The sequence below is a fragment of the Cryptomeria japonica genome, chromosome 8, assembly GCF_030272615.1.
Source record: "Cryptomeria japonica chromosome 8, Sugi_1.0, whole genome shotgun sequence".
NCBI classification, from domain to species: domain Eukaryota; kingdom Viridiplantae; phylum Streptophyta; class Pinopsida; order Cupressales; family Cupressaceae; genus Cryptomeria; species Cryptomeria japonica.
The window spans coordinates 654,805,338-654,877,426 of NC_081412.1; the positions used below are offsets into that span (position 1 = coordinate 654,805,338).

At 34.3% G+C, this 72,089-nt stretch overlaps 1 protein-coding gene across 2 annotated transcripts; it reads left to right on the top strand.

The window, feature by feature from the left end:
* The first annotated feature begins 3,813 nt into the window (after nucleotides 1–3,813).
* LOC131052002 (AUGMIN subunit 1) lies at nucleotides 3,814–29,711 on the top strand. Of its 2 annotated transcripts, XM_057986610.2 has the most exons (7): nucleotides 4,477–4,616; nucleotides 27,450–27,521; nucleotides 27,948–28,080; nucleotides 28,160–28,294; nucleotides 28,531–28,654; nucleotides 28,992–29,129; nucleotides 29,235–29,711. In XM_057986610.2, the coding sequence occupies exons 3-7, from the start codon at nucleotides 28,028–28,030 to the stop codon at nucleotides 29,343–29,345; spliced, it is 561 nt and encodes a 186-aa protein (XP_057842593.2). In that variant the 5' UTR covers nucleotides 4,477–4,616; nucleotides 27,450–27,521; nucleotides 27,948–28,027; the 3' UTR covers nucleotides 29,346–29,711. The 2 variants fall into 2 exon arrangements, with proteins under 2 accessions (XP_057842592.1, XP_057842593.2); XM_057986609.2 differs by lacking the exon at nucleotides 27,450–27,521 and having other exon boundaries at nucleotides 3,814–4,616.
* The last annotated feature ends 42,378 nt before the right edge of the window (nucleotides 29,712–72,089 follow it).

The following is a 72,089-nucleotide window of genomic DNA, read 5'->3' on the forward strand; positions in this document are numbered from 1 at the left end:
AGTTTGCAACGGGTTTCACATTTCATCCTTCTTCAAGGTCATCTTGAAGAGGGAGAACTATGGACAATGGAGTGATGGCATCATTATTAATCTTATAGGGCTTCACTTATTACATTATTTGTATAATATTGTTCTCCTATCTCACACACCTATTTAAGAGGCTTGCTTGAAAATTCAAAAGGGATCATGTCTTAGGAGTTATTGCTATTCATGTTGATGATATGCCATTTTGGAATCTATTGTTAGTTTTGAGTGTCCATGTCCTCTTTGGACTCACATTTGGGAATTATATGGAGATCTTGATATTAAACCATTCCCATATGATCCTATTTTAGATTGTAATGTGCCTCTTCACCTTTTAGAGAAGAGACCTCGTGACTATAATACTTTGGAGTCTTTTGACACTTCAGTTGTTGTTATTCCAATGGTTCCTGATTCTTCTTCAGAGATAGTTTTTCCACCTTCACTTTCATTGACTTATTATCTAGAGTCATTGATTGAGACTTCCCTCATTCCTAATCAATAAAACCATCATTGTTTTTCTAGATTTGGTTGGAAGACACATTTCAGCATATTCATCTTTGGAGTTTACTCTACATCAATTTCCACATAGTTCTAGTTTGTCATCTTCATTGATTAAGATTGTACTTGAATGGATTGTGGCATCATTATCTCTCTTGGACAAGGAGACACACAAGTGGTTTTCAAAGACATCATCATCCACAAGGGGCTTCACTTAGTGAACTTGGGTTATAACACGTGCACTCATGGCATACTAAATAATCCCCCTATTTTCAAAAAATATTGCCCTAAAATCCTTTTTTGTCACCCCCTCCCAATACACAACCCAAATTAAAAACCCCCTTATTTTGACCATATATTGCATTTTATCATAGACGAAATTAAAAAACCCCCTGTTTTCACCAAATAGGCAATATATTGAGCTTATTTTTTGAGATATTAAACCCCCCAATATGAATGCACATGATATAATATTGCCTAGCTACTGAAGCCCCCATGTCATCACCCTTCTTCATGCTTCCATGTTTTATAGCATATTTTGAATGGGAAGCACTATTCATGATTTTGTTTCTTCTTGAGGGGAGACAAGTGGTTTGTAAGAATTGGATTTTGTTTTGTTTTCAAACACTTACCATTTTTGTAGGTGATTATTCATTATAGGGGGCTACATAATCTCTCTCTCTTTGCCTCCTACGGGGGGCTATAGATTGGATTCTTGTGACAGATGTAGTTCTTGTGGGGGTATTGATTTTTAGACCTCCATACATCACTTTGTCTTTCACTTGTACATGATTTGCATTCTCTATTTTTAGGAGAGGAGTTTTGTCCCACATGGTTTTCTCATTTTCTCCATTTGTAAGAGATTAGTTACATGATTAGTTGTGCATGGATACCTAAAATGACCTATTTGTTAGGACCCATATTGTATTCATCATATTAGTCTCACATCATTTGCATAATAATTGCATTCCCTAAGTTGCACTTGAGGGGGGGAATTAGTGTGAATGCGGTTGTATCCCAACTACTTCATAGTTAGAACCTATTCACATGTTAAGTTTACATAGGACCTAGCTTTCATTTAAGTTAGTTTTCATAGAGTTGTTTTATATAATTGTCATTTAATAATGTTCATAGGATCATGTTAGTTATCCTAGGTGAATTTCTAGAAGATACGAGGTCATGTATCGTATTTGCTGTAGGCATTTATTATTATGCATCATACATTTAATGTTTGTCTCAAGGGTAGTTGTAATCATAACTCATCACCTTGCCTATATAACCAAGGATAATTTCTACATTGTAATATACCAATTGAACCATTTTCATATCATTTCAATCTCATGTTCATGCAAGCTCATATTGCAACATTTTCTTATGGAAGGCATGTTCCTTGGTTGATCCTTTGAAGTGTACACAACTTCATTATGGGTTATTTATAGTTCCAACATACAACACCTAAGGGTTTGGTTCTTATCACAGTGTGGGTATTGTTTAACATAGACACTCTCAAATATAGATCACAAATGCATAAATTTTAAAATAATTAGGTAGGATTTCTTTAATTTTGCAATGATGTTCTTGTTAGGATAAGGTGACATTAACCTTGCAATCCTAAGTCATTCATATGTCTGCAAGTTCTTTAGAAAGTGTTCCCTAGGACATGTGAGGAAAATATTAAATAGTTTTACTTTATGGTTATTTGCAATTGCATTTTCAAGAAGTGAACATGAAGAGGTGATAAATATAAATCAAAATGGATAAAATGCACTCCTTCCCACACCCATAATGAGACATGAAGGGTCATGCATAAGGAGAACAAGTTTGGGAAGAGAAAAGGTGTCCATTTAGGGTTATGACTGGTCAAATCGAGTAAAAAGAGAAAATGTGTCCATGTGATATTTTCTTGTAGAAAATAGAGTCTAAAGTAAAAAGGATTTTAGGTATGGACATTGAGTACATTAGAAGGGGCGGTATTTGCATTTTAGAAGTCATTTTAGATGCTAGAGCCAAATAGAGTATATTCTATTGACGTCCCCAACTTTTGAAAGCTTAAAAATGTTGAATTTAGGTTGGTCTTGAATTGTGTTTTGAGATTGAAAAAAGACTAATAGGATTATAATAGTTGGATGGTTGGTTTGAAATATATGATAACTAGAATAGGCTTACATGAGATGTCTTGAAGTGGAACAAAATCTTCAAAAAGGGATAGCTCTATGAAGCGATTATACATAAACTTGGTATTCTTAATGTAGGGCTTGCAGGTGTAGTCTTGAAAGTTTAGGGTAGCTAAAACTATTGAAAAGTTTGAAATGATAGTCATGTGAGAATTAATGGTTTTACAAGTTGGATAGGTGATAGCTGTTGTTTTTAGATTCGATTGTGTGTGGGATTTTCATCTATCAACAACTGTAAATTGTAGAACCTAATATCATTAAGTTGGGTAAGATTTTAAACACATTCTTAATTCTAAGAATGTAACAAAACATAACATAAAATAGACCTCATATTAATGAATACAAAACATTACTAAATTAAATTCTAATTAAATAATCTAAACTTCAAACACATTTAATAAATATAAACATATATTCTCTTAAATTTCATATTTATTATAATTATTAGCATAACACATTCATTAAGATACCTATTAGTATACCCATTAGAGAGTAGAGTGCAATTACCTAGGACTAGCGAATAGATCAAGAGTGCAATTACCTAGGGCTTTCTAAAAAATAGAGCTAGAGCTGCTGAGCTTTTTTAGGAATATTTTAAAGCTGGCGGTCTCATGGATTTCAGCTTAAAAATTTCAGCTTCTATATTTAAGGATGTCATGAACTTTGTAGTGCAAATTAACTTAAGTTTAAACTCTTAAATTTAAGTAAATTGGTAGTAAACAAATTTAGTTTTTTTTCTAAAATTTATGTAATTGACAAATGGCATAACACATTCCTAAGCTCGTGGGGCAATTTCTAGCCCCACCCCATTTTCACAAGCTTAGATTTTCAAGCCTAAAAGGTAGGGGCTCTATTTTTTAGGAAAAGATTCTAATTAATCCCCTCGCCAAAAAATATTTTTTTCATGAGACCACCTCTTCCTTAAAAATAGAGCTTAAGCCCCCTCCATGAGACCCCACCCTTATTAAAAAAAACTCTTTCCCATTATTCAAAATAAAAAACGAGGCATGACCGGCAGCCTCCTACAATCATCTTACATAACCGTTAGTACCATTCAAAATGCCCTAAAGAGGCTCAAATAATTGACGATGTACATGCACTCCAAGCTGTCTGGGATGAATTTACACCTTCGATTGTCCATTATTTGAGAGCCTTGTTACCATTCCGTTTTCCCATGCGATCACTTGTCCTTTTCAAAATTTCAGCTGATCTATTTACACATTTCGATGGGCTAAAACTTCAACAAATTCGAGCGTGACGTGTAGGAAACTGAAAACAGAAGCATCTCACGACGATCTGGAGGGCCGCATTGAGGTGGGTTTGAAACAAAGATTTGATTAATGCTGTTGGATCTTGTGAGTACTTTCTTTCAGGTTAATACCAGCTGAAAAGGGCTTGGGACAATGGTTTGATACTGATCGGCAAGGTGGGGTTCTAACAAATAGGTCATCAACGGTGTTCCATCAATTGGATACTCATTTTTCTGTCCAAAACAGCTGTAAAGATCTCAGGATAAGATTTTCAGAATGGATCATTGCAGTGGATTTGGAAGAGGAATTGTCAATTTAGAGCAGGCGAATTCTTGTTTTGTACTTCGGAAAAGCTGAAAATCCTAGAGGGTTTTGTAGAGTGGAACTGTGGTGGGTTTGGGGGTAACAAATATGGGGGACCTCATTACAGCGCTGGAACCCTCTGGAGGCGAAGGAAAGCTGAGCTTTGATACTGTTCATATTGCAGATGTTAAGGCCTGGCTTAATTCTGTCTTTGATGCTGCTGGTAGAGAAGTTCCAGAGTTTGAGTACACTCCTCGGACTGTGGCTCATCTTCACGCTGTCGCTACTGTCTCGCAGGCTCGCACTCAAGCTGCAGCAATTCTCGCTTCGGATCTGCGCCAGAAAGCTCAAGAATATCGGAGTCAAGGTAAGAGTGCACTAGGGATTATTGTGTTTTTTTTCAGGGAAAATATGGGGTGGGTTATTTTGTTGTCCAAGGGTGAATTTGTAATTTGGTGAACATGACTGTTTGTAATTTATACGCCATTTGATCAAATGATATATACATCGGTGATAAAGTGAAATTTGGGGAATGCCGTCATACCAAAAAAATAGCGTAATGTTTGGACAGAGTGTATGAAAGTATATGAAGAGTAAGATCTACTAAATGTTCCCCAATTATAGCCTTACAATAAAATACAGATTGGTTTTTGTATAAACGAAAAATCAGGGACATCTGAATAGACAAGAACATGCCTTGGAACTAAAATGAGACTATACACGATGCTAAGATGAAGCATGCTAAACAAGACAACTAAAAGCATCAGGCATGAACATCTTAGAGATCCTCATCTGCCAAGGACAATCACAGCCCCTTTGACAAGGTCACCAGCATGGCCCAGGTTATTCTGTCTGCTTTATAAAGCACCCGCATTCAGGTTCTGCTCCAGGCTGACACCTCAAAATTTGTCAGTGCCATGCACTCCCCAAAATACCAGTCCATAGCTCATATTCTAGGCCACCTAGTCAGTATGTTCTTGAAGATATCCATTTTTCTGTTCAGGGTGATTTCAGTGAGACGAAAAGTCTCACATGTCTATAAATTGGCATTATTGGTTTATTCATGATGACACTGAGGACCAAAATGTCCTCCACTCCATTTTGCTTTGCTTCCATTTCCAGGCGATTTTTCCTTGGTCAACCAACCAGTGGCCCAATTACCACGACATCTCCTTTGAAATCGTGCCCTTTCCTACTGAAATCTCAATGATCTGAAACAGAACTGGTAGTGGGACCTTGCTGATAAGAACAGGGCTATCACCGTCCATGATAACATTCAACTTGCCCTCGCACAGTGAACCTGCCCCAGATAAAGCTTCTAGAGGGGCGTCAAAGTGGTCTGAGAGTGAATAGATGGACTGCAGCAGGCCAGAAATATCCTTTTTATGCAGAAATGTGATGGGCATCTCCTCATGATGGGCCTTCCACCTCAATCTTGTAGATTCCTTTCTTCATTAAAACTCTTAATTGCGTAGTACATAGGCAAACACCCATTCACACAGATATTCATTTTTCAATGAGATTTGAATTCTTTAAGATAAGTCATCTTCCACCAAAAAGTTGTTGTGCTTCACCATTGCTAAATCATCCATCCCCTGTGGCCCAAATATGCTCCTGGCTAAGTTGCCGAATTGGGTATGTGTAATGTCCCCATCCTTTTGACAGGCAAACAGCAGTCAAACCCTGTTAATTAAATTAAGAAGGGAATAATTTATTATTGGCCAAAAAGCTATAGTAATGAATGATTATTATAATTGTTCATTAAGTCATTAAAAGGGGGCCATTTAAGACTTAACATTTAATGCCTAGGCGATGACATCATGGGGGCCATATATTAATTAATGCAATCAATGAAAATTAAGCCTAAGTCAAAGCTGAAGAATTTTCTAGAAGAGTTCGATTGCTTTTTGGAAAGATTGAGTTTATAAGATGGATTGATGCTAAGGGAGGATTCATTCTAGCATTCATCTTATTTTTAATTCTGCCTCTCAACGAGTTGGTAGTACTTCCAGGACGAAACCCCTGGCTGTGTGTGTGTTGGGACGAAACCCTCAACACAAGTGGAGATTCAGATTTCAGTTCTACTGCAGGAGATCAGACATTGACAGCGCCATGATTGCTTGATAAAATCGTGGCCCAGCCACTCTATGATGTCAATACATGGTGTAATAAGGAGCAGCTTTTTGTGTGGTGCAGGGATGGCATTGGTGGGGACTGAAGGGATATTCCCTTGAGCAGAATAACCTACAGCGAGCATTTTCAGATGAAAGACAGACTGCCAGACAGAGACACAGCCATAAGGAATCGATTGTGAGAATAGATACATAGCAGTAAGGTTCAAACCTTCAGTTTGTTTAGAGATCGGGTTGATCAGGGGATGAAATAAACCCTCAGTCCATGCATGTGCTTCAGCAATATAAATAATTTATATTGGATATGAATGGAAGAGTTAATAATTGCAACTCAGTTTAGTGTGTGCCTGTCCCAAGTTATTTAGTTTTTTTGAACAAACATAGAGTGCATGTTCAAATGAATTAAATAAATTTGATAAAATTAAATTGAATTTGATAAGTCATAAGAGGATATAGTTAATATATTACAGTATAGGAACATTGACAGGTACGGGGGTACAAAATGCTGGTAAGACAAAAAAAATTTGGGGGGTTGAGTACGTTGTTTGATACGTTCATAAAAAAATAATACATATGCTAAACATAACATACTAATTGAAATTCAATTTTCAATATCAAAAAGATCAAAGTAGAATCTTATGATAGACAAGTTCTGAGTTTACTAATCAGCACTGTAGGTCTTAAGAATATCTAAAAGATCAAAATAGAATGACTAAACATTTCGGCATCTAAAAACACAAACCCTGGACGCACCCTGTAACATACTTAAATCTCTCAAGCATATAAATAGAGAACCTGAAACTAATGCCATTATCATATGCATTTTTTATGATAAAACAAAATAACAGAGCAAGAAGAAAAATATTCTTTATTGAACAAATAAACATCAGTTCTTGGGAAACATGAACCAAAAAAATAGGTTTGCAACTATTTCCTATATAAAGAAAAAAAATATGAAGGGTTTAGAATGTATTTTCATTTGTTAACTGGCAAACTTGCTCATCTTTAAATTCTCTCTGAGTCATAAAGGGGAAAAAGATATCACCAGAGCATTTAACAACCCATCCTTAGATCGTTTCCGATCCCCCTTGCTCATTTTTAATTGAAGTGGCCCGACCCTTTGCAAAGGTAAAGAGAATGGTTATGTCACCTTGGCCAAGGGGGTTTGTCTACATGTTTTTATGAGGCTCAGTTCCACCCTATCCGACTTGCTCTTTTAATTTATTAGCAACGATAGGAAATTGGAATTCATCAAAAATTTCTTTTGATACTTGTGAGGTTAATACTTAATCTCACACTTACAGGTTAATCTTTTTCTGACTGGTGTAAACCCTTATCTAAAATTTACCATTCATTAGTTTAAAATTCACTTTATTTTCTTGCTGTGGCAGAGGTTCCTACTGAACAGTAAATCATTAAATATCATTCTTTAATTTAAATTCTCTTAATTTTCTTGCTGTAGCAGAGGTTCCTATTGAACAGTAAATGAATTATAAAGAAAACCAGTACTTGCATTTACAAAAGACTCCTTTAGGAGCAACTACGCAGAAAATAGGAAGGAAAGAACAATAAGAAGCTTTTGTTGAGTTACAAGGGAAATTTAACAAGCTAGACTTCTCAGGAGAATACAATTCTTAAAAACTAAGACCCCTTTGTATCGTTTAGCTAAGCCTCATTGCAACAGTAAATTTGCTCTCTACTGGATTAAAAAGAAAATATAAAAGAGTCCACATGCCTGGAATGTGAGAGAATTTGCACTGCAAAAGGTTTAAGCAACGTGGTAAACAGAGACTGGCAACTGCAATGGCTGACTGTACTTCCTTATACTGCAGATGATTTAGGAAATGACAGTGCCTTCATTCCTTTCTCCTAGTTCTCCCGTCCATCCCCGCAAATGAAGCAAGAGCTGTCGAAGAAGAAGTGAAAGCTGCTGAAGAAGAAGTGAATGCAGCCGATGAAGAAGTGAATGCCGCCCAAACAAAAAAAATCCTTTCATATGCCCCGCTACCCTAACATTTTATGGGAGTAAGGCTCTATATTTCCGCCATTTCCCATCGTGGTTCAAGAAGTCGGTCCAATCCGATGGAAATTCAAAATTTTTTATAAGCTTTAAAGCCCTTATACAACCTATTCGGAAATATTAAACCATCCCGATAAGGAGAAAAGAAGTAAAAAGAAAAAATGTATTCGAACGTAAATGGGGCTTGTATTATTAAAATTAGATTTTAAAATAACAAAATTAAGGTCCAAGTAATATTAAAATAACTAAGCCATTTCTTATATACTTTAATAAATACATTGTTAATAGTAAAGGTAATTAACATTTCTCTTTTTTTTTTTAAGATAATTTAAATTTAGGAACAAAACACCTTTATTAAAATTATTTAACAATTGATATATATATATATATATATATATATATTAATGTAAATATAAATGGAGTTGACTTTTGCAAGTCAAAAACATGTCTAATTAAGGTATTAATTAAGACAACAATAGAAGGTACATAATAATGATTTCGCAATGCAAGAACAAAAGGATTCAACAAATGAGTTGGAGTAAGTCGGAGACACTAACAGACATAATTTCCATGGTCCTAATAGGGAAAACTAGGTTGACAAGGTCACACTAGCTGACATTAGGTAGTACATACCAGTCTTATATTCCATTCAATCATTGACCATAACCATTTCACTTCCCTCTTTCCCGGTGATATTTTTTCCCCTTCTTTTGGGAGGCCGAGTCATTCCTGCATCCACTTGTCCAAACCAAAGTAGTTAGTCCATCATCTCGATAATTCAACCTTAATGTTTATATTCGTTAAAAACAAAAGATGAGTTATAACATTACTTTATGTAAATGACCATCACGACTTTTCATATATTTATAATATTCAAAAATAAGAAATAAAGCCATTTTCAACTAGGGCATCATTTAGGCTAAACCACTGTTTCTAGCATTCAATACCATTTAGGGCATCATTGTAAAACTGAATACCACTATTAGCAAAACCAAAATCTTGTAGGGCATCAAAATCATTGTTTCAGGAACTAGTATCCATCTAAGGCACCAACACAACTAAGTATCAAAATAAGAGTATATAGGAGGGGATGTGACACACCCACAGGAGATTCGTTTCAGAATCTGATTCCAGTACGTTTCGTACTTGGAATTGCCTGAAAAATCCAACAATTCAGCAACTTAGGCTCCTGGTAATGAAGAGAGCATAGATGGCACACTCGCCGAAAACTCGGCGAGTGACAAAAACTCGCCGAGTTTTTGGACCTGGCGAGTAGTAATGACTTCTACTCGCCAGGAAAACTCGCCGAGTTTTTGCCAAAAACTCGCCGAGTTTTTGGCGAGTTTTTGTCAAAAACTCGGCGAGTTTTAAAGAAAAACTCGCCTGGGTTAGCATAACAGCAAAAAAGGGCCAAAAATACATACATTTTTTGTTTTTCTATATGGTTTTGGGTTGAGAAGGGGGAAACTCACTTGGAAGGGCCACCCTGAGAGCCCACTATGCCCTCAAGTAATCGCCGAGTTTTTTGGTCTATCCGTCAGGATTCATATATGGAATATAACATTTAAGTATAAGAAAGAAGAAAGATATACTGTCAGGATGTTTGAGAGTGGTTTCGGACCTCCAGGAGTTATAATGCAAAATCTAGTTTTTGGAGGATTCTTCAATTTTCCAGACTTAGTCAAATTTCAGGATCCTTCGGCGATGCCCCTTGACCCCAACTTTGAGTTGAAAGTTTGAAACTATGAGTATGAATGATGAAATTTCAAATATGATGAAAGTTTGAAAGTAGTTTTAGCTAGAGCTGGGGAGAGGAAGTTGTATTTACTTTTGGTTTTACAAAAACTATTTACTATTTTGCTTCCAGCCATCAGCATTTCTCATGAGGATGCGATTTTGTAGACACTTTGCAATCAAATATATCTAGAATCAGCTTGTTTCTTTTGTGTTATCATTTATTGACTCATTGGATGCATCTTCTCATTAAATTTTGCAAAAAAAATGCATTTTTTATTAAAATTAAGCGTGTTTTTACGTTGCCGAGTTTTTCGCCGAGTTTTTCCGAGTTTTTCCCGAGTTTTCGCTGAGTTTTTTTCTCAGGGGCTTGGCGAGTCGAGCCGAGTCGCGAGTAGTTCAACTATGGAAGAGAGTATTACCAGTCTCATAACAGAAAACATTGCCCTATCTTGTATTACTTTCAGGCCCTCCAAAGGTTTATCTACCTCTTCATTGGCCTGTCATCCCCTCTTACACCCTTCCTTTTCTGCTCTATGAACCCACCTTCTCACAGCATCACATAACAACAGCAGAGCTTGAAGCAAAACATATCTGTCAAGGAAGAACAGGGACTTTGGACAGTGTAAGATGAGAGAGCAGGGGATGGCATATAACCAACTTGCACATGTACACTCTCTTTACAATGATTAGACATTTCCCTTAAAAGTGTTAAATAGTTTTCAATTCAAAACATTTCAGGGCCTGGGAATGACGACAATCCCTATCTATGTCCACTCAACTAGTGTACTGTTCTAGTCATTGATTTTCCAACACGTTAATACTTTTTGACATGGGCTTTGCTTGAGTTGCTCTAGAGCTATGAGAGCCCATAAATCCCTCCAATTCTCAACCTTAGTGCTACATAAGGAGCTAATGGGACCTTCATTAGCTTATAGATTTGCTGGCTTATCTTCTCCATAGGAATTGTTGTCAATATTCCCTATTAAATTTTGGAAGATGGATTCTGGCTTCTTTTGGGATGCTTTTGAGTCTCTAGCTTGGAAGGAACTTTTCCTTGTAGGCATTGATAATCACGTAATGTCCCCTATTTTAAGATCTCTTCTATCTTCCCAATCTGATGATTATACTTATGATTTGTGGGGTATAGATTGAAAGTTGTATAACAGAGATATTGTTATGTAAGGCATATCAAGTATAACTTTAATTGAATTAGCAAAGTGCTTAATTATTGAACCTTATATGAATGCGAAGTATGATTATAGACAATAATATACCCTTCCTTGTGGAGTACTATCTGACCTAAATTCCAATATACTGTTCCAAAAGAAGTCTGTATAGATTTCAATTAGGAGAAAGTCTGTGATTATATCTCAAAGATATATGAGAGATCTGATGATTTTATGTGCAGAATGTGCTGTCAGTATTATACTTCATCTAGTCTATAATTGGTATAAGAAAGAATATAACTTCTGATTCCTCTGTTGATTTGATCGCTATTTCTGAATGATGACTTATAACCATTTGATTTGAGTATCTATGGATCTGATATGAAAGGATTAGAGTTCTGATCTCCGATCCCCCTTCCTGATATGTCTCCTTGTAATCATGCAATCTCTTAATGCCATATCTGCTTAGTTCCACTCTTTGTTAACGCATCTTTGCCTTGCAATCGGATGGGTAAATGTCACCTCTTTCTCGGCTGCTAATGGCTGTTTTGATCGCTCCAAATCTGAAGTGAATAAATGAAAAACAAAAACTACCCCCAACTTGGTGAACCCACGATCTTCCTCTTATATCCTTCGAAAGGGCATGATGTGAAAACTTGTATCTCTCACAGCCACGTCTCTTTGCAAGCAATCTGAATTGTTCATGTTCTTTCACTTAACCAGGTCTCCTCCATGATGGTTAACAATGTCCTTAATTAACTAACCTTAGATTGGACTAGTTCCTTTTTCCTTGGGTATATTATTCTTGACTAATATAAACTAGGATTGATTAGTTTATGAATTGAATGGGTTTATTTCATGCTGAGTCAGTGACAACCTTGTAATCGATAGTTATTATGGTTCTTGTTGATGTGGCTAAAGTCGCGGAACTACGACTTCATCCGGCCAATGCATAATAGAATACTAAGAATCCTATCCTCTCTTGAGATAAGGAAATCCCTAATGCTGTGTGAATTTGATCAATGGGGATGACCTCAATGTTTTGGTTGTCAGGTCTTGACTGTAGGATAGCTTAGTAGTTGATGTGTTTTTCTAGAAACACAAAGGGGACTTACGGTTAGACGAAATTGGTTTCGTACAGGTTCCCTAAAGTTTTACAGTTCAATATCATCTGATTTGCTTCTAATCGATGTTATTTCAGCTTGACTGGAGGGTTTCTTGAATGAAAAAGAAAAAAAAAGGAGGGATAAGGATAAATAGTGAATAAAAACAGCTAACTAATTTTAACTAAGACATCATATTTCAACACATAGACGGAAGTCTTAAAATAACTAGAAATTACTTTGCCAACCAATTAGCACAACTAGGTAAAAACCAGTGCAATCATCTAAGGATTTTGAATTTTCAAGCTATTAGATACAAATGATAGACTCTTACGCCTATTTATCCAAATCTAATAACTGATCTTAGCACAAAAGGGGCCGGAGGAAACAATAATCAACTATTTCCTAATGGTATGAATCAAGATTTTCCATCAAATATATGCATAAATAACTGTCTGAAATTAAGTGCAGTTGCAAAAATATGAAATAAATGGAGAAGAGGACCATGCACTCACAGTAAAACAAACACAACTTTAACATCCATTAAATCCTGTATGTATTTTGCTAGAGTTTTTGCAACAATCTTTTTTTTCTGCCCTTTTACAAAGGAGGAACTAACTTTTTTATATAGAATTCCAAAAATGGTTGAATGGCCAAGATTTAAACTTAAACGAGTGGGCCAGATTCATCCTCTATCAAAACTGCCCATACCCATAAATGGGAGGCAAAATATCAGCAACAACAAAAGGAGAAACAATAACTACCAAAAAGGTAATCAATAACTACCCCAAAAGTTGCTCCAAAAGTGCACATGCACGGAGCTCAAGATTTACAACTGTTTTGGCAGTTAGAAATGAACTTTATGCCAAAAAAGTGCTTTTTAAGATTTTAAAAGAAACTTACACTTTAGGAAAGCACTTTCTCCCTTTTCTGCTGTAGACCCTTTTTCCAAAAATTCATTCTTGCCATGCAAATACTCCTTCCAGATATCCCAACCTGCTGTACACTCTGCCCGAACATATTCCTGAAGTCTAATGCATAGCTGGAACAACACCATGCTTTGGGGCATAGGAGGATGGCGTATTTTATATTGCATACCCTCCAAGTGGCGATCCACATGCTTCAACCCATCCTTCCAGTCAAACCGATGAGCCTCAAAACTTAATATGTCCGAATGCAACCCACTGGCAAATTCTATGTCCTCCATGGAGTATGTGTTGTGACGTATTCACACATCGCCCCATTGCAAATGGGGACCCCTACTTTTTTTTGCTTTCTGGGGTTTCCTTTCTAGTTTTTTAGGGTTTGTCTATTAGCCTTTGCATTTTGAGTGTCGCCAGGGGGATCACTAGGATGGCGAGCTTTGCTTGAGCCAAGGTGAGTCAGTGGATGCTCCGGGTTAGGGTCATCTTTGAAAGTCTTCCTTAGGACAAAGTTTTGCTCTTGTTGCTAATTGTGTCTTGTTTTGAGTTTCAGGAGGTCAATGAAGCTTGGTGAGTGAATATCATCTTTGAAGGTCTGAGTTAGGTCAAATTGGTGAGTGATGAAGTCTGGAATATCATCCTGATCTTCAAATGTCTGGAAAATTGAAGAATCCTCCAAAAACTAGATTTTGCATTATAACTCTTGGAGGTCCGAAACCACTCTCAAACATCCTGACAATATATATGGAATATAACTTACTTATACTTAAATGTTATATTCCATACATGAATCTTGACAGAGAGACCAAAATGTCAAATTTCGCTTCTGACCCTTCCAAAAGGTCCAAAGCGAATTTCAATTTCGCTCCTGACCCTTCCAAATGGTCCAAAGTGAAATTCTTTATAAGACATTCTACTTTGACTCAAACTTAGAACTAACTCATTCCCAGGCATTATTGAGGGCAAAACACTTGTTTGGATGAAGAAATGTGAGAAATGAAGTCAAGATTTGAGCCTAAATGTGAATTTCGCTCCTGACCCTTCCAAAGGGTCCAGAGCGAAATTCTCCCTAGACACTATTTTCTCCCTTGTTTGGGCTAACATCCTTGTTCCTTGGACATGGTGGGGGTAAATTGGTCATGTTCTTGCCTAAGGAAGCGATTGAAAGTATTGAAAAGTGAGGGTTTTGTCCAAGTAGGTTAATAGTTAATAGTTAGCTAATAGTGAATAGTCAGAGAGTAGGAAATAGCTAGAGTAGAGTAGAAAGAGAAGGCAAAGATTGTTGCCAAGAGATTGTTGCAAAAGACATGTAAACTTCATTGAAGGAATAGTGAATTCTATGTGTCGATTCTACAATTTGCATGGTCTCTATACTTCTCAAATTTAATTTCATGTTATTAGATGAATGAAAGAAATTTGTATATCCATACTACTAGCGGTTTGTTAATTGCAGACTTGCCTTGCGTAGTCAATTGGAATCATTCAGCTTAAGCTTAACTTCAATTATCGCTTCTTCATTGATATGCATCAACCTAACGATGTCTATGCTTGTAGCGGTGATCTGAACATCATAAAGCTTTCCTCAGAAGATCGCACTAATTTTGTGGAGATGATCCTAGGATGTCAAAGCAAGACTTAGTTAGAATTTCATCAAAGGTCATTCATTGCTCTTACATTCTTAGTGTTAGAATTAGATCCTTCTCCAACCCTTGCCCCTTTTTCCTTTTTTTAAAATCAAGGGCCGGTGAAATTCCACGTTCCAGTAATATCCAAAGCAAATCAGACGTTCAGGTCGTCGAAAGTAAGTCCCCTTGTGATTCCAGCAAAATCACATCATACCGCAAAGAGCTTATCCACACGTAGAGAACCTACAATTAGAACCTTGGAGTTACTCTGACTGATCCTTCGGCAAGATCTTCTGCAGTCGAGAAACTTTGTTCAAGAGAGGATAAGGTACCTTTAGGTATTTTATTCTGTGTTTGGTCGTGTACAAAAAACACATCAACAGTATGCGACCTTATCAATGCTCAATCTATCCTCCCAGTTTGGTTGTACTTGATCATCAGACAAACTATTTTTCCAATCTAGAACCATTGATCTGAGGATGTTTCCACCAAGATCCCTCATGTTTTTCAAAATCTCCTCGCATTCCTCCTGCTCTTTATTAATGGCATCTTTTGTGTCATTCTTTATGTTGGAAGTCTAGTACCATTCTTTAAAAACGCCGATGTCATAAGGATCCAGGATAGGGGACAATGTGGGAATCTGCATGTGGGTCTAGAAAAGAGCTCTTATGAGGGGAAGAATTGTACCAACCACCTCATGGACCCTGAAACACTCCTTTACTTCAAACAATTTGACGAGAATGGTTTCTCGGTGGTGGGCCATTTCCTTTACGTCTTCAATAATCCACTCTCCCTTTTCCTTAATGTCCCGAATCCATTCCCTGACGGCCTTGGCGGTATCATGTACTCCTTCAAACTCGGTTGTAGTCCTTTGTGCCAATGCCAATGGGGGAACATGGGATTCCGGGGCATGTTGCAATGGTTTCAGCAAGTGATCAATGTATCCCTCAGCTTGCTCAGCACGAACTCGGTACGTGTCCCTCTCAGCAGTCATTTCGTCGAGTTGTCTGAGCATATTATGCACGGAATCCTTGAACTCTTCCCTTTCTTGCTTTTTGGTGGCTCGCCCTATTGGGATGGTTGTAATTCTATAATTGGCCAATGCAATTTGATCCGTTGGCTTATCGACAGGCGGGGTAGCAATATGAATGGTATGGTTCCTCTGCTCATCCTTAGTGATCCGGGAGTAGGTCTTGGGCTTTTTCTTACCTTTGGATTTTATCTCTCCAATGCGAGAGAAGATATCCTCCAAGTTGATAGATGGCTTGACGGCTGCTTTCTGCTGTGCACGAGCAATTAACAAGTCTTGAGGGATGGTTTGTCTAGATGTTATTGCCAAATTTCCACTTTGTTCCTTGGAGGTTTCAGTTGGCTCACTGCCTATCTGCAATTGATCTGTCATAGAAGGAACGAATGCAGTATCCAATCCCTTACTCATAGCTGAGTTCTCCCCTACCTCACTGAACAATTGTTGGGTATCCCCTTGTGATGGTTGCTCTTTAGTTTTGTCGGGCTCCTGGGTCTCATCCCCCTTTTGTTCTCCCTCAACGGTGGTGTCATCTTTGCCGATGCTAGTCAATTGTAATTCATGCCGACTCCCTTGTGTGAGCTCACGCTTACCAACCTCTTGATTATTCGGAATTTCTCCCTCCTCAACTTGATTTCTAGGTTCATCAGAATCAACGATCCTGACCTCTGCATCTAGCTCACCTTGTGCTGGAGGATTATTAGCCTCGAATGCATCAACATCACTTTGGGAGGGCAGAGCAGGTATATAGTCAAGCTCAACTACATCATCCTCCGAACTGGGGTCTTTGGATGACGAACTGACTTTCGGCCTCCTGATAGGGATCTCTTCCCTTCTAGTTCTTTTTGATGTCTGAGTCCCTCTATTGGCTTTGGCTTTCTTCCTCTTCTTTCCGAGTTTCTCAACCTCTTCTTTCGGTGCAGTTGAGGTTCCCTCATCCTCCGAAGACTGGGAATCAAAACTGCCCATCATATTGTATGTAAATTGAATCCCTTCATGGGTCAGTCTCTCGATTTGCTGGGATAGCCAGTGATTGGTATACCTTCCTGGAGCCTCCATGATCGCCTCAAAATCAGTAATTGGATCCTGAGTCCAATCAATGCCTGACAAGAGGTATTTAACTGCCTCAAACTCTTGGACTTGCAAGCAATTGCCATAATCTGTTACTTGATCTGGGACCCGATAATACTCATAAAGCTGCATTTGCTGCACACTTAGCCTAAAATGCTCATGCCGTCGGATCTCGTAGTCATCAGAACAGTTGCTCCAATAATCCTCAATTGATGCCTTCGCTCTGTAGTGCCTGCCATAGGCTCTCTTTGCCAAATTGTCATGATCGAAACACTTCCTTGGGAAATGTTCATGTAGGCCATAAGATGCTAATTCAGCAAGTGACTCATCAGCTTGTACCGAATTCTTGAAATGCACATCGAGGGCACCCAAGATCATGGGGAAGGTGAATCCAGATTGTTTCTTATCTCTGAGTAAGCTGCCCGTTGGATGTACCTCCCTTGCGACTTCCATAAGAACTATTTTGTTTGTCGGATAGCATGGAAGTCGGAATGGAGCTCCCTCAAAGCCAGCTATCTTGAGGTAAGTGAACCTGGGGAATTGAATAAACCATGCGCCATACTTTTGTACCAAAATGGTAGCCTTCTCTGAGAGCTTTATGTGCAATCCTCCTTGCATTAACCTGACTAGGCGCATTGTAAAGGCGTCATTGACACGCTCATACTAACCAATTGCGTAAGCAACGCTGTTCTTTTCTCTTTGAGCTATGTCATAGTAATGCAGTTGAGGGTAGCATTCATACACCTTGACTTGATTTGGGCCGTTCTCGATTTCACCCTTCTTGATTAATCCTGTCAGTGGCTAGTGTCGGGCAAACATGTAAATCAGGTAGGAAGTCATGGTGAAGTACTTATTTTCCTCAAGTTCGACCAGCTGTGTATGGATATTATCACTGATGATTTGAGCCCAGTCGAACTTGGACTTCCCAGCAAAGACCTACTCCATAAAGTAGAACATCCACTCATCAAAAAAGTTAGACTGAGGGAGTCCCATAACCCGGCTGAGTAAGGTGACCATATCACCATACTCGTTATGAAAGTCACTTTTGGGGGTCTTTTTATTGATCCTAATGCTCGGAGGTCTTCTCTCTTTATACCATTCTTTGTTTATCAATGTCCTGCATTTAGCAGGATTCATGTCGTAAGCAACCTGTTCCTCATCTATAGTTGTAGCAATGGGATTATCGGGAAATGGGATGTCAAATGCTTCCCCAATGGCCTCAGGTGTGAAATCAGCTTGCACCATATTTTTTAGGACCACTAATCTGGTCTTTGGCTGATAATGTCTAGCAGCCTCAACTACTAGTTCATAATTTTGCATGGATGGAGGGAAACCCGCTGCCTGAGCGATACCACTTTCCATCATCTGCCTAGGCTTGCCATAGGCGTTAGGAGAATATACCCTGTTTCTGAAATCCTGAATGTCTATGTGGTCCAAATCAGTATCACCTATGCTCTGGACTTTTGACTCTCTAACTCCTCTTTAGTATTGGTACTTCATTTTCTTGCCTTTGCGGGGAATGTCAGATTTAGAGAACTGAGATGTTCCGGTTGCACCAGGTGTCTAAGAGAACCGAGATGAATATTGTGCACAATTGGACACGGATTACGAGACGAGATAAGGAAGTGAACATGTTAGTCGAAATAGAGGATGATGTTAGTGCCTAAAACCAAAGATCAAATTGAATACCAGATTCAGAAAAAGCATGACGCTTCAATAAAAGAGCCTGATTAATTGGAAGTGAAATGCTTATTTGAAACAAGAAATTAAGCTGGCTCCGTTTCTAAAAAAATTGCGACTTGGTTGCATATCAGGGTTTGAGTGTTTAATGATTGTCGATTTTCGCACTCGGAGAAGAGTCTCGCCTAAGTTCAGTTTTTTGAGATGTTCAAAATTTCCCTAAGTCTGAATTTTACATTTCAAGATTAATTTTCCTAACAGGCTTTGCTTTTACGCTATGTTTAATGCTTTGCAGAATTACAACCTACAAAACTTCACTCTCCAACTTATTGCTTAAGCATTACGACCAGTTTTGTATTTATTTAATGACTCTAAAGGAGACAAAACGAATTTACCTGGCGAATAAGGTGGTTGCCCCGTGATTTCTCCAAACTACGAGTTAGTGCGAGTTCGGCCTGCAAGGCCTTTTTGTAAATTTTAAAAACGCCTTCCTTGCGATTTTTGATTGCGGGCTATGAAAGGTTTTGCAAGCATGAGGGGTTTAACAAAAACGCCCTACCTTCCGCGAACTTCGCGCCAAAGGAGGACTCTGCAAACTTTCGCGTTTTCCTTGCTTTGCCCAATTTCAGGCCTAGAGGTTAAAATGCAAACTCTAAATCACCCCTTCACGCGATTTTGCAACTTTATAGACATTTGCCCATTTTCGGGCTGGGAAACCTATTTGCGATCTTTTACTTTCAACGCTTATCACATTGCTTGCGATTTTCGGGTAAACAACTTTTATGAAAACGCCCTTTTCACACGATTTGCATTTTCGGCCCACAAGGCCTTTTTGCAAAGTTTGGAGTTTATAATGCCTTTCTCATTACCTTCGCGCTTTTCGGCCAAAATGGGCCTTTTGCAAGGTTTGGAGTTTATGACGCCTTTTCACGCGATTTGCGTTTTCGGCCCACAAGGCCTTTTTGCAAAGTTTGGAGTTTATAACGCCTTTCTCATTACCTTCGCGCTTTTCGGCCAAAATGGGCCTTTTGCAAGGTTTGGAGTTTATAACGCCTTTTCACTTGGTTTGGCATTTTTGGCAAAAAAGAAGGGAATGCGAAAAAACTCGTGATTTTACTTGCTCTTGCCCAATTTCGGGCTAAATGACCTTTTTGCAAACTTTAAAACTTAACAACTTTTCACTTGGTTTGAGTTTTTGGCAGAAAAGGTTATTTTGAAAAGTTTTAAGACTTAACACTTTTTCGGCTAGATGGGTATTTTCGCGAATTTGGTGTTCTTCGGGTTGAAAGACTAAAATGTAAACTTTTAAAACACCCTTTTCCCCTTTTGGCAACTTTGTGATTTTATTGATGTTTGCCCATTTTCGGGCTGGGAAGACGATTCGCAAACTTTTCATTTTCAACGCCCTTCTCCTTTACATGCGATTTTTGAAAAGTGTTACAAACTTAAACGTTTTGTCTTATATCGAAATTCGGCGTAAAGAGGCCTTTTAAAAGTTTTCAAGTAAAACGCCCCTTGCAATTTCGGGCTAGAGAGAGATTTTGAAAAGTTTTCAAACTTAAACGCTTTGCTTCATCTCTTCCATTTTCAGCCTGGAAAGCACTTTTGCAAGCTTTAAACTTTTAGCATTTTCTCCCTATCAGGCGATTTTCGGGGTAAACAGGGAGTTTGAAATCTTAGAAAGTGAAACGCCCTTTATGCTTGCAATTTTGGGCTAGAAGACCTTTTTGAAAAGCCTGACCTTGAAACCAAATTTGGCCCTTAAAGTGATTTTGCGAACCTAGACAACAGACACCCTTGCCTATTTAGTTGAATTTCAGGCCTGTGCTAAAACTAGTCTCCCTTGGATTGATTTTAAGCATTTAGATTGCGAGACTCTCTGTGCAAGACTCCCAGGCCATGCGACTTAAAACTAATAGATGCCCCATCTCCTAATGGTTACATAGCTCATTGCTTCACTACTACTTGCCGGACCTCAAAATGGTGGATAAACACCAAATTTGGAAACTTGGCAGGACAAAGGCTGGAAAAGAAACAAGGGGGATCCTGTTGGCGACAGGGAGTGTGTGCAACACACAACAATTCCCCAAAATATTCCAATCGCTATCTTTTGTTTATCAACCTTATTCATTTTAATTGTCTTAATGAATATTATATTTTATTATTACTTATCTATTTATTTATATTATTATATTATTATTGTTTATATTTTAATTTTAATTTTATCATTATTATTTATCATTAAATTGTATTTCAAAGTGGGGACATTACAAATCATCAAGCTCCCTTGACCACACTGACCTTTTTCAGACTTCACCTAATGTAAGAGCCAAGAGTATTGTCAACCCTTTAACAAGATCAACTGTCTTTGCCTTTGTTATCAGGGCCTCATCAAATTAGGACGGAAGCACCTTTGTGAACGGTGCCTTTGTGATTTCTATAGAGGTAAGTGCTAGACATTGCAGATTGCCCTTAGAAGCACCATCAACGTTCAATTTGAAGATATCAGGTGGGGTGGATGTGGGACCATTTTATGTAACGATTTATTTTAGTACATATCTTTCAGTGAATATAATCAGTTTAAGTGAACACTGAATTCCATATAAAAGTTGGTTCATGATATTAGGAGCTGAACTTCTTATCACATAATCTGGTCTATGAATGAATTCCGTTGTTTGGGAGGTTGGATACATACTTTTCTACCTCAAATGTTGTCTTTAATGACCTTCATGGTAACATGACTTTAACGGTCTTTAACGACCTTCACGGTAACATGACATTAACGGCCAACCTAGTGTTCTCTACCGACTCTCAACAAACTCAACTGTCACAAGGGTACCTTTAGCTAAGTTATTCATTACACATTGCTCTGCTGAACGTGGAAATATAAACCCAATCAACAAATTGAGTTAATTATCTAATAACAGCCTACAGGCTTTTACTATAATTATGGTGAATGGATCTTATATCTGTATCCACAGAAGGTTACTTATCATACTCAGCAATCTTTCTTAAGTTCATTAAAAATTATAACTGATCATTGTTGGGAATTTCATTGAATTGATATCTTACATAGCTTAGCTAACATGCAGCATATAAACTTTTGACTTAATATCTTAATTTGTGCTTGTGACTCTGCAGTACCATTCTGTGATGCCATGGCTAAGGTATGCAGAAGGATTGGGCAGATCACTAAAGACATTGCTGTCCTTCTTAACAAAATATTGCAAGTTTGACAACACAACATAAGATGCCTTTGAAAAGTAATGCAAATGCTTCTAACAGTTTTATACTTGATAGAACACAATGACGAAAAAATGGCACACATATAATTAAGGATTCAGAAATAGTTATCGGATTAAAGGAGATTCGTGCTTGTAAAAAAAAGTTATATTGCTTTTGCTAAGCTCAGTCTAGCCTTAATCAGACCCACTCCCCTGTGCTCTCCTCCGATACGCAATCCCCATGATTCCTTCGATGACTAAAGTATGATTCTAACTATCTACCCCTGCGAATTAATCTATATGCTATGAAATTATATTGTGGATAAACTGTTTCTTTTGTTCCATCCCCTAGCATCATCATTCCCTGTGAAATAATAATGTTCTTCCTTTAAGCCAACCCCCCGAGTTCTCTGACATAATTCACCGAATATCACATAAAGAAATAAAGAAATGCTAATGAAGAAAGTGTTTTGAAATGAAGGAGCAAGCATTAACAGCTCAAGGTGATGGGAATAAATTAACGCCCCCACCTCACATATATTTAGTAAGAAAGGCTTGGCTTAGCCGATAATAAGATTTTTACTTCAAATATTCAATTCTTACGTTTTATTAAGTAAACATATCCTTATTTAAGAATCATATAACATAAATATATTTACATATGTATAAATATTTATATGATATATACGTTCTTATCTGAGTTTATATTTATATGTTAAATAAATGAAATTATTTGTAGAAGAATAACTATGAACCAATTAATACCATTATAAAAAATTATTAAGCCAAGAGCATCGATGAACACGTAACTCCAAAAGACGTCTAAGGAAAAGACCAACTTCCTGCTAACTGACAAGACGGTACAACCACCCTAAAAGTCAAAGTGACAACTTAACTTCACAACAACCTGACACTAGGTTCAAGGTTTGATGGCAAGTTCAATCAATTTCGAAGTCCACAAACCTCTCCTTGATGATACTCTCCCTCTTTTCGAGGGCATTGCTAATCCCGCATCCACTTGGTAACATAAAAATGGTTAGACCATTCATATCTTCTTCAAATTCACAAATATATGAAATATCATTGTCAAATTAAATCATTCATAACCTTAGTACAACTCAATTAATTATCACGCATTCACATATATGCATGTAATAAAATATAACTAATATAACGATCACAACTGCATCTTCATTTAGCAATCAATACTGAAAAGAGGGATGTAACAAGAATGTAAATAATGACAAAAAGCATTAAACCTCTTACCACACAAATCTTTGATGATTTAAGGGTCGTGCTCCAAGTGGTATGTTGACAATTGAATGAAATGTAGTTACCCAATTCTGTAGGATAACTTTGTTGCATCCAATCTTCTTCTTTGAATATGGTATTGATTTTAGTGATCAGATTTAGATATAACTTAGAAATAACACAAAGCAATCACACAAAAGAGACAAGACACCAATAATACCTTGGGAAAACCTCCCTCTTGGAGGAAAAACCCAACATCAAGTCCAGATCAAAATCCTTTAATCATGAGCAAATTACAAATACAATGAAGATCAGATCACTTATCTGATTAAGTCACCAACCTAGGGCAGAGCTTTGCCCAATCTAAATCACTGATGTGCAGGCCCTAATTCGCTGATCCCAGAAGTAGGGTTTCGGCACCACAGAAGAGGATGATTGCTGCTCTAAATTAGTGAGTTAGACAACTCAATATCGCCCAGCATAGTCACCCATAATTTGCACAAGTCTGCTCCACAATGGTGATCAGATTTGGGTCTGGAATGGATCTCAGAATGATCGATAGTCTGCCCAGATATAAGGTAGACAGCTCAGATTCCATACTAATTTGCCCAGCCACAAGAACAGATTCACATTAATTAGGATGACAAATTCATGAGTAGAAGACCACGGATTGCAGAGCAAATATTCGCTGGTGATGGAATTCTTGGATGACAAGATTGAATCTTTTTATATACAAGATTCAATCATCTTCTTTCCCAAGTCGGCTGACCTATTTGGCCGACTTGATTTCATATTTTATTCCTTTACATTGGCGCCCAAATTTGGGATTATAATTGAACTACACGTTACATTATTTTCTCTCATTGGGCCCAACCCAATACTTTACAAGTAATTGCTCATGATATTGTTGTTATTACAATATACATTAAATTTTAATTGCCACTTAGGCAACATTAAAATTTAATCAACATAATCCGATCTAGCTATCACATTTCAACATATAGCTTGTGAATGGATCAATTTATAGAATTTGGATAGGTTGGCTGGATGAATGAGATTATATCTTGTGAGATGGAGGGTTAGGGTTGGTCTTTGTGGAGGAAAGAATGAGTAGATGACAAGTGGCATCATGTGACTGGTCAAATGATCTAGACAAGGCTGGAAAAGGGTTGTAGTGTGGATATTTGATCAAATTTTGATGAAGGGTGGAGGTTGAAAAGGTTCTTTTTGGAGCCTTGTGCACTTGGAGCCATGTGCAAGAATTTGGAGCTTTGTACAAGGTTGACCTTTGTTATTTTAATTGAAGTGGCGGAGGAATGTGCAAAAGATTAGTTAATTGACTAAACATAAATTGTTTATTCAACGAATGATGAGAAGGATTTCAGAGGAATTAAATAAATATTGACGTGTATATTTAATTTTTTGAGAATATTGGAGAAATATTTGACTTAATTAAATAAATGTAGTTTATTCAATTAAGGTGGGAACATTAGAAGAGAAGGCTGAATTGGCTAAATTAGTTGAATAAATAAAAGTAACTAATTCAATTAATGCTGGATGAAATATTAGATTGGTTAATTGAATAGACAAGACTCATTCAAATAGTGTTAGAACGATGATTGAATTTAGTTCACATTAGAAGTGGATTGTGGGTTAGATTTTGTGATGATGATGGAAATGCAAGTATACATTTTAGGTGTCTACATCAATAATAGCATTAGGCTCCAATATGAGCTTTCCCTAATCATCCAAAGGAGGCAAATCCACTTATGGTGTGATATGCTGTTCAAGGGTCCTCTTAAGGTGGGACACTTGACAAACATTATGAATCCTACTATTTTATGGCATCTCTAACTCATATGTAACTTATCCAATTCTCATCAGGATCATGTGAGGCTTGTAGAAGTGTGGCATGAACTTTTTAGCCCCACTAGCTTCGATGGAGGTTTGTGTATAAGGCTGCCATCTTGAGAAGACCATATCTTCAACTTTAATGACTTATTTGTCTAGCTCTGATTTGCATAGAATTTTTGTCAGTTATGGGCTTGTGAGAGCTGATCTTTGAGTGGTCTTAATGTCTCCATTCATGGTTGTATATGGTTATGATGCATTAACCTCTATTGATTTAGTGTTCACTAATAGTAAAGTGTGAGTAGCTAGTAACTTGGTATAGCATGTCCTATAGTAACTAATAGTAACTAATAGTAGCTAGTAACTAATAGTAATGCTACGATTGAAGCAAGTCATGAAATCTTTGATGTGTTTGGGGACATCTTTCTTGATGCCCTTCTATGAGAACCTTTTTTAATTTGATTGTAGGTCTTGTAGTATTTGGGATGCCTTGCTACAGGTACATCCTGAAAATCTCTCAAAATATGCTCCTCCATTTTAATTAAAGCATTAGAAATATTCAGTTTTTGTAATGATTGAGATCATTTTCTATTACAAAGCTATCATCTCACACATTCCCATCAAAGAGATCATAGCAAACGCACTTTTAGCATATTCCATCATAATAGAAAACTTCCAATCGGCAAAAATAATAAAAGTAGAAATAGAGTAGGCATTCTAGAAAGAGCGCCAACAACTATTGTCTTTTCCCTTTTATTCACTCTATGCCAAAAACCTAAGCTTGGAGCTGCTTACCTTTTTTTTGCTTATCATTCAAATCACATTGGTCAAGGAAGAACTTCAAATTGTTATTGTATGACTTTTCCACATCTTCCACACACCAAATATTGTTGAAGATTTCTGTATATATATTTGAGAGGTTTCGGCTATATGTGAAGAATTCTGTTTGGAATACAAGTTTCAGTTATATGCAGTGTCACAGTCCTTCTCATTGTAAATGATACATGTTGAAAATGTGATTGAAACCATAGAAAACTCTGAAACACCAAAATTATGCAAATAAACTTTACTCTTTCAGAAACTTGCCAACTGTTTGACAAAATACCTAATGGTATAGAAAGAAAAAATTGTGAAGGATCTTACATTATGCCCCTCTATAATTGGTTGTGGCTTTGATTTGTAGGGTTTTGGATCATTGCTAGGTATTACCTTAATGTATTGGAATTAACCTTTACCAAGGCATCTATTATTAGGTTCCCATGGCTCCTTATAGAAATGCATAGCTTTTTCCCTCGGATTTTATTTTTCTTGTTGTTATGCCTTCCTTGTAGTGGGTGGTGGAGGTGTCGTCTTCTGTGGGTGTGAATAAGATCCCCCTTTTTGAAAGTTTCCTTTGTTTGACTTAGGTGAAAATTTGTTTTGTAGCATTGATGCTTCAAGTGTTAAATCCCTCTTGATGTTTTCTTGGAGAGATGTTGGATCGAAAGCCTTAACTAGGCCTTTAAGAGGTTTAGACAAATGCTCATCAATCATGACTCTGAATTTATTTTTGGAGACACTAGGTATCATTAGTGCAAACCTTTGAAAATCTGCCACTTGGTTGTCTATTTAATTGTTGTGCATCAACTGTGACAACTCTCTAAAGTGGATCTCATGATCTTTCCTATTGAATCTATCAATCAACCGTTGGCTAAACTCATCATATGTGGTGATATGGGTGACCTTGGGTGATGACGCCATAGTACCACCATTCATGAGCTATTTCTTCTAGGTGAAGGGTAGCAAATGTGATGGCCTCTTTCTCATACATTGAACTTAAAGAAAAGTGAGTATTTAACTTCTGGGTCCAAGCATGGGTTGAACACTTGTTGGATCCATCAAATGAAGCAACTATGAGCTTTTTTAACTAGTGCTAGAGATCCCTATTAGTCTGGTTCTGATTTGGTCTCTTCTCATTCTTAGGCCTTTTCTTTTACTTTAGAGTGCGGAAATCCATAAAAGAGATGCTAGCATGAAAATGATCACCATGCGCTCTATACTTAGCATAGAGAGCTACCCAATTATCATCCTATTGATATATGGACCTTCTAGCTGCTCCATCTTGGTTTGCAAAAACGTAACTTTAGGTAGCCTAGAACCATAGGCTACCCCATGTGTCCAATTCATTTTAGGTTCTGGAATATTTCTTCAAAGAAACTCTTCAGCTAACTGACATATCTCATGGTTTTTCTGAATTCTCTTCTTTCTTGATCTCCTTCATCCATTTCTCCTTCTTGGACTAGATCTTGTACTTGATAAAGGGTTTGCACCAATTTTTTTGCATCAATTATTTTATTGTTAATTAGTGTTTAAAAACACTGTTTTAATGGGCAAAATAAACCCTTATGCAGCTGGGATGGAAGGGACGTGACATACATCTCTGATACTACTTCCTTTAGAGGGGAAAGGCACTTCATTACTAGGTAATAGACTAAATTATTTTCCTGGTAATTAACTGAAGAGTTGTGAGAAAAATAGCATTGCCTTGGAAATAGAGGTGTTTCATGATCAATACTATATTGCTGGAACATGTTTATATATTGAATGAAAGCTAGATATCTTCAAGCTTATGCCAATTGAAGACCAATTCTGAAAGTTACGAACTCATCTTAAAGAAAATATATTCTTTTAAAAGGATTCATATATATTAAGTTCAACAAAGGAATTTTTTTATCAAGATCAAGCAATGTGGTTGTGCCTTTTAGAACGTAGAGGTTCACTGTAAGAGTTTATGTCCATAGAGAATTGTTTACAAAGTTGTATGAATAAATGCATAGATTTTCATATCCTGTCAAAGAAATTTCATACTACCATGGCTAATTCAAGTAGTATTGTTTACCTCTTGACAGCTGCAAGATTAAGGGAGATTTTGGATAGTGCAGGATTGGCCCATGAAAACCTCTCTCCAAGTGCTGCAACATCTTCCCAGATGCTTGCAAGTGTTTCAAACCTGTTGAATATCAAAGACACTGAAATGAGCAGGTAAGTGTTGTAGATACTTGCATATGCTCAGGATTATTTATGTTTCTCTTACTGTCAAGTTTTGGGGAAAAAATTGTAGTTTTCTTGTTGCAATGGGAGACATTTCTTTGAGAAAAACTGATGTGGAAGAAAAGAGGGCCAAGGCACAAAAGGAATCAAGGATTCTTCTTGAGAATACTCGTAAGGCAATAGCTAGGTTGACTTACTTAAAGAGGTATTGACTACATAACTCTGCTTCAATTTATATTTCAGAAGCTGTGTGAAAATGCCATGAAAATCTTTTCTCTGTTTTGATTTGAACCCTATAACTATATTGTGTTGTATTTATTTATACTGACAACAATAAGACCACCTTCAAACCCACAGCTAGGACATTTGGCTTTCTGCTTGTTTTTGAGTGGTTGGAAAATGAAATTGATTTGGGGCTAAATCACATGACTGTTCTTTAAGAACACTTGCACAGTTGGAAGAAGAAATAGCCAGCCGTGAGGGTCCAATGATGCAGTGGCAGACAAATTTGAAGATAATGGTTTCAAAAGAGCGCCAATACTTACAACAACTGTCAAACTACAAGGTAGGAAAAAGTATGACAGTATTTCATTTTCTAAAACAATTTATTGAATGAAAGGTCAGCTATAAGGTAGGAAAAATTTGGACATTTCGTTTTCTTAAACAATTTATTGAATTAAAAGGTCACTGCTATATACAAGTAAAATTCAGGCATTTATTATTTATTGTGGGTAAATAGCAAAAGGGACATCTTAAACCTTCACAGATTCGTCTCCTCTTAGTGAAAACCTGAACTTCCATAGTTAATAGTAGATATCATTGCTGTATGTCCATTATTTTAGCTAAGCTGTCATCAAGAAATCGTTAATCAATTTGAAATGATTTCTTTGTTTCCTAAGCAGGCATTGCTGAACCGAGTTGGATATACTCCAGAAATCAGTCATGGTGTGTTAATGGAAATGGTTGAACATCGGAATGAACTAGAGAGAAAGACTAAACCCATTTTGGATACCTTAAGAAGTTACCAAGATTTGCCACCTGTAAGTCTCATATTCCTCCTTCCTATGTACCACATCTCTGATAATATCTTCAGCATGGAATACTATTGGCAGTATTTAGAACAATATGTTATTATTATTGGACAGGACAAAGCACTTGCTGCTTTAGCCATTGAGGACAAGAGGAGAGAATATGCAGCAGCAGAAAAGTACCTTGAGGAGGCGTTGCATTCTGCTCTGAATACTCCAAATGAATAAGTGGGTGATTATAAGATTGGATGATTACAAGTTGACAGTTTCCAAATGTGATTAGTATATGATATATGTGTATATGCAAGATTCTCTTGCCCTGATCAAAGGATAGACTTTTGCAAGCAAAAGTATTGTTCAAATTGATGCTACTTCAAATATATATTTTGTCTTTGTCTGCAATCCATTTCTTCATTTGTCCTCTTCCTGATGATGGATTGTTGAGTGCAATCCGAAACATTGATTAAAAAATATACACAGTTTTTTCCAGAAACTCGTGCACATAACTTCATGGACTGTGGAAAGCTCATGTCTTCCATATATTGTTTTATATTGTTGTACTCTAATGATATTTCAGATTTAGTTTTTAGTTCATTCTGATATTTTTAAAAATATCTGCCTATTGAATTGTGTTTTCCTGGATCACAAGGATAAATCAATCATAATTTTCAATTCTGTATTCATATGATACAATATTGTCATATATCTAGTTCAGAAGTTATTACAAATCAAATAGGAATGTGAATACCCTTGTTGATTTTCTCTACAATTCAAATGTCGATTTATTTGGCCTAAAGGATAGTTTGTCTGCTTAGAAGGTCCAGCTATACAAGGGTTTGTACGGCTTCATTAGTGGTAGGTTATATGTTGTTATAATGATTTTGAATTTTCAACAATGCTTTTTGTCTAGTTCTAGTCGAAGAGTTAGGGAATGAGGAGGGTTGTTGACTCTCGAGACTAACTGTCATGTAGTACCCCTTTCTTGATCGGACTTTTAACTCGTTTGACTTTTGTTGATTCTTTCAGTGGATACATTATTGTGATATTTTGTTTAGACATTATGCAGTATGGTGATATGCTTTAATTTGATTTGCAGTATATGTTTCATAAGTATTTCCTTATGGATGTTTAATGTGATTTTTATTGGATTACTGTCATGGACTGACATATTTATTTTATACATACAATGTGTTATATTCACGTTTCGTGTTTGTAAGTGTATGGGATGCGAAAGAATGATTTTCCTTCACTAACTCTAGGGAGACAGAGAACGTCACAATTCTCTTTCATCAATGTGCGTGCAGTGTTTTATATATATATATATGTGTGTGTGTGTGTGTGTTTATATGCACGTGTGGTTCTTTGATGCAAGAGATTGCAGGGACAAGTACCGGTCGTCTTTTTTCGTTTGACCAGTATGCGAGTCTTGACCCTTTGACATTTTTCGTTTTGTGAGTCGCCAAGTTTTTTTCTCGTTATGCGTGCCTCCTGCTAATTAGAAAAGTTAATTTGAATGAATAATATTATTTCTTATTGGTATATTTAAATTAAATTAATATGCTTTTGTTATTTCATATTGGTGTATTTAATTAAATTATTATACTTCGTAATTAATGATTTAGTTAAATAAATTGAATTATTAAATTTAAATGGTTAAAGTGCATGTTATATTTAAGAAAAGTAATTGTATTTATTTGAGAAAAGGATAAAGTTTAAATTATGTTTTTTTAATTTTTAATTTGTATGTTGAAGTTTTATTTTCATTTTAAGGAAAAAGAAATGAGAAAAAAGAAAAATCTCCATAGACCTTTTTGAAAGAGACTAGATTTTACCTTTATGGGAAAAATTTTCTATTGGTTGAACAAAACTTTTAACCTAAAAGTTTTAGGTTAAAATATTTTGATATATTGCTTGAGAGTTCATGGGAGGAACAAAGGAAAAAAATTGGAAGCTAAGTTTTCAGAACAAAATTGAAAATTGGATTTTTGGGTTGAAGATTTGGTGCAGGTTGAAACTCATGTCCAACTTTCTTGCAGGAAAAGTTTTAAAATCTTCCTGGGAATTCATGGATTTTTTTTGGAAATTTTAAATTTATTTTGTTAATTTTGAAGAAATTGGTTTTTAAAACGAGAAAAATTATTTTTCTTGTGTGCTTTCAAGTTGTATAATTTATGTTAAATCTTTTCATTTCTAGTTTGGAAATAATAGATTTGTTTTTGTTTGTTTTGAAATTTTCAAATTGTTAAAAAACAAAAGGTTATGTTGGCAAAATTTTTACAAAATGGCTTCTCTATGTGTTCTTGATTTTTTTCATTTGTGCAAGAACAATGAAAATTTGGATTAAATTCTCTTTATTTTGGTTAAATTTGTTATGGATTTTGCCCAAAATCTTTTGATTTGGGCCTTTTATGTATTTAGCAGTAAACATGATTTTTAATTAGAAATTTTTACTGATAAATTTTATTAATTTTTAAAAAATAAAAATAAAATAAAATATTATGCTACCATTGGTAGCTTTTGCTACCACATGGTAACAACTCTACTCACTGCAATAAAATGTCGTTCGAAGTTTCTTCAAAACCGCCTCCAGATAATGTGTTTCATTGTGCTTCTTGGCAGCATTTTGTGTGTTCTTGATTTTCTTCATTTGTGCAAGAACAATGAAAATTTGGATTAAATTCTCTCTATTTTGGTTAAATTTGTTATGGATTTGCCCAAAATCTTTTGATTTGGGCCTTTTATGGAGTTAACAGTAAATATGATTTTTCATTAAAAATTTTCTTGCAAAAGAAAAATTTCTATTTACTCAGTTTTACCAGAGATATTTTTTGCCGTGCAGAAATTTTTACTGATAAATTTTATTAATTTAAAATAAATAAAAATAAAATTAAATATTATGGACCTATGTGGCAGGGGACCCACCTTCCACCACCATGTGGGATGGTAGCTTCTGCTACCACATGGTAGCAGCTCTACTCACTGCAATAAAATATCGTCCGAAGTTTCTTCAAAACTGCCTCTAGATAATGTGTTTTGTTGTGCTTCTTGGCAGCATTTGGACCAAATTTTTGATATTCAGATTTTCATATATATTTTAAATGTAAATTTTCCTTTATTATTATTGTCAATAAGTTAGCTTTATCTGTTATTTAAGTAACTTTTTTGATGTGATATATAGACATAATATAATATGTGTATAAGTATTTATATATTCGACAAATATATATTTATATACATATATGTATATTATTATATATTTAATGTGTTTTTAAATATTATTAGAAATCGTACTATTTGGAAAAAATAAAATAAAATGATGTTTTTGTGGAAAATGTATTATTTAATATGGTATGTTTTATACATTAAGTTATTATGATTTTTACTTGTTCAAAATTGAAAGGGGGCAAATGGGTTGTTTGTGACTAGTTTAATTTCTAGTCTTACTAGATTAATGACGACTTAAATATCTTTAAATCAGTGTGGTGGTGTTTTATTAAATTTTAAATGTTGAATTGCAAGTATATATGATGTCATTAATTTCAAAAGATTGTTCGAGTATGGTCTTAATGAATTTGACATTTCTTAGCAAGGGGCTTATTTTGTTGCAATTCTTGTAAATGTTTAGTCGTCTTGTTGTAGTGTTCGTTGTACTTCTTGATCAGGTGTTGTCCTTATAACCTTGTCATTTTTAAATCATATTGTGCTTGTTCCTTATGGTCAACCAATGGTTAGTAAGATTATGTTTTCGTTATCTGTATTTTGTAGTGGTTTTATGGTTGTCAGTATCACCATAGGGTTCTCGTAGAGAACCCGTGTTTGTATAGTGTTCTATGGGAGAGTGGTTTTTTAGTGGGGGCCGCGCCTAAAGTGGTTGGCTGAATAACCCCTCGAAAGTGAGAGAATAAGTGATAACCTAATAATTGTTTAGGGGGTGGGTAGTTCTTAACATTAAATAAGATATTGTACCCAGCGCATGATTGAGTGCTCGTATAGACTCGAGATGTAGTGGGAAGACTTGGAATGACAAACTGACCACCTTGTCTTCACGAAGGGTTGGTAGGGTCCGCATGAGTCTTGGATTGAACCAGGGGTTTGGGAAAGGTTACCAGGACAAACCAAGTTGGGGGCCGGGACCTATGGAGGCCTACCTAGGGTAACCATCATAAGTTATGTGACGACACTCTCTCTTTAGGGTCACTAGTGTATTGTGATGTTGAGTTCACTTGGAGTATCGTGAAGTCACACTTGTATTGTCAACCATGTTTTGCTTGTGCTTGCTTGAGGGTGTTTTGCTATCTCCTAGCACGATGGGGTGATTCCGTTTTGAGATCACATGGTTAGGTGGTAGTGCCACTTCCATCGGATGTTTATGTTTGTGCCTTCATGCGAGGATTGGCTTCGCAGATATTTTTGTGGTTCACATTTCTTGTATCATCTCATGTTGGAGATTTCTGTATTTGAGACCTACGTAGTCATTTGTATCAGTGGATTATGTAACCTTGATATTTGGTAAAGATGTAATTTTATATGTATTATTGGAAGCCATGTAATAAATGAATAATGTAATCTTGTTATTGGATGTTTATTTTATCAGTTATCCTTCTGCTTTGTGCAAATGTTTTTTTGAAGAGTAATATATATTGTAATCCTTCCAATCTTTAAATGATGAAATCTGTTATGTGAATATGGTTTATTGTTTTCAATAAGTAATTGATGGATAATTGGATTAACCTTTATTATGGAATTTAACCCTTCGAATAATTCTTCATTGGTAACTCTTTAGGAATTCCTGTGTTATACTTCTGCTTGTGTAATAAACGTGCAATGTAGTAAGTAAAGCACTTTATGTGAATTAAACTTTAAAAGAAAATTATTTCACCCTTAGTTGTTTAGTTGTGTGGTTTTTCCTTTGGGGTTCCTGGCGGGGCATTACATGTCATCCTATAGTTAATTTATATATTGATTAAAAACAACTGCACTCCATAAAATTCAACAAGAAGTCAGTTGCGTCACCCAACGAGAGGAAATGCTTGCCTAGTGATAGGACCACCGAGGGCATTCTTGTAATTGAAAATGGCAGTTGTGCATTCATCAATGAGGATCTTGCAACAAACTAGTTGTTGCACAATTGTCATTAGTGTTCTTGTAGAAAATTGGTGGTCACACAATTGTCAATTGTCATTAGTGATCCATCATTGAACTGGTGGATATTGAATTGTCATCGGTGTTTGTAATGCCCCTTTAGTTAAATAAATCTGTGTGAGCCCAATCTTTATTCTCTCTGATAAGGATAGAAAATAAATAAATAAATTTTGCAATGGTTGCCTTGAATTGAGTAGTCACGTGCAACAATCAATACATTATAGTAAAATAATTTTTAATCCGAGCATAAGGAGTCGTTGGTTTGCATAAAGGAGCGATCATTTATGAGGCGTTACAAGTTGATTTCCAAGATAATGTGGGAACTATGTGAGGAGAATAAAGCCAGAGTTAATAAATATCATTTTATGGTGTTATGGGGCATTGAGTTTTGGGCGCCCAAGAGAGCCATCTTGCAGGGAAGTGCTCGTTTGGTTTTTAAAATACTACCAATTTCTATAGAATTTTTGCTGCAACTTGAGCCATGCTTTCACCTATCAGTTTAAGGATGAAAACCCTTGGATTTGGGAGATTGGAGGATAAAGACCCTTTCATTTGCTGCAGGCAATCTTATCTAGAGAAGAATGAACATTGCGTCTCATTTGTAATCTTCAATTCCTTCAAAAACTCCTTAAACCTCTGTTGCTACATGTTAAAAGTAAGGAATTGTACAACTTTCTCATACTCTTGGAGCTTAGGGGAAGGTACTGTTGCCTACTTTTGGAAGAAAAATGGAGATTTCCCACATCCAAACTGGATTTGTTGTATAATTTCTAATCCTCTATACAAATAAAACAAAAATTCATAGTAATTAATTATTCAATCCAATGCATAAGGATTCAACACTTGGGATTTCAAAATTTCAAAATTAATTTCCATTCATCTTTCCCAACAATCTTAAATGATTCTTCAAGAATCATCCAATCAATATTTATGGTTGTCTATGAACAATAGTGCACTGACCTTGCCTCAATGTAGCTCTCCAAATCAACAATCTGATTAAACCCTACAATAAATAGAATAATCTTTGTCTACTTCATATTGTCCCAATTTTTTTTTCCTTTTTTAAATATTGCCCACCAAATGTCCTGATTGCAATCTCATTCAAGAAAATCAAACTTCTTTATTTTTTCACTGCACTCTAGCACAATCAATTTGTTATGAGTTGGTAGCAAGGATTTCTCCATGAGATTTGGTGTTCATATGCTTTTCTTTTGATATATTTCCTTCTTTGTTGGCATGTTATTTTTTTATGCTTAATCACGTCCTTTATTGGGTTAGACTTAGATCACTACCTCGTTAATATTGTCCATATGTCACATGTATTGTTAATCAATATTTGATATCTTAGCTATAACCAAGGTCAATTGCTTTACTTTAGTGCACTATTTTATAAATGGTCAAACTGCAATCTTAATCATGAAATTCAAACTCATTTATCTTTACATCATACTCTAGCAAACTTGCTTAATAATGAGTTGGCACACTATTTATTGTTGGAGTTTGCAACCTCCAAAGCTAGGATTACAACTACAACAACTTCCATAGAAAGAGAAATCAATATATTTCACTAAGAAATGAAATGATATATTGCTGAGATGATTGACAAGTGTACAATAGCTTGTTTATATCAACAAAAGTCTAGAGATGAGGGAACACAAGTTGAGGCCATCCGTCTCAACAGGAAGAGGCCATGAGAGGGTAGATAGAAAGTAGGTAAACATCAACTATTGCTCAACAACCCAACTACAACTAATAAATACACTTAAAATGATAATACCTAGGTTGGACTTAAGCAATTGTAAATGTAAAATGCATTTACTCCAACACCCCACTTAAGTGCAATTTAGGGAAAAAAATTATTATCCAAATGATACAATACTAATATGAGAATCCAATATATGGGTCATGACAACTAGGCCATGTTAGGTACCCATGTACAACTAATTTATTACAAATAGAGAAAAAGAGAAAACCTCATGGGACAAAAGTATTCTCCAAAAGAGAGAGAATGCAAATCCTGAACAAATGAGGAATGGAGTGATGTATGAAGGTCTCAAAACCAATATCCCCTAAAAACTACATCTATCACAAGAATACAATACAAATACCCCTCTAATGAAAGGACAACATCACTCTGAAATATCCCCGAATAGGGGTGCTAAAAAAAATACATTTTTTTTTGCAAACTAGGGCAAAACTGACAAAAGAAAACACCTCTACAAACTAGGGCACGAATCTGGAAATTTATTTGCATGTAAATATGTTTATTTCAAACCCAGAATTCTGATAAGATTTCAGATCTGATTTGTGCAACTAAAATATAGATATTAGATTCTTTCCGAACTTAGGAAAATACAATAAGAACCTTCATTACTGCCCATAATTTTTGAAAATAAAATACTTTGAATTTCCTTCAACTTCTGAGGAAAAAGTAGAGATAAATATGCATATTTCAATACCAAAAATACCTTAGAGTGGTTCAAAATGATTTCCAAACCCTAACCAACCTTCAAAGTGGCTCTAGGCTCCTCAAAATGGTCAATGCTAGGTCTGTTTTATGTGGTCCTCAGTAGATGTCAACAAAGTACTTAGAAATTGATGGTTTGCAGTTGTAGATGATTCCAGTTTTGAGTCTTTAGCACTGAGTTTGTCCTCCAATTTGGTCTCCAACCTGATTTGTACTTGCAGCTCTGAATGATAGTGAGCTAGAGCTTCACAAACCTGAGGTTATTCGGCCCAAACACTCTTTTGCCTAGGGTGAGCCCATGTGTCACACTGAAAGCAGGGATACTCAAGGTTTTAACTCAAGCCAAGTTGCTTAGAATAATTCATCACATAATGCCCTAAAAAATGAGCCCTTAAAGTGATTTATAACAACTTCTAAAAAGATGAATCAATCTCCACCTTTGATAGTCCACCTCTTAATCCAAGGCTCCAAAACAAAAACCTAAAATGTGCACCAATAAGAACTCTTGAAGCTGGGACCCACCTTGGCCTTTGTCACATGTTTTAATTAAGTCACTTAAGTACATTAAAGCGGGGACAACTTAAGTCCCTTGGCTAGGCATCACTTAAAATTGCCTAAAAAGATGTGCCCAAATTAAAATAATTTAAATTCACTAAAAAATAACCTAAATTCACTTAAAATAACTTAAATTCACTTAAAAATAACTTAAGTTCACTTAAGTTGCATCAAAAGACATGCAATCAACTTAAAATTAGAAATTAGAACAAGCTAAGGACTCCATATTTTACCCAATGATTCTTTATATCCTCTTCCTCTTGGGTAATCCAAGGAAAGGACAACCAAACTGTTGTTAAGCATTTTGATTTGAGTTGGGGACATTACACGCCCCCCCCATAATGAAGTATCCTCAAAACTATTGAAGCATGTTGAAAGCCAAAAGACATGCCCATGGCAACAAACAATGTCTCCTTTTGGGAAGAAGAAAATCCAATGGTGCATGTAGAAGAAACTCCATATCCATGAGAAAATGAGAAGGAAGAAGTCTCACTAATGAAAGTGTGGAAAAAGAATCAAGTGCCTCAAAGGTCATCAAGACTAGGAAGATCCCCAAGAAAGGAAGAAACAATGGATGTAGAAGACTCGAGGTCATCCTCTAATGAACAATCTACAAAGAGAAGTGATACCTCCTCAAGCATTTTGAACACACCACATGACTGAGAGGTGGGAGGGATGCAGGGAGAGGGGGGAGGGAGGAGGGTGTGGATTAGTCTAAACCTAAAAAATAGTCTAATTTTGATCTTTTAAACTTCAAGCCACAATTAACTTATTACTGCAATTATGAAACATGAAAGAACAAAGCATAAAGAACACATGAGCACTAGATTTATGTGGAAAACCGCAAACAAGGAAAAACCACAGTGAGAATCACATTCACAATATGGATAACTAATTACAATGTTTTAGGCTTGAGGGCAAGGAGTTCACAACACCTGATTGGACTTGTAAGACTAAGGCGCACAACCTTAGGGCAAGATACAAAGAGTTGCACAAGCTGCCAAAAGGAACTCATTGCCTTTCAGTAGGTACAGGGAATATATGAATTAAAATGAACAAAGATCTCATTATTATGAAATTGTCCTTGAACCACTGCATTAAGCGACTAATATCATGACAAACACATCTGACATCAACCATTGTCTCAAAATATTGTCACATTGAAGTTATTATCATCAAAGCTCTTCACAAACCAACTTTCGTACATCTGTTACCAAATCTTCTTGCGCACCATTCACATCCACTTCACATCAATTTATGCACATTCCATATATCAACTCAAACAACCACACAACTATATATACAAGATCATTCATTTAAACCCTCAACTACGTCGACCATAGACAAAATATACAATATTACACAAATTAGGAGATAAAGGGGACCCAAACACATCACAACACATCCTTTTAAAACAATTCCAACAAATCGTACATGCTAACACATCCTCCAAAGTTGACATCAAGCAAAATGTGTAAATGATTAAATAAAGCATGTCAACCAATTGGCCCAAAAACATCCTCCAATACAAAATACACAATGTAGATCTACACATGCCATGCTGAGACCTATATCAACATCCAAATTCAACTTCCAATGCAAATCTGGACCAAAGAAGCATGATCCAAATAAGATAAACCAACTATGTTGGCTTGAAGCCAACACAACTGAACATGCTGAATACATAACAAAGTAATTTCACTTGCCAATGAAATTATCAATAGAAAATTTAACTGGAACATTGCATGAACCAAAAGAACACGTCTTCCAAGCCGTAACACTTAAATCCACATATCAAAGAACTACCAAGCATTCTCCAAACTAGTTCTGATAGACATCTCATTGTCAAAAACAACAACAACCAACTCTACCATCTGAGCAATAGAGGACTTGAAAACCTAATAGTGCAATATACACATATCATAAATATTATATCCAGAAATGCAAGCCATAATCTTCACAAATTGGAGGAATGCAAAGCATTTTTCGCCTAGGACATTAAATACTCAACACCACCCTTTTGGAAACACCTCATACTTACTCAACATCACCACCAAAACACACAACATCTGAACATCTACTTTTGGACGATCTACAATATCCACACCATTCACATTGACATCAACGACATTACAACTCAACATAACTCAAGTTTCTAGCAAAGGATGGTCCTCAAATCTGCAATAGTAGAATGAGAAGCCAAGTCGGATATACCTAAAGTGAAGGCATTTTGGAACCACAAATCTAAAAAATCAATTCTGATGTAGTAGGTGATGGGGAAATCATGATTAGATCCACAAACCAATTGAGAGGAACTAAATTACACCTAACATTGGAGGGATGAGTCAAAGGAACATACGGTTCGTCATCATCAATGAAGTGATCAAAGGTAAATGCCTTGGATTGATAATCAACAAATGCCTTGGATTGATAATCAACTCTACCAATTGCAAAAATATATCCCGTGGGATGATGAATGAATACTGAATTTGGAGTGAACTCAATTGTGCTGCCTTGCTATGTAATTTGATATATTTGTAGGAGATTATGAGTAATGGCAGGAATCTAATGAACATTAGCTACTGAACATATATTCAAAACACTATCACCTACACTAGCAACATGAACATACTAATTGTTTGTAGTCAAGAGTCTCTCTTGAAGTGGTGCTATAAGAGTTCTTGGAATCATGGAATATGTTGAATGACGATGTGAATTGAAGCTCCTGAATCAACAACCCACCCAACATCTCTAGTTGTATGAGTGGTAAACAAAGCATGACCCTTTCCTTTGTTCTCATAAGAATGCTCCTCATGTTTGGTTGAAGAAGAAGAGGGTGAACTAGATGAAGGAATGCAAATATGACACACCTTGAATAATTGTTTCAACTCATGAATTTCATTCTTATAATAGGTTTTGTTCACCATACACATTCTTTGGACAAAAACTACTTTTGGTTCTCTTCTCCTTCAGATTATCCTCTTTAGAAGAGGTGGTCAAAGTCTCACAAGATTATGTCCTGGTCTTAGGTTTGTTTGCCCTTTTCCCTTACCTTGAGGTGGAGTGAGAACACAAGATGAGGCCACGTGTCTCAATAGGATGAGAGGGTAAGTAGAGAGTAGGTAAACATCAAGCACCACTCAACAACCTAGCTACAACTACTAAATGCACTAAAAAAATAGATGCACATAATAAATTAGTGATTGAAAATAAATGGTTTTGAAAGTCCATATTTGACAGTGTAAATTTAACTTGAACATAATATATATTGTGTTCCTTTTATTATTTGCAAATTTAATTTTTTATATGTATTTGATCTCAGATCCTATAGTGGTATCAAAGTATATTAAGGTATCGGAGGATGGTGAAATATTTTTTATTGTGCATATTTTTTTGTTGAAATCTTTATTTACATAGCATGGCCGTAGGTGAGGCTTATGATTTTTGGTGTTAAAATTTCTTCTGTTTGCTGCAGTATAAAATTAAATGTCAGTATACTGCTGAAAGGCGATCTTGAAAGGAGAATGTAGCTTTGTCTTTGTATCTAGATGCTAGAAAATAGCTGAAAGGGCATTTCAAACCTACTGAAAGGTATAGGAGTTGAGAAAATACAACACCACAGGAGCCTGAAGATCTTCTGCAAGCCGAATAACCTGTTACAAGGAGAAGCAATGAAGCAAAATCTGAAGAACATACAAAACACAGAGAATATGCTCAAAAAGAGAGAGCTCAATATTCACAAAAATATGTAATGTGATTCTTACAATGAAAAGAAAGAACTCAACCTTTAATAGGTCAAGAAACCCTAAAAAGGTAAAACCTAGGTTTGCACATAATAATTAAAACAATTAATTATATGCACCTAAAGTTAGCTTAAGTGTAAAAAGAGATAAAGGGAACTTAAATAATTAAACAAGGAATGTTTAATTAATCAAGTAAATACCCGAATACTCTAACACCCCCCCTTAAGCTAGACTTAGGGAGAAGCTAAAACCTAGAACAACTACTGAAAGCATGAAAGATGGGTCCCGACAACAAGGCCTGATCAGGTACCCAAATACAATGAAATCTCTATGAACTGGAGAAATAGAGAAAACCACGTGGGAACAAAACTCTACTCCAAAAAGAGATGGAAAAAATATCACTGAAGCATGAAGACCCTGCAAACTCTGTCGAAGAATAACTGCTGATCTGAAGAACATCCACTGAACTAGAACATGACCAGGCAGAGAAGACTGTAATCTGTATGAGTGCCCTCAAATGACACTACTCGAATCAGGAGGCAAACAAGGCAAAACAACTGAAATCGAAGATACAGATGGCATGAGAAACCAAAGCCTGAAGAGCTGATCAATCGAACCACGGAAGCATTAGAACCAACAGGATAAACCTCCCCATAATGCGGAAGTGGGAGAGGGACAAGAGCACTGAAAAAGACAGCCAAAAACAACTGCATGACGAAGAACCAAGAACATCAAAGGTGCTGAGACACATCATCATGAGGCGAATGTCGTGGAAGGAACACTCACTTGACAAAGGAAGATGGCAAACAAAGGCAAACATCAACCCCCTCATGGCACTTGATCAACAGTGCGTGTACAACAAGACACAAGATATGCAAGATTCCAAGTAAACAATGCATGATGGCACTTTATCTCAGTGCGTTTGCATAATTACAAGCTACAATGATAAGAAGACTAGAAATAGAAACGAGAATCAAAACAGAGACATCCTACTCAGAAAAGAGATCACAGGACCTGAAACAACCATGATATCCACCAGAGGGCTCAAAAGCAAAAAACTGAATAAAATATGCATGGAGCAGAATCTGGAAAAAAAACTCATATTTATGGAAAGCACACAGAACACGCTTTCCGAAAATATAAAGTTTTTGAAAAACAGAGGTCGGATGCTCATTTTACGTCTCCCGGAGTGCAAAAAAGAGACCTCACATTGACTGCAAAAAAAACACAGTCAAACAGCAAAATTGGAAAAAATTTCCAACACCATGAGGTCGGCCTCGGAACTAGCTTTCCAACGCCTATTCGTTCACCAAAATCCGACTCCGTATGCCCAAGATAGAGCCAAAAAACCAAACCCCCCCTTAAAAGGCCCAAAAAAGGGTTTGGTGGCCAATGGGTGGTCCGGTGGCCAGTGGGCGGAGATCCGGTGGCGCACCGGTGGCGAAGTGGTGGCCGGCGGGCCGGGCTGAGCGCGGCAACGCAGGGAGGCGGCGACTGGAAGGGAAGCAGCGGCCGACGGCGGGCGCAGGGCGGAGCGTAGGCGGCGAGACCGGCGGCGGCCGGCGGCCGGCGCACAGGGAGGCGATGGCCGGAAGGAAAGCGGCGGCCGAGCAAGGCGCAGGGTTGAGCGTGGGCGGGTAGACCGACGGCGGCGACCGGTGAACAGAGAAGCCGGCGAAAGGAAAGACCAGCGGCGGTGACCGGAGACCGGGCCGGCGGGGGCCGGAAAAAAACAGCAGCGGCCGGCGAAAGCGCCGGTAAAAGACGGCACGGGGCCCGAGGGCAGGCAGCGGCAGGGCCGTACTGACACCTGCAGGGGTCCCACGGTACCCTGTGTACCGTGGGAACCCCAAAAATTTTTCTTTTTGCCCAAAAAAAATTTTTTTTTCTTAAAAAGAAACAAAAACTTCTTTTTTTTTTTTCGCCTTTTTTTGAAATATTTTTTAGAAGAAAGTTTCGGCCTGCATGCCGTAAAAAGGCAAAAATTTTTTTTTTTAAAAAAAATTTCTCGATCTGCGTGCCAGGGCCGTACGGCTTAGATCTGAGAAAAAAATTGCTCCCAGAGGCTCAGGAACCAAAATAGGTCAAATTTTATATGACCATAGGGGTTTTCGGGCCTTCTGAGCACGATGGTGAGGTCCGTTTAGGCCCAAAGTGCTCAGAAAAAAGCTCAAACCCTAGGTACACAAAAAAATTCCTGAAACCCCAGATCTACTTCCAAAGCCAAAAATCTCAAAACAAGAACAGGCAGCTACAGATCCACGCTCTGATACCATATAGGAGTTGAGAAAATACAACACCACAGGAGCCTGAAGATCTTCTGCAAGCCGAATAACCTGTTACAAGGAGAAGCAATGAAGCAAAATCTGAAGAACATACAAAACACAGAGAGTATGCTCAAAAAGAGAGAGCTCAATATTCACAAAAATATGTAATGTGATTCTTACAATGAAAAGAAAGAACTCAACCTTTAATAGGTCAAGAAACCCTAAAAAGGTAAAACCTAGGTTTGCACATAATAATTAAAACAATTAATTATATGCACCTAAAGTTAGCTTAAGTGTAAAAAGAGATAAAGGGAACTTAAATAATTAAACAAGGAATGTTTAATTAATCAAGTAAATACCCGAATACTCTAACAAAAGGCACTAACTACTTGTTTTGAGTGCATAAAAATTTTGTGGGTGTGGAGGCTGTCAGAAAGGGGCCTGAATACCGTCTAAAACATGCTGCAAGGTGCCAAAAAGAAGAATAACTCACTGCTGAGTTGTTGAAATTTGTTTTCAAATCTTCTAAGAAGACATTGAATGGCATTGGGTAGTTGCTCATAAAAGGCATTGGAAGTGTATTTAAATTGGCATTGCAAAATCTGTCTACAATGCGGGAATAAAATGGAAGCATTATTGCTACATGTTAATATTTTCATCCTTGGTTCCTTGGTTGATATAGTGTGGAAGATGGTTTGCATGTATATATATATATATTTAAATTTTGTGCAGACATTTATATATATATACTGTTTTGCTTGCGCAGTTATGAGGCAATTGTCAAAGCATTTACAACTAGCAATTGCATCTTGGTGTGCAATGGGTACGCCGCCGAAGAGGTGTGGAAGGTCTGATAGCTGAAAAAAAATGGTCTATATTTTGAATACATTTTTTTGTAATACATTAGGTTAATTTGTAGCTCTCTTAGCAAATGATATTATTTTTGCAATAGAGGTCTCAAAAAATGAAAAAAAAAAAACATAACTAAATAAAACCTCTTAGCTACAAAGATGATGTGACTCCATTATCAATGGGCTCATTTGGATAGGGAGAGGGAAAGATAGATGGAGGAAAAGAATGAGAGAGAGGGAGAGAGGTAAGGAAATAGAGAAAGGGAATTGATATAGAGAGGGATGGAGATGGAGTTGAAGGAGAGGGATATAGAGAGGAGAGGGAGAGATATGTAGAGATGAAAGAGATAAAATATAAGGAATGAGATGAGAGGTAGATAAATATCAAGGTAAAGATAAGAAGTTATATATTGAGAGAGCTCGAGATATAGGTGCAGAGAGAGACTGAGATATAAGGAGATGGAGATAGAAGAGTAGATGGAAGAATAAATATGGAGATATAGAGATAAATAGGCATATACATAGAGGTTTAGGAAGAGAAAGAGGGAGAGATGTTGATGGATGGATAGAGGAAATAATAACTGGAGAGAGAGGAAGGTAAATGAAGAGAGGGAGAGGGAGATAAATATATAGAGATACAGAGAGAGGAAGAGGGAGAGAAATAGATAGAGATATATAGAGAGGTAGAGGGAGAGATAAATATCTAGGGAGATTAAAAGAGTGAAAGAGATAGAGATATAGAGAGGAAGAGGGAGAGGGATATATAGAGATATATAGATAGAGAGATAGACAATAGAGAGTAGATATAGAGACATATGAATGGAGAGAGGGAGAGATATAAAGAGTTAGAGAGATCTAGGGAAAGAAGAGATAAAGTGATATAGATATATGAGAATAGAAAGAGAGAGATGGAGATATATAGGAAGAGAAAAGGAGAGATAAAGATATAGATAGGTGGATAGCGAGGAAGCAAGAGACAGGGGAGATAGAGAGAGGGAGGGAAAGAAATTTAGAGAGATAGGTAGAGGGAGGGGGAAAAAAGAGAGAGATAAGTAGAGAGAGGGAGAGAAGAAGAGGCACCCGAGAGAGATAACTCAATATATAGTGAGGGTGAGGAGAGAGATGTGGATAATCAAGTACCATTACCAATATGCTCATGTTATGTTTGTAATACGGGTGGAGAGGGAGAGAAGGGGATAAAAAGAGAGAGAGATAGAGAGAGGAAGAGAGAGGGATGGGGAGACAAAGATAGAAAGGATAATTGAGATAGAGATGGAAAGGAGTTGGGAAGAGAGAAAGAGAGAAGAGAGGGATGGATAAAGATGATAGAGGATATATGTAGCATTAGAGTGTTCATAATCCAATTTGTCATTGAAGTGGCTCTTTGATTCTTGATTGATTATGCTAATGACCCATAAAATGCATGTTTGTAGTCACTACATTTAAATTTTAGAAGTCAAGATTTGAATTTTTAATGAAGAGGACATTAAGTGGCCTAATTCAAGATATCAAATGATCAAGATATATGGATCATTTTATATTAAAATACTCTATAATAAAATTTACCTAACAAATTTTAATAAAACTTAATTTTAAAACCAAATAAATCAAATAAATCACAACTTTATATAGTTTACAAATGATATATAAATTTAAAAATAAATGTTTTTATCCCTTAAATATAAATACAACAAAATGATTTTTTTTTTTAACATTATTTTAACTCGTAATATTTTTCTAAATAACTTTTAAAAGAACCAAATAAATATACAAAATACAAAAGACCAGTTACATTCTTCTCATAAAATATGCAACAATAAACATTTTTGATAAAAATAAAAGACAATAAGCCCTTATTTTTCTATCTTAAATTGAAGTGACATTAAGAATATGAAATGGTAATTTTTATATATTATATTATATTATTTTGTTACTATATTATTATATTATATCAATTTTATTTATACCATTAAATGTTTAATTGAGTGTTCAATTTGTTGGACTCTTAACAATTTGATCTATCTTCATCTTCATGATAACTCATTGGTCTTAAAAGCAAAAAGTTAAGTTTGCAAACTTTAACTTTGAAACCACAACTTTCACAAATTCATTACTTCAATGCGATATACATATATGACACAAAGTACAACTTGATATTATCTTAAGACCAATTAAAGTTTTTTTAGACATTCTTTTAACAATTAAACTACTAATATTTTGTGATCAAAAGACACCTACAACTAAATATAGAGTTTGTTGTCAATAGATTATATTTGAACCAATTCAATTGCCAATACTTTATGTGTGAGAAATAAGTAATTCAATAGAGATTTTATAAAAAATAAAGGTTTTGTTTTATATTTGAAATGGTTGGAATAAAATGTGGAATTAGTTCAATTTGAGAGATACAAAGTAATTATTGTATATTTTAGTTATAAAACTTTAATATCTTTATAATTATATATTCAACTTGTTAATAAAATTTTCTTAATTTTAATCATATTTGCAAAATTAGATAAATTACTAATATAATATTCAATATTTTGACAAATAAATTAATTATGATAAATATGAATTTTTATAATCTACAATAATAAATAAAAGTTGTATCACCATATTTTAGACGAGATGTGGTGATCTATTATTAAGATAAACACATGAGATGAAGATTGCATGACTTCCTACATTAATTATTTATCTTAATAATAAATTAAAAGATATGAACTAAAATAATAAAAATAAATAATTAACAAAAACATTTCATTAAAAAAACAACTAAATTTTTTAAAAATCACAATGGAAAAACCTCATCCAAAAGAAATGGAATTCAATAGTACCTCAAATAGCTTCATGTCTGTGTCTTTCACTATTTGAATTTTTCAATACCATTTGGAATTTCAATTTTGTAAATTGCCATTCAAAATATAGTCTAAGGAATGTGATAATTTCCACGCTTTTTTAGGGAGATTGTTGTTGACTTTGTGATGTCTTTGAATACATAGGAATATACCTTTAATCCAATCAATGTATTTGTTGGCATTTGATAGAAAAACAAAATTATTAATGAACAATAAACATCAATAGAAAGTTTGACAAAGTTATTCAATTCAATGCACTTCAATTTAAAAACACAAATCACACAATAAAATAATGTTAGTTTTGCATGCATAAGCTTCAAATCAATTATGTGCTCAAATCACTCATTCATGCTCTCAAGAAGAACCTTTTAAATATAAAATCATATATAACATTTTGGTAAAATGCCCTTAAAACAACCCTATCCCTATTCGTATTCATAAAAAAAGGGAAATAAAACTACTCAAAGCAAATGTAGATAGTTAAAATGTTGACAAACACTCCTTAATTGGGCACTGAACTGCACATTTTTGTACTAATTTTTGTTTTTCAAACTAAACTTAAGTGTCGATTTTAGTGTTGGATAATACTTTTATCCGTTGGCTTTTAAAAGACATTGAAACTGGAGACGAGTTTTAGGCTTTTTATTGTGCTTCTTGGTTGTATGAGATATATTTTGATTCACATCTTTATCGGAAATGGTTGTGACTGGCGAAGTAGGTAGGTTGCATGTACGTAGTCATTTCTGACTCAGATGATATGGTAATGGATGGCGAAGACTTTTTGGATCATCTTGCATTCATTTTAATTGATCTGCAATCATCAAGATTTTAAATATAAAATTATATATAATATTTTCAATAAAGTTATGCCCTTAAAGCAACCCTATCCCTATTCATGACATTCATATTTGTAAAAAGGGGAAATAAAACTACTCTCAAAGAAAATTTAGATAGTTAAAATATTGACAAACACTCCTTAATTAGGTACTAAACTGCACCTTTTTGTACTGTTTTTTGTTTTTCAAATTAAATTCACACGGGCGTCACTGGTTGGGCAATATCATATCACGTGTGTTCATATTGGGGGGTTTAATATCCAAAAAATGAGGGTACAATATAATGCCTATTGGTGAAAATAGGGGGGTTTTTAATTCAGGCTATGAAAAAATGCAATATTTGGTGAAAATAGGGGGCTTTTAATTCAGGCTGTGTATTGGGAGGGGGTGGGAAAAAAAGATTCTAGGGCAATATTTTTTGAAAATAGGGGTATTCTTTAGTATACCATGAACACACGTGATATAACCAAGGTTCACTAAGTGAAGCCCTCGTGACTAAACTCAAGCGTTGATTTTAATTTTGGATAATACTTTTATTTGTTGGCTAAGACATCAAAGTCGGAGAAGGGTTTCAGGCATTTTATTGTGCTTCTCGGTTGTATGAGACATATTTTTATCCGGTTTTTATTCACATCTTTATCATTAGTGGTTGTGCTACCCACTAATCTCCCATGCAAAGCAGATAACAATTGAGATCGATGTGATTGGCAAAGTAGGTAGGCTACATGTACACAATCATTTCTGACTCTAACAAGATAATGGTTGGTAGAGATATTTTGGATTGTCTTGCATCCATTTTAATTGATTTGCAACCATTGATTTGTATATGTAGGTTGTTCCTTTTAGATAAGAAACGCCTTCGTCGAATTAATTTGATTGAACATGGTTCAAATCCAATGAGAAAGGATTGATCATCTATAATGTGTGCATCAACGATTGAAATTGATACCCTAGCTTTTATAAATGGGCTAAATATTTTCACACTAGTGATTGGGCTTTTGGAACATTCAAGACTATGTCTTTATCAGAAGAGGCAATTAGAAGCACATTATCCTATTTTCCATAGGTTAAACGTAATTAATTTAAAAATAATAATTTAAGTTGTAAAAGTAATTTGATTTTTACATTCATAAAAATTTAACTATGTTTTATTTGAAAAAGTTACAAAAATGTTCACTGTAGGATTTGGGTTCACAAGTAATGATAATCAAAAAGATTTTTTAGGCACTTGAAATTGAGAGGAAATGAAAAATTAATTTATATTGTATACTTTCAAAGAGTTTATAAAAATGATTTGGGAAAACATGAATCTAGTTTATAAAATAAAAAGTTTCTTTAAAATGAATGTTCATATTTTTGTTTACGGATGATTTTTTTGCCAAATAAACTTCGAGGACAAAAATATTTTTATTCATATGATTAATTTTATTTAAGAATTATCCATAAGTTGTAAGCTTGCAATTCTTTTTTGTTTTTAGTTGAATTGAGTTTAAATATTTCAGATTCAGATTCAAGGGCTTCCTCTAGCTCATTTTCCTTGGGTTTTGTCCCTTGTGGTTTCACAAAAATGGCATTCACACTCCCCATTGTTTGTTTTCTAGAGATACTATGAATCTCCACCCTTGGGAAGATTTAAAAATCTAGTACCAATTCTCTTGACGAGATATCGAGACTTTTGACATTGTTATATTGGTTGTTACACTAGATATGTTTTATAAAATTGGCATTCACTATCAAACCATGGTGCAAGGACCCAACACCACTTTCTACAATTATAAGCTATGTTTGGGGTATTGATAGCTCTCTTTGCACCTTCCTATAATGTCTTGTTTGAACATACGGTGGCATTTGTAGTTACCTTTGTTAGTTTAGAAACACCAATTTCATATCATCTGGTTGACTGTTATTGAGCCTAAGATCACCCACTTCGACTAGTGTATTATTTTCCAAGACTTGTCTATGGGCTCTCGCCTTGACATTTGTGCATTCTAGACCCTCATTGTCCATTTTGTGGCCAACCAAAGCCTTTCAAACACTTCTTCTGGTTTTATCATCGTGCTTTGCATTTGTGGGAGTTGGATTCATGTCTTTTTTTTCTCCTTTTAGCTATAATGTTTTTCCTAGCATATGGTTCTTTTAGGGCATTAGCCTCAAATCTCCTTCAAATATACCTAAATTTGACATGCTTTCAGGGTGGAAATTCTTTTTTTCTTATAGACATATAGAAATGTTATTTTTTCTCACAACTTTATTGATATTGTTGTTTCACTTTTCACTAAAGCCTCTATTTATTTATTGATGTTTTTGTTTCGCTTTAGGTTTATTTCATTTTAAAATGATAAAAACATTTAAACAAAATTTGATGTCTCATGAAATCTATTTTGATTAATTTTTACTTTAAAAATTATTAAGAAATAAATATTCATAAAAAAATACAAAAATAAACCCATTCACTGATTTTTAAGCTTCTTATGTTAAAAAACAAACAAAGATAAAATAGTTTTTCTTGCAATGTCCCATCAACTTGAGTTTTAAAAAATAGCAATTAAATTTTTCTCTGAAATTTTTAAAAATATATATCAAAATAGTTTTGAAAAAAATATTCTAAAGGCGGCGAAAATTCGGAGGTGACTACAGATGCGAAGCGTCTGCAATGAGTGACGTGGTCACTTCTGCGATGATGTGGAGGAGATAATCTCCTCCACGCGATTTCCTCTCTCTCTCCTTGCTTCATTTATTGCTTGCTTTTACTCTGGTTATTTCCTTTTGGCGGTTGAGTGTACTTTGTTCGCATTTTCGACCTAACTCTTAAACTCATCCTCCCTGGTCGCTCGTGCAACTTGTCCGTGGCTCTTAATGGAGCTAGAATCGAATGGGTGTGCCATTAATAGCTCTAGCCCTGCCGATCAGGCTCATTCAAGCCAGAAAAAAACCTTTGTCGAGACCGTCGCTTTGCCCACTAATGGAGTCTGCCTTAGTGCGAGATTTATTAAGATTCCTGGAGGCGAATGACCCAGTGAGGAAGGTAAGAGCCCTACCATTCCCTCAAACTCCTTTTGCATTTCGCCAAACGATGAAATGTTGAAAGAAATTGCTTCGAAAAAATCTAGGTTAAGTGACACTACCATTTTCTTTGCTTGTGTTGATGTTGAGAGATGCCCGTCTAGAAAATTCTTAGACGATTGGATTCATAATCTCTGGAATTTAAAATTAGGGCTTAGGATTTCATTCTGTAGGAAATTGTAGAAAGGTCTTTATATTATTTTCTTTAACAACCATGAGTCTCATCTTGAAGTCCTCAAATGACAGTATTGGACGGTCGAGAACACCTCTTTTCGTGCCCTAGCCTGGTCTTCGGAGGCGGTTAATGAGGAAGTTCTTGCATTATCATGCCCTAGATGGGTCATTCTTAAGGATGTCCCTCCCTTCCTCTGGTGTTTTCTTCCCCAGGTATTGGAGCCATATGGGAAAATAATCCGGGTTGATGAAACTACGTGATTGGTGCTTAACCTTGATGCAATAATACTTATCTCTATTAAACCTGGGATCGACATCCCTTCGTTTCTAAACCTTAACATTAGTGGGGATACCTTTGTTTGCCCTGTTGAAATACTTGGAGGATTAAACGCCTGTTTTCTTTGCAAAAAAGAAGGGCATCTTCAAAAGAATTGCCCAATTATTAACCGCAGGAATCAAGAACAACATTAACCTAATAGGAACCTCTGAAAACCCTAGCACCGGTAAGGATTCGATCCCAAACCCACGTAATCTTCACTTTGTTGGCAAAGATGCTAACCCTAAAAATAATCCCACCTTAGACTCGGCTCCTAGCCTCAACCTCGTTGAATTGAATCAAATGAATGTTGACAACACAACTATGATATCTGAACCCCACAACCCTGTTTCCGCTCCCACAAAAATTACTAAGGATTCGCTTTCTGACTATTTTCAAATGGTCACATCAAGGAAGCGAAGACGGAAAAATTCCCATCAACTCGCCTTGAATCAAATCCATGTTGGTGATCAAAATGCCAACCAATTGGCAGCCACTAGTAAGTACCCCATCCCTATGAATGATGACATACAAACTGCTTCTCAAACTTTGACCAATTCCTTGGTTAAAAATATGGTTAAAAATTTGGAAAAATCTGATCATGGTGTTGGTGATGTTAGCATGAGTGATAATCCTGCGAAAATGATGCTCAGGTCTGGGACTCCTAAATGATCTGACTCCACATTATCTGCAGGGTTTACCCCTGATGTTAACACCACCAACCCCTCAACATCATCTATGCTCAATGAGATAGAGGACAACCATGTTGTTGAAGTTATTTATGATAATACGGGTCTAGAAGACATTAAGTCTAGCTCAATGCTCCTTGGCTTTCTAGGCTCCCAAGTGTCTGGGTCTAACATTGGAGAAAATGCAGATGGTAAGACTGAGCCAACTGAGCTTAGTGAGGATGATGATGACTTCATGGAAGGATCCTCCATGGCTAAGAAGAAAGGTAGACCTATTGGTTCCAAGAATAAGAAAATGTTTGGAGATCAAAATGGTCTCCCTAGCAGTCCCTCTTAATCCTCTTCTCTCATGAAGTACATCTCATGGAATATTAGAGGCCTGGAGTCGCCTGATAGGAAGTTTGTTATTAAAAGGTTTCTGAACTATCATAAAAATATAGACTTTTTGATGCTCCAAGAACTTAAAGCTGTTGAGTTCTCTCTTGACACTACGCTTGACTTTATTTGGAGAGATGCGATCAAAACATGCACCAATCATCCTAAAGGAAAGGGTGGAGTTGGTCTTCTCATTAACCCTAAGTGGGCGAATTACATTAGGGTTAGGGGCATCTCCCCATGTAACAAAGTGGCCTGGGCTACCCTGGATATTAGAGGCTCTTGTTTTGGTGTATGTTCTATATATGCACCTAATGATTACAGGGAAAGAATGTCCCTCTGGAATTGGTTGGCATCCCTCCCGAGTATCCCCTGGGTTATGGCTGGGGAATTTAACATGATTGAAAACCAAGATGATAAGGCCGAGGGATTGAAAACCAAGATGATAAGGCTGGGGGTAGTTACATTTATATGTGATTTGCACCTTTTTGCAAACAAATTCTTAGGAGAGGTTGAAAATATTATACAACCATTAAAGGCCTAACATCGACATTCATTTTTAAGATACATATATCACTCATAGTTGTGTCTAGGAGCAAGATGATATTGATTTTAAGGCTTTGATATTGAAGGAAGGAGGTAAAGGATTTTAAGTATCTACATGGTGGACAAGATGAAGATATACTAGGATATTATTAAGAAACTACAACATAATTGAGTGAAGATATTTGAAAATCTAGGTAAAATATTGAGTCCTTGGTCTAGGAGGAGAGGGGGCTGCAATAGAAGGTGTTGTGGCCAACCTAAGCTTGAATAATATGATTAGAAGGATTTATCATAGTAAAATTCTTGTTTATCTTTTTAAATAATTATAAACTACAAGGAATAATATTGGATTGACCAATAGGAGTTGATAAGGAAGAGTCCTCATATTGATTAGTGAATAATTGATAATCACAATTAGTTCTGTATAAGAATGTAAATGAAGGATATTTCATTAAAATTATCTTCTCACAGATGTGTGGTTACAATTTACCAATGAAAAATCTTTACACATCAACATCTAGAAGAGGATAATATATTTGAGCAAAGAAATCTTGATAATTTCCTATAAATTCAACGACTTTCTCCTTCACCCCTTGTTTTCACTAAACCAAATCAATCAAAGATACTTGAGGTCCAATGTTATCTTGAAAATCTTGTAAATATTGATGGACAAGTTGTGATAGGTAAAGAGAAAAACCATCCAAGGTGATCTCTTTCAATGACCTAGAAAATATTTTTGCAAGAAGAGCATCTTAAAATATGAAATCATTATAAAGTGTGGTAAGGCCAAGACATGGATATTAGGGTCTCCCTCCCATTATACTTTGTAAAATGAGGTGCCTCAATATGGGTGGGTACGAGAGTCTTTATAATGGTGTATGGCAATGGACTATGGGTGAAATATTAGGTGTAGACTGGTTTTGGTTTAGGTTGGCTCACTATTGTTGTGAGGATGTAAAATTTTGCAAGAGTTTATAATAGGATCACTAGGTGAAGTGGAGGAACATGATAAACTAGAGATACTATAGGTTGATTGGTATTGAGGAATGTGAAAGTTTGGGGCACACATGGATAAAAATGCATTGGGAGACTAGTGGATGGGTATGTTAAGAAGTAAACATAAGGGTAGACGAAAGTGGGAGAGATTTATATTGATTTATAGGATTCCCACTTATAAACCCAAAGCTAGAGTGAGCATTCTTACCTAACTATGCAACAATGGTGATGACAGTATAATTAAGGGCAGGAATAAAATATTTCAACATGGGTATTGACACTTGTCCTTGTATTTATCTTTAAGGAGAGACATTATTCATAAATTATACACAACTAGCTAATGATATAATGTTGTTATCCACTATGTGAGCTAGTCTGCATAGAATTTTCATACCATACAAATTATTTAATAGTAATTTTATCAGATTCTCTAAAAGAGGGGCAATTTCTTTGACCACAAGCTCCAAGATAAATAAATTTTAAAATCTATTTGGTTCTTCATCTCATTTTTGAATTTGAGCATTAGGAACTTGTAGCATAAAGTGGTCCATCTCAAGAGGATCATGAGGTGAGGTAATTTTGGTTCATAGATCACCACCAAGATAGAATTGGCATTAAAGATAGAAGTTTTCATTTCTAAATTTCCTAGGGTGAAGGTGTTAACAAATTTAGTCTCAATACCAAATCTAGGTAAAGCATGAGAGGTCATTATTTGGTAACTTCTTCTAACAAGAATTTTATATTTAGAGCACAAGGTCATAAAAATCATAAGAAAGTATAAGTTTTATAACACATGTATTCTCCTATAATGAAATAGGAGAGAAGAAAGTGATGACAAGATGGATATGCAGATGATCTATGTTAGAAGAAACTATTTTAAAGTTTCATTTTCAAACTAAACACAATATTTTTTATATTTATACTAAACAAGGTATTTGAAGAAAGAATACAAGTAATTTACTAATTAATTAAGAACAACAATATATTAAAGACATATTAGAAGATATTCAAGTGCAAGATATGTTGATTTCAACAATATGAAAAGTAGGAAAAGCAATCCTAAGATAACATACACATTAATATGGAGTAAATATTTTTTCTCTACAAATCACTTAAAAGGAGGAGAGGAGTGAATGGGTTTGAATTCAAACCACAAGGGAAAGCCAAAAATTCCATAATCCACACCTTAGGTTCTCCTATTTGTATTGTGTTCTTGTGATTAATTGAGTGTATGCAAATGACTAGATTGAAGGAGGTTATGATGAGAAAAATTAATAGAATACATGAAACAAAGAACAAAAAAGCATAATAGAAGGATATCTATCTATAAATGAAACAAAGGGAGGAACCTGTGATGAAAATTGGGAGAAAATTTGGTAGAGTGAGGGTACTAGGTACTCGGTTCCAAGAGTAGGTTGATATAGAAGCCGCTATTAGAAATAGGATTAGAAAATCCTCAAACAACTATCCTCAAAATTTAGGGTAGAATTGGGAGGACACTAGTGTCCAAGGGTTTTTATTATTTAAAATTTGGGATTGTTTCTTAATGTCTACTTGTATATTTTAATTGTTGGTGATCTTTAAATATGAACCTATGCACATAAAAAGAGGGAAAAAATGGTTGTTCTATATACGGTCTTATCTAAGTTAAACCATGTGTTCATGTTCACACCTTCATAATAGTAATGAGAAATGAGAAATTATCATGTTCTCCCTCAAAAGAAAAAGAAAAATAATAAAATAAATCAACAATGATTATCTCATACACAAAACCCTTGCTTGGATTTTATGTTAGGTGATGTAGATTTATAAATCATATATTCAACATTATGATCACAACAACAAAATATGCTTCAATATGCTTGATGTTGAACTTTGTATTTTCTACTTGATATCTTTGTAATGGACTACAATAAATGAATTGAATTGCTTGTTTCATAATAAGATTACTCATTACAATTGCATTCATTAAATTGCTAGATTGATTAGACTTTCAAATGAGAGAGGAAGTCACAGTTATATGTGACTTGCACCTTTTTGGACGAGGATGACCATAGGATACAATCATTAAAGGCCCAACACCAACGTTCAAATATTTGAATTTGGAGCCAAATTGGGAGGACACTAGCTCATTGGGTGTTAGTGTCCAACCATTTTTAGCTACACAAAGGGTTAGGCACTAGTCAAGGTAATCCATACCACAAATCTAGTCCTAGAATAGGAACATACAAATAGGTTCTAGTACAACCACCAAGATAGGTGTTAAACCTAACAAGAAATTGCTAAGGGCATACAAAATTCACGATGCCACAATTATGGTTTGATTCTCATAGTTTAATTTTTTTTGTATAATTTGTAAAGAAATAAATATTTAATTTGATTTTTAAATTTCCTTTTTATGTTTTCGATGAGAAATTAAACTAATCAAATGAAACAAATTAAATAATGAATTTAAAAAAAAAATGTTGGCCAAGAAATTTGTTGATGAGGTGTTCATTTTTATGGAGTAGGGAAACTAAGTCATAAGTTAGTTGAAACAAAGATTTCATGGTTATGAAGTATGAACCAAAGTGAATAGTTGATGGCATGCTATATAATGTAGCATATTAAAAAAAAAAATCATTTAAAATATATTGTATCATGTAGAGCCCTAAGATAAATTTAAAGGATTGTTGGTCACTCATACAATAAAACTTAGGAAGAAATTTTTTTTCAACAAGAATCCAAGTGGTTGATAAATTAAAGTAAACCATGCCCACCTAAGCCATGATGAAATTGAAAGTAAATAAGAGAAATTAAAATGAATCCAACATAATTTTGGATGGACCATAAAGGATATTATGGTTTCATATTTTGAAGGATCCAAAAATTATGACCATAGGAAAGGGTGCATCATGATTAGTATATAATAAATGATTGTAGGATAGAGTAGGCATAAGAGGAGGAAGAAATCATATTTTAAAAGCAAATAAGATAATGATGAATAATATTATAACTTGTGGAAATGTTACTCTTGAATCTATAGGGATGACCTCTTGAGATAGACATAGCAAATTGATAGGTGGATCCTAGATATAAAGAAGAGAAGCCAAGATAAAAAATAACAAGCAGACATAGTGTTGTCTAGGGACTCATCAAGATGAGTATTATAAGTTTGGTAAATTTAGGGTTTTCAAAAGACTTATAAACGTATAACATCACTTATTTACCAATACTCATCACCTATTATGGAGGGCACCTATTGTGAGGATGTCCTAATGGAATAATTGTGAGGTGTCCTAATGGAATAATGCTTTCAGTTCCTCTATTTTGACTATCACAATAAAGATAACCTCTATGAAAGCATGATGTTTTGAATGCTGATAAAATCTACTCCATTCATGTTGTGAATATATTATCTCATTAAAACTAATCATGAATACCTTCCCAAAATATATTTGGTTTAAATCGTTTCTTTTGATTATTTATAGACGTTTCCAATTAATTTTGAAACAATTGTTTAACTTATCTATGTTAAATCTTGTAGTTTAGCTCTATATTACTATTAGGGCTTGGTTTTTGTTATATCTACTAAATGTTGCTAGATTTAGTCATTGTTATAATTATGCTAGGGCTCTGCGTGTAATCTTTTTTACATTGAGTTTTGTAGTAGACTTTAAAATCCTAGATTTTTTAAAATTGTACTTAACAAATGACCTGAGAGGACTAGGAATTTTTTGGAATGCAGGACTAGAATTTCATGAGATAATTTTTAATTTGAAATTACGAATGAAGAGAGAATTAAATATAGGTAGTTGGTGGATGGATGGCCAGTATTGACTTAAAAAATGGATGGTGAGGATTAAAAGCTAGTTTTAACTTGGATTGAAGCTAGGTGGAGATGGATGGTGGTGTGTATCGAGCCAACAAAATGACTCTTTTCTTTAATAGTCAAAGACTTTCAACATCAGTGAAATGGCCATCCTATTTGTTGGATAGCCCTTTAAGAGATGGATAGCTAAGAGTAGTCTGATTGATTTGATGGCTAGGATTGATTATTAATTTCATTTTGAATTTGATTAAATGGAATTTAAAATTATTATTTAAAAATCGTTAATAGAAAATCTAAATAGTTAGTGACCTTAGATTGATGATTAAAATTTTTAATTTTAAATTATGAGTGTAACATGGTAAACCGGTTAATGAGAAACTAGACCAGGGTTTAGAGATTTTGACTACATAATTAAACTAGACTAGAGTTTAGAGATTATTAGGAAAGCAAGAGATCATTTCCTCGTGATTTTCCACAACTTCCTCCCTATTTTCCACACCAATTTTGAGTTGTCAGGCATTTCTACAGTTCATACTGATAAACTTGATAAATTCAAAATTTCATCATCAGAAATGAAGGTCTGGACATGTACTGATCTGATATTTTCAAATAAATACAGCTGTAATTTTTGCGAGTAAATTCAATGTGACATCTTGAACGGACAGCTCTCGTTTTCTTATCAGAGGATTCCATAGCACCTGATCGGGACATGACATTTTTTGCTAAAATCAGAAGTGATAGATGACATTTTATGATGAGAAACGCAATGAGAAAAGGTCGTTCTGTTTTTTGGCGTGAATGACCAGCGACCAGGCCTGGAATTTGACGGTCACCCCCACCTGGCATATGAATTTTTTATGACGGTTTAGTCATTTCAATGCCTTTCATTTGACATTTTAAGAAAAATATTAACTGTCAAAAAATATTAAAGTAGAAGATTGATAAATAATGAGAAAATAATGATAAATTAGTAATATATGCAAAAAAAATCTTAAATTTACTAAATAAGTTTTTAAATTAATACACTAATATTTATTATATATTAATCAATTAATAATTACTAATTTAGTAATAATAAACATTTTAATTTTAAAATTATATATATAATGAAAAGTTTCTATAACAATCTTATTAAATATATTTAAAAAATTAAATTGACTAAGTTTCTAAATTCATATATAAAAAAAAGAATATATTGTAAAAATTCATATTAAAATATTTTATCAATTATATTCTATCATTTCAATTATGACAAGTTTCTAAATTCATATGAAAAATAGAACTATTCTAAAAAATCATATTAAAATATTATAAAATTAGAAACAACTACATCCTTCCATATTCTAAATCCTTCCATTTCAAAATATTCTAAATAAATTTGTATTTTTATAATAAACATTCTAAACTAATATATTACCTACTAAATTTTTTTACGGTTTATTTATAATTTGAAGTGTCATCTATACAGTTTTAGAAAAAAATAGCATGTCAATGCATACGTTCTACTAATTTTTTAAGCTGTCAAATACAGTTCAAAAGTGAAAAAACAGCCATTTTGCCTGTCAAATTCCACGCCTGCCAGCGACAACATCACTTGTTATCTTGGATGAGAAAAGGTCATTCTGCATTTAGTTTCCCGTCGCGTACAACACTCAGATTTGTTTAGCGTCATTGACCTGCTACAACCAGGCCTGGAATTTGACAGGCAAAATGGCCATTTTTTCACTTTTGAACTGTATTTGACAACTTAAAAAATTAGTAGAACGTATGCATTGACATGCTATTTTTTTCTAAAACCGTATAGATGACACTTCAAATTATAAATAAATCGTAAAAAAATATAGTAGACAATATATATATTAGTTTAGAATGTTTATTATAAAAATACAAATTTATTTAGAATATTTTGAAATGGAAGGATTTAGAATATGGAAGGATGTAGTTGTTTCTAATTTTCTAATATTTTAATATGATTTTTTAGAATAGTTCTATTTTTTCATATCAATTTAGAAACTTGTCATAATTGAAATGATAGAATATAATTGATAAAATATTTTAATATGATTTTTTTACAATATATTCTATTTTTTTATATATCAATTTAGAAAGTTAGTCAATTTAATTTTTTAAATATATTTAATAAGATTGTTATAGAAACATGTCATAACATATATAATTTTAAAATTTTAATGTTTATTATTACTAAATTAGTAATTATTAATTGATTATCATTTAATATATATTAGTGTATTAATTTAGAAACTTATTTAGTAAATTTAAGATTTTTGCATATATTACTAATTCATCAATATTTTGTCATTAAGACAATGATTTTGGTTTCAATCTTCTATTTTATATTTTTTGACAGTTAATATTTTTCTTAAAACGTCAAATGAAAGGCATTGAAATAACTAAACCGTCATCAAAAATCATATGACAGGTAGGGGTGATCGTCAAATTCCAGGCCTGGCTACAACAATATCCAGTTTCCGTTTCACGTGACTGACAAGTAACTAAGTGCAACGTCACGCGAAAAAAGAGTATATAAAATCAATCACTCGCTAATTATTCGGAAAGCGAGGGAGGTATCCTTTCTTTGCTAATAATTGCAAAAAGACAAAGGCAGTGTCCCATGGGGGCTTAAGATCATTTTATTCTTCATGATTATTTGAAATCTTCTCAAAAAAAAAATATAGGAGTCTTATTTTTTTAGACTTAAAGTTAAATGGATGAAAATGGGATGGGATTAGAAATTGTTCTATCATTTTAGAAATATTTTATAACAGTTGTCATATATATTTGTGCGCCTACACATACACACACACAACTTATTGGTTTTATTTTATTTTATCTAATATATTATAGTTTCTTTTATTATTATATTTATTTAGTTCTTAGTTATATACTAGGGTCTTGTTTTATCTTTATTTTTGTTGTACTTTATACATTGGTAGGTTATTTTCTTTTTTTCTTTCCCCCCCTTGTCTTTTCTTCTTTGATTTCCTAATAGTCTTTCAGCTTTTAGTTTTTTATCATTATTTATTTCGGTTTATTGTATTTTTTGGTTTGTTTTATTATTTTTTACTTCATTTGTTTTTTATCCTTGTTCTTCATGCCCTTTATTACCTCCCACCTCTTTTTATTTAAAATTAGGTCTTCAACTCATTAGCTTTCATCTCCTTAGAATGCTTGTTCATCCTGATGATAAATCACATAGCACTTGTGATTCAAAATGTTGAAGATAAAAATTTCCATATACAATCAAATCCAGAAGCAATAAGTGAATATTAGCATGGATTGTGAAAATATGATAACATTAATATTCACGTGTTGTTGAGTGCGACTAGGTGCATGTGTGAGTCAAAGGAAGAAACATGGTTGAGGAGAAGTGGTATAGTCAATTGGTAAAGAGTGGTCATGATGGATACCTATTTCACATAGTATGTAGTCTCAAATTAGATCTACACTATTAGTGTCATGATGATTTCTTTTTAGATGACCTAATTGTGTCTATGATATTTTTCATCATTATGCTCCACATGGTTGATAGGAAAAATAAAATTTTCTACAAGACACTTGGCTTGTAAGTGCCCCTGAAATGCTTACAAGCACTCTTTCCTCAACTTGGTGGAAGAATGTTGTTAGTGACCATCTCACTTTTTTTAATAATTTTCCTTCTAAGGATGAGGTTTTTGCAAATGATTCTAATCCACTCACTCCTATTTATTCTCTTCTCAGTTATGATATTTTACCAATATGATTTATTATTGATGATAAAATTTGTGGTGTTGGATCTAGTATATATCCCACGAGTGTTGTCAATGTCTCTATTGTTGGTTCTACTTGTAATGATTTTGGTTTTGCTTCTACTGGTAATGTTGATTCTTCTAGTAATATTAGTATTGTTTCTCCTACTAGTAATACTAAATTATTCCTGTTGGTAATGGTGTTGTCTCTAATGGTGTTGACCCATCTTTGTCTTTGGGTCAGCATGGTTCATAATGTATAAATAGATATACTTGGAAATATGTCCAACATAAAACAGAGTCACCTAAGATTAGGATGGTTGGTAAGATATCTTAAAGTTTAGTTTTAGAATAAGATGTAACGTATTTGTGTCTAGCTCTATTGTTTGGTTGGCTACCCTATTTGGTTGTCTCTGTGACTAGTTGCTTCAGTTTTGGTTTTGATGTTCAATGCTAGATCTCTAATGAGTTAGGGCCCTTCCTCACTTTCTTTGATAAAAATAATGCATTCACCACTAATATTTCCTACTTTGCCTCAACTTTCCATAGTGACTCGTGTAGGGAGAGAAGTGGTATGTAAACACTTGCAAATTCTTTAATAATTTTCTTGAATGTTCAAAAGTAATTTAAAAATTTCTATTTTGTGCAATCCTTTAATAAAATGCACTCTTAGAATGAATCCATGTAGATTTATTTTTTCATATAGTTCATGCATTACACAATAAGAAATTTCATTATAATGTTTAGATGCATAGTGCTATATGGAGTACTTTAATGATAATTTTGTGATTATTAGTTAGTATACACCTTTTTTTATAGTTAATTGGCTATTAACAAGATCTCCTGATCTATTTGAATTACATCTAAATTATTTCTAGGTTACCTTCCAACCTTTATGAATGATCAGGCTAGAACTTTACTTCTAAACTTAAATTTGATCTAGATAAGATTATTGAGTTCTCTTTGATTCTAATAGTATAGTAATACATGCAAAGTATTTATTTTATAATGTCATTGATATTACTGATAGAATATACTTTTAATCATAAAGCTAGAGACAAACAAGGTAAAATTATATGCTCAATAGCCAAATCATATAGATGAGAAAGTGCATGATTAGCTATAGGAGAATGTATATACATGCATATATTTAAGTAAATGAAAGTATGGCTAATGTAAGCTTCTATGATATAGAAAACCTATAGACTTTTAAGGATGCTTCATTATCACTAAATATAAGTTATAGTTAATCTTCTTTCAATTATAGGGAAGATGATATTATCTTGTAGAAAAATATAAATGTGATCCATTATTGTAATACTCATGTTATGTGAAATGGGTTAGATTATTCTTAAAAATTGTGTGTGGTGTGCTTCTATTCATCCACGATGATTGAATTACTCATATTCAATAATAATTTATAGACATTTATGTATATATATATTTATACATACGTGTGATATACCTTCTTAAATAAATATTTGCATAATCTTGATTATGTCTGAAATCTATTTTATTCTATTTTAAAATATGTATGCTTATTGAGATGTGAATGTTGTTAGATCTACATTACAAAAGAACAATAGATAATTACTCACATTTATTATGCACAAAGAGTCATGTAGATTCAGTTTGCATTGAAAAAAATGTTAATATAACTAAGTTTTGTACCTTGTGATAACCTCACCTAGATCCTTATTACACTTATCACTTAAGTTTACTTAGTGATTACTTTACACTTTAGGAACATTTTCTCTTTCATTGGTATTATCACAATATCAATCCAACTCAGCGGATCTTCTACCTTTAGTGGTCTTATCATACTATCAATTTTACACCTTATGTGGTCAATAGGTTATCATTTACATATGATTAAGGCACTTGTTAGTGTTTTGTCTAATCCTCCATATTCACCTTACCTTTATAAGAAAGGCTCTTATATAAATTATCATGTTCATTAACAATATTCATCAATATTGCATTGTTAATGAAATATTTATTTACATTCTCTCTTGTGGAAGTTACTTTGGTCTTCCAGAGATCTTGGTGGTATTCTATAGCCGCCTAATACTCTAACAAAATACCTTTTACTTACATTATCATTCTAAGATTCATACAAGTATATAATGAATTAGTATCATAATGGTGTCTATATGCGTGTTAAGAAAATAGATAGACTTATCAGACATATGCATGATTTTCTACATTAAAAGATAATAGTTCCTTCTCCTTGTGTATTTTTGAGCTATAATTTCAAGAAACAGTGTTAAATATAGGTAAACAAAAAAGGATGATCCTTGTTTTGGTAAAATTCTAGATATTTTAAGTGCTTTGCTTAAAGCCATGTGTTCATTGTAATAGATGGAATTAGCCTAGAAAAAAATATTGATGCACCCATTCCTATTATTTTTTAGAATACTTGAGTGCTATAAACATCTCAAAGAATCTAGTAATGCATTTAAAGAAATTTTTTTTCAATCAAATATCAATTTTAAAGAGAGAAGGTTGCCAACAAAGAACTGAAATTAGAATATGTTGAAAAAAAGGAGAAAATTGCTATCACCACAAAACCTCTAATAAAGCAAACATTTGAATATCTTTGGAATAAATTGGGGGTGCTATATCCCTCGTCTTGAAACAAGAGAAAGAATTGACTTAGGGGGAGGGTTGACTCCCTACTACAAGCTAACTTGGTGATATTGTGAAAATATACAAAGGGTAGCGAAAGAATTGGTATTGCCCTTTTCCATTGATGTCAAAGGGGGAGAAAGGAATCAAATATGCCATGCCACTCAAGGGAGAGAGGATTTTGGAGAAGATACCCAACTTTAGGAGAAAAGAAGTCAAGTGTAATTACATTGAAAGCAACATTTCTCTCAAGGAGAGCATTTTTGTTGGTGGTATTTTGTTGTTTTCCATGAATGACAAAGAGGGAGATTATTGATCATTATATTTCCATTGATGTCAAGGTACATGCAATGTAGTTACTTATGTTAAAGTATCTAGAAGGTTGCTAGAAGTTTAATTACTTCTGACATAACATGCAAATCACCTAAAATAGTCAGTAATGCAATTGTACATAAATTATTATTATGTTCCCCTCAATTTTAAGTGTCTGAAAGGTACAATAATTTTAATTACTATCATGTCAATGTTAGAGAATTAGTGGGCTACATGGACATAGTTAAGGTATGTTTGATACATATTTTGTAGCATGCTACCAATATCATCTTATTCATTTTTTAGTTGATGACAAAGATATAGAAATACATGTGCTATTTTTTTGAGTTTTATCTCTTAGAACTTGTGCATATACTAGAAACTTGATTTTCACCACATTTTACTATAATAGTATAATTTTGACACTTGTGGTTTGGAATATATGTATGATTATACATGAAGACAAATCTATTCAAGTTTTGTAGGTGGACTTCAAGAAGAAGTTAAGGTTGACATTATCCTCACTAAGACATGTTCTCAGTTTGTTATGGTGTTTTGAATATATGTGCTAGAATAGTGCACTATAAACTAATATTGATTGGGTCTAGTAGAGTGTGTGTTGGATAACACACAACAATTCTTGACTTCCTAGAGAAATGTGTGGGCTTTAGGACCTATCCGAATACATGTTCGATTGAGATATTTATGTATTGCTAAATTCCAACTATTATCAAATATTTTGAAGGTTGTCATAAGTTGGTAATTATCATTGGGATGCATATACATTGTTGATTAGATTCATTCTAATAGATGTTTGTGATTGAGGATGCCCGAGAAATTAATAACTCACAAAAGTTGTGCAAATTGCCCATTTAATGTGAAAACTCTATTAAAGATCTCATGCACAATATCAAGGCATCCTAAAGCTAATTAGATCAAGGTATTTTGTAAGGCTAGATTTGGCCACATAAAACTGGTGTTTCTTTGTGTTCTTGTGTGCGTGCTTCTTCCTTAAATATTTTTTTAATAATTGGAAAAGTTATTAATGATAAATAATGTTAAATTAAATTGGAATTGACATATATTTTCACCCCTTATTAGTATATATGTGTGTTTAATGATTACATACCTTAAGTACTCCAAAATTTTGACGAGGAAGGGGTTTTTATTAGAAACCCATAACATTTAACTAAAGATGATATTAAATATTGTTATGATGTCCATCATTCATATATTCTTCTATAGATTTTAAGGATTACTAGTAGTCATTTATCTACTTTGAGGATTTTATTTTACAAGTTCTATTAGTAATTCTAGGAGCTCTTCTTTTACATTAAAATATAAAAAATAATTATAATGTTGTTACAAATCCTGTTGTAGCTATCTCTACTGCTCCACCTTATAAATATAGAAAATTTTCCACAGTATCGAAGTCCCTCTGTATTCTCTAGTATATCCTTAAGATTAACTTATTGCATTAACCTCTCATTCATCCACTAGACATCGATCAACATTTTTTTCCTTCTCGTGACCCTAAGACCTTCTTTATGATGCCACTTGTGATGTTTACATGTTGAGAAAATTGTGCAAGATAATGCCAACTCCAATTCCATCTAGGTATTATATATGGGTGATAGAAGTGACCTATATATTATAAACAAAAAAAACAAAGCCTACAAATACACATCAACTTTTGTTTTGTTTCTCTTATACTAGCAATTCACATTGATGGACATTTCTCCTTCCTCTTTAAAATAATATGGATGGTGAATTCCCACCATTGATCATCTCCAAAGTTGATTATTCCTAAAACTACCATAGGTTTCTCTCCCATCAACATGCCTAATAGAATCTTTGATGAACTTCATTATATAGTTTCATGTTGACTTTAGTGAGAAACCCACTAGAGGAAAACTTGTTTTTTCATAGAAAAGTGATTAATGTTAGGTTATACTAGCCATGATTATATGCTTAGATAAGTATGAAATGAAATGGGAGACATGATTGTATGTGAATTCTGAAGTTCCTATGGTGCAATGCATGCGATTTAACACACACACACACACACATAAAATTCTCCTCTTGCTCTCAATATGTGACACACACAATACATTTGTGTAAAGTTTATGTAATTTTATATGAAATTAATTAGGCTAGTGTCTTGTATCTTCCTAGTTTTACTAATGATGAAGATGAAGTGGTCTTGAACAGTGAAGGTAGTAACTCCCCTTCCTTGACTCCATTGGAGGAGTAATCTTATTTTATCAGTCATGAGTGGCAACTTTTTGGTTTTTTGTGGTTTTTAGATACTCGACTATCATGGTGAAAGTGGGAAATTTTAAAGTTATTCTTTCCCTTATTATTTGTAGTTGAGAAAATTTGGTCTACAAGCTTGAGGACTTGTTTTTTGGTGGTCTTGTATTTGATAAATGGTTAAGTGTTTATTATACATATCTGGATGTAGTCAGTTTGTGATTTGGGGATATTTGTACTCTTCATGAAAGTATGTATTGGGACTTCTATAGTCCTCAGACACTTGTACACTTATGACTTCTAGTGATGATGTGGGATCTTGGTTGCTTTTGATCATAGAATTTTAAATTATAGAGGCTAATTTTCTTTGTGAAAGGAGGATTTTTATGTTGTTTTGAACTCTTTGGGTATTTCTTGGGTAGATTTAGATGATATCTTATCATTTATGTAATTCTCTTTTCCTAGATGTTCATTTAACACATGTAATAGGTTTTTTTGTCTTCTCAAGCTAGGCACTTTTCAGTTCTATCTTTGTTTATGATCCGATCTGAATGTCATGATCATTGATAGGGTTGATCAATTATGGCATTTTATATCTAGATATATGTCTTTTATTATGAGTATTGGGCATCCTTTTGGTCCAAGCTCCTGATATTATTATATACTCATTTACACTAATATTAATATATGGGGTTCACTTCTTTTCTTAAAAAAATATTAAAATTCTCCCACTACCCTCAAAATATGACACATACATTGCATGTGTACAAAGTTTACAAAATTTTCTATAACATTAAATAGTAATAACTCTATCATTTATTTTATTCTTGATATATGATTCACATATTTCTCTTCAATTGTATTATTTTAAACTTGTATTTACTTAACAACATTGAATTAAAAAAAATTGCCGTTGTATGTTGTGATATGAGGAAGGATTTTTTTTCACCTATTTTTGAAATTATATTAACATTAATTGAAAGGTTATATTTGTGAAATTTTTATCTTCATGATAAATTTCTATAATTTTTGTTCTTCTATTCCTAATTCAAAACAAAGGTGAACATGATTTAATTACTATTAATATATTTAAGTACATAGATCAGTAAAACTTGTCAAAATATATTTGATGTGTGATATTTAACAGTGAAAAAGAATATTTTATCATGTGTTAAGATTTTAGGAATAATTTTCTTTGATATCTCTTGTATTAGGTCTATGATTATTTTAATTCTTATTATAACAACTTCAAGAACAATATTAGTCATTTCCTGTAGATTTTTAATTTATAGTAAATACATTCCTTAAATTAGTTTGTGAAGTAAATTTAACTAAAAAATAAAGCCTGATATTGTTAGAAACACAGTTGTCATTGCAGCAAAATATCAACCTTTTAATGCTCAATACAACCATGAGACTTAATGAATCCGTGGGAGGAAGTTAAGCCATGTTACAAACTTGAGAACTACGATGCAAAGCACAAGGAGACCAAGGGCGTACACCTTGCAATAATATCCCCCAGTGCAAGTGAGGTGTTTGAAACTATGACCAAGGCTTTGATATCACTCATTGGAAACATGGTTGCCATTGCACAAAAATATTGACCTATTAATGACCGACATAACCATGAGACTTAATTAATACATGGGAGGCGGTTAAGCCATGTCGCAAACTAGAGCGTTGCACTGCATAGTACAAGGAGACCAAGGACACACACTTTGCAACAGATATATATGATGAAGCTAATTGAATGTTTACAACTATTATATATACAATACTATTTTTTATTTTTGACATTTTTATATTTTGAAGTTCACTATGTTTAGGTTTCTCAAAAAATGCCTATTTCACCCACATATTGGATACATAAATTTTAATTGTGAAAGAATACCATCTTACTTAAAAATTTTAACTATTTAAATTTCACACATATCAAAATTCCTATATAATAATGACCCTAATCATCTAAATTTATTAAAGGAGAGATTTTATTTATTCTTTATACTTATCTCATTTCAACATCTTTGCTTAAAAGTTATGTTGATACTAAATCACAATAAAATCTATAAGTTATAAATTAGTATGAATAATTCTATTGGTTGAGAAAAATATTGTAGAAAATATTGTCATCCATTGAAATTTAATTTTCAACATGAAAAAGTTATCTGAATTAATTATACTTATTCATGGTGAATTACCTAGATTTTTATATAATTTTTAAGAGGTTATCTCTTAACGTATACCTTAAAACTGGGTAGGGTAATTAGTTGAATATTAAAATTAATCATGAAATATATCATCAAGACAATAATTAAATAGTTACTTACTGAAATAAAATTGTTAAACAAATATGATTTTTTTTGTCAATTTGCTAAGCATTTTGTAGAGGATGTTGCACCAATTCACATTGTTGGAATAAATAATTTATATATTAATTATTCACTTAATTCTATTAATCTACTAAATAATCGGTGCCTTAGTTAGTAATTAATTATTGGCATTTATTAGTTAGTTATTTAATTAATTAATTATGAATAATTAATTAATATTTATCTCCATGCGTAATGCAAACTAGTAAAAGAAAACCATGTTTAGAATTTTGAGAGTTTCATGCATTAATTAGTCTATTATTCTTTTTGTGCATACATGACTGATTCATGCATTCTATTTTAACTCTCAGTCTATCTTGTCGACTCCACCATTTAGGGTTTCTATCTTTAGAGTTAGATTTCTTTATAAGGATGTCATATCCTTCATTGTAATTAAGCAATTTCAAAGCAATACATTCAATTATTGTAAATTGTCTTCAATTATTCTTTGTTGTTCAATTCTCTCTTTATGTGTGATAGGTATTCTTCTAGAAGATATTTGGGCTCGTGGGATTCACATTTCATGAATTCTAGCATGGTATCAGAGCTCTAGATCTGAAGATTCTTGTTCGTGTTTTTGGAGATTATTTGCATTTACATAAAAAAATTTCACCTTGGGTTAATTTGGAGCTCACTATTAGTTCTAGAAAGCTCTAGAAAGTCAAGATCGCCTTTCATTTCACTGAAATCCGATATACCTAGTCCATTTTGCAAGGGTTCGAAGTTCAAGGGTTTTCTCTGCTCCAGAGAGTACCTGAAACTTCAAACCATTTTGGGTCCAAAAAGATCTCACGGTTGGATTTAGAAGACCGATTCCATAAATTTTGATATATAATTTGCCTATTTTTGGTGATAGGGTCATCTGGGGCATGATTTTTTATTGGCACATTTTTTGAGGCACAAAAATCTGTACAGACATACCTATACCCGCGTCATAAATATTTTAAAAAAAAAATCAACTGGCTAGTTAAAAAAAAATTTAATTGCTGTGTTTTTAATTTTCTTTTTTTTTTCTTAAAAAAAAAAAATCAAATCAAATGGGTGCATGCTATTTCAAAAAGATTAATTTTTTAATTAATTAAAAGAAGTCAAAGTACATTCAGTAGCTTTTCCAGCCACTATCATCAGCGTGATGTCATGTTGACAGCGGTATAGTCAACATGCATGACCCCTCTTTGACCTTCTTTGTGCCCTTAAAAGAGGGGGTTGGTATTTTGCTCATAACTTGAGCATACGGAGTCAAAATCGCGCAAACCATATATCGTTGGAAAAATATTTCTGAATCCTATCCAAATATGGAGGTATCTTTTCTGATTTTTTCATTTCAAAAGCATTTTTTCCAGTTAAAGTCAGAAGTTGTAGTTTGGACTTCCGGGGGCATATCTTGCGCATCTAGACTTCATTTTTCGCAAACAAGATATTGTCGGAAGGGTGATTAAGAGATATATCCAGATCTTAGGTCCATTTTTGCAGATATATTTCCTGCCCACTATCTCTTCCTTCTGAAGTAATCAGTGACTTTTTGACCCTATTCTGCCCTCTTGTGATTCGAGCTCCATCCTTTTAGCACATATATCTATTTTTTTTTTCATCATGGAGAATAGCATTCAGATTATCAGTACCTATCATACCTCTCCCTTGTAAGCATTATGGGGGGGTTTCTACTATTGGTGCTAATGCTTCCTTGGTTTCACATTGGAGTGTTTTATGTATTAAGTACTTGTTCCTATGTACTAGGAGATGGAAGGCCATTTACCCATGCATTGTCTATGAGATGGAGCACTTACATATTTATTCTTATGTACTATGAGATGCAGTGGCCATTTACCCATGCATTGTCAATGAGATGGAATACTTACCATATTGACACTCTTGCATTCCTATTTCTAGAGGTTCTTTTTTTTAGCATCATAGAAGTCATTCTACGAAAATGTTTGCAACTTCTTCACGCTTCAGTGTTTCTTCATTCTTGTCATTTGTTTCTCTTTTGGAGAGGAGTTTTGTTCCCATTCATGGTTTTCTCCTTTGCTCCGTTTCTAACAAACTTCCATGTTTGTTCATGGGTACCTCATCAGGATTTAGGCCAGGACCCATCATACATTCATCTATGCATGTTTTTTCCTATAAATTTGCCTCTCTCCCAGTTGTGCATTCAGGGGGGGTGTTGGAATAAACAATTCATATATTAATTATTCACTTAATTATATTCATTCACTAAATAATCAATGCCTTAGTTAGTAATTAATTATTAGCATTTATTAGTTAGTTAATTATTAATTATGAATAATTACTTAATATTTATCTCCATGCATAATGCAAACTAGGAAAAGCAAACTATGTTTAGAATTTTGAGAGTTTTATGCATTAATTAGTCTATTATGCTTTTTGTGCATACATTACTAATTCATGCATTCCATTTTAACTCTCAGTCTATCTTGTAGACTCCACAATTTAGGATTTCTATCTTTAGAGTTAGATTTCTTTATAAGGATGTCATATCCTTCATTGTAATTAAGTAATTTCAAAGCAATACATTCAATTATTGTTAATTGTCTTCAATTATTCTTTGTTGTTGAATTCTCTCTCTATGTGTGACAGGTATTCTTGCAGAATAAAACTGATCTTGTGGGATTCACATTTCATGAATTCTAACACACATTACAAAGTACTTATATAAGAAAGTATAATAGCATCTAATCATAGAAACATACAACTCTTATATGTTTTTTTATATTGAAACAAAGCAAATTTCAGTAAATAAGAATTGATTAAATAATAATAACTCTATGACATTAAATAATAACAAGTCTATAATTATTTTTATTGTTGATATACGATTCACATATTTCTCATCAATTGTATTATTTTAAACTTGTATTTACTTAATAGTATTGAATAAAAAAAAATTGGGATTGTATGTTGTGATATGAGGAAGGATTTTTTGTTCACCTATTTTTAAAATTATAATAACATTA

What these genes read in the sequence shown, in the direction of transcription:
- LOC131052002 (XM_057986609.2), top strand. Translation starts at nt 4,358, where the DNA reads ATGGGGGACCTCATTACAGCGCTGGAACCCTCTGGAGGCGAAGGAAAG. An exon ending in TCAAGAATATCGGAGTCAAG is followed by an intron (nt 4,617 to 27,947) that starts GTAAGAGTGCAC and finishes ACCTCTTGACAG; the next exon opens with CTGCAAGATTAAGGGAGATT. An exon ending in AAAGACACTGAAATGAGCAG is followed by an intron (nt 28,081 to 28,159) that starts GTAAGTGTTGTA and finishes AAAAAATTGTAG; the next exon opens with TTTTCTTGTTGCAATGGGAG.